The sequence below is a fragment of the Dreissena polymorpha genome, chromosome 8 (assembly GCF_020536995.1).
Source record: "Dreissena polymorpha isolate Duluth1 chromosome 8, UMN_Dpol_1.0, whole genome shotgun sequence".
Classification (NCBI taxonomy): Eukaryota; Metazoa; Mollusca; class Bivalvia; order Myida; family Dreissenidae; genus Dreissena; species Dreissena polymorpha.
The window spans coordinates 33,592,162-33,664,250 of record NC_068362.1 but is presented as its reverse complement, the minus strand read 5'-3'; the positions used below and the strand labels follow the sequence as shown (position 1 = coordinate 33,664,250).

At 35.4% G+C, this 72,089-nt stretch overlaps 1 pseudogene; it reads right to left on the bottom strand.

Moving 5' to 3' along the window:
• Window positions 1-14,938: 14,938 nt before the first annotated feature.
• Window positions 14,939-63,444, bottom strand: LOC127840433 (DNA primase small subunit-like; annotated as a pseudogene).
• Between the last annotated feature and the right edge of the window lie 8,645 nt (window positions 63,445-72,089).

The following is a 72,089-nucleotide window of genomic DNA, read 5'->3' as shown; positions in this document are numbered from 1 at the left end:
ATATTGCTCATGATAACACGTAAAACTTGTTTTTGAGAGCGATGGAAAATGCGTCACAAATTTTGACAAATAAACAGTAGGGTGTCGTTATTGAAATACCGCGAGAATACTGGACAGGAGACAAAAATATTTCTAAACTGCACACGTCCTGCAGGACAAGTGCATTAAAATTTTCACTCGTCCTGCAAACACATGCACTTGTCCTTAAAATATGGGTGAAATGAAGATTGCAAAGGGCTGATATGACTAATAAAGTTTCTTGTATCACTGCTAAATTGCTGCCTACTCAGTTGTTCATGCCAGCTGATCACAAAATAAATGTTAAGCAGTGAAATAAATTACTTTATTTATGAGGAACACACAATAAATAATTGAAGACAATTTTGTGTTTGCCGTTTTTCTAATACTCGCGTGCTTTCCGTTTCGGACGTTTGAACATCGCTACCGCCAACTTTAAAGAACGCTCGTATGTCAGACATTTTTCTGACGAAATTCAGACTGGTTTGAAACCGTAGATTCTACTTCGCGTTTAAATAATTCTTTAAAAAATTATACTTACAGTGAATGCATAGGTTTGTTCCCTGTCACCATGGACGCGCAAAGTTTACACCAAAAAGCCAATATTTACTGGGGACACAGTCTCGCATAACAACGTGCACCTGCTGTATGAAATTTACAATTACAATTTCCGGTTCATTCGCGATCTACTTTCGGAATAGATATGATTTAAGAAAATGATTTTATTTAATGAAAACAAGTCTTACTCGTCAGAAAATACATATTTTAACATCAGCTTTTTTCACTCGTCCTGTAGGACGAGAGCTTTAGGGAAATTCACTCGTCCTTTCGAGATTTTACTCGTCAATACGAGCGGACGAGTGGTATTTTTGTCCCCTGCTGGAAGAATAGAGATGCCAACTATAATGTTTAAAACAAATAATTTTTTAACAAACGTTTGTGATTTGTCAGGATAATAATAACAATTAAGATATCGAAAAGATCAACGCAAATAAATTCGACAGATTTCTGAGATTCGGCAATATATTAAAGACGGGTTATGTTTTCCTAAATTGTGTTTGGTAAAGACTGTCACTATATGTAGTGAACCAGTCTACGGCTTGTAACATAACGCACACAAAACGCACATTTGGGGCATTGTTGGATTTATATAATGATCGAAATTTGTACCACATTTCATACAATCTTAAATAGGCAGCCATCTGGACCAACAAATCATTAGCCTCGAGTTATAATTACCGGACACGAATATTTGCTTACCGTATGTGCCAATCTTCGGTCATTTCCGTATGTATTCGTAGTTGTCCGTTGCATACGTATATTTAGGTTGCAGACACGTGACTTAACAAACGGCCAATCAGAATTGTACATGTAGACACGTGACGTAACAATTATCAAAGCTTTCGTTGTTTATATCTATATTTATGGACAGTCTTACTTAAACGGCCGAACATACAAGTCGCATTATTGCTGGCTTTCGCGGGATGGGCCCATTGCGGGCTTCGCATGTATCTTGTATTTGACAAACATTTTGGAAACGTTGTGTTGTGTTAATAAGCAGAAATAAAACGCAAAGAAATCAGAAATGAACTTTGTTGGTTACTGTGTCTTTTCCACGAACGATACACAATTACGTTACACTGTACATTTTATGGAGCCGTGTACCATGGATACGACCGAAGTACGATCACAAGTGCGATCACGTGCCGAAAAAATGAAAACATCACAACCACAACGCGACATGAATTCAGGTCAGTTGTTTAAAAAAATTATGGCAAACTTGGAGAGGGAATTTCAAAATTTATAAAGTAGAAAATTAAAGTAAAAGGCGTCATGACAACGAAATTTTTAAGAATTGTTTTAAAGAATTTAATGTAGTTAGATGTTAAAAATAATAGTGTTGATAATAAATTATGTACACCCAAATTTTACAAATATCAAAATCATGCCAATTTTGCATTTATCGGTACATTTTTATAAATAACGGTGAATTGAGAATAAAGAGATATTTGAGTTTTACATTATTTTTATGAGTTATAGAAATAATGAAATTAGAGGTGAACAAATCATTGAGAATATTTAAAGAATTTTATATAAATTGTGTATGATTATAATAAAGATTGTATACGAACGTGCGTTTTTTGCGCACAAATCCATTTTAAATTGTTGGTATTTTTTGTAAAGTTCCATTTCATTAAAACGTACAAGGAAATAATAATATCTTATATAGTTTTGTTTATTATTTTAATAAAGAAACTTTGGCGGTGGTTTTATTTATTAATATAGTAGAAAAAACTCGGAGATGATACAAATATTCAAAGAATTTACCTAGTATTTTACATTGGCAGAATTAAGAATTTAGGAATTTAGATTATTTAAGACAGTTTTGTTTATTATTTTAATAAAGAAAATAAGGCGGGTTTTGTTTATAAGAATGATAAAGAAAATTAAAGACGACGAATAGATAAAATTATTGGAAAATTTAAAAATAGTTTCAGAATTGTAAATGAAAGAAATAGGAAATAAGAACAGTAATGGTAATTGCGAATATGAATAGGGCAGACACTTAAAAAAAAATTATGTAAATATGTATATACGTCATTGTGTTGATGCAAATATATGTAGGATATCGGTAATATTGAAGGTCTTAAGTAATTTTAAGTAAGAATTTAATGCGATCGGACATACCGAGCCCGAGGTTGTGATAACCTTAGCGTCCTCATGAGTAAGACAATTTATCCCTGTGCCATCGAAGCAAATTACGCTATGGACAGAAGATGCGATGTCGCATAAGAATTATTTGAGTAGTTCGATTAGGAGCAAAGACCTGAATTTTGAAGTATACCGATACGTGTTCTTATATTATGAATGCACATATATAAAAGTCTGCCTTGTCATATTTGCGCATTTTTACAAGTGCACAGGTCAAACATGTCAATAAATCTATGCCCAACGGCAAAACTATAGTGATAAAGATGAGGTTTATGAAACCATGATATGAACAGGTACGTCTATCATTACCCATTACTCTAGGTCAATAAAGTGGCGCGCGCCTGTCAAAAATTTACCGGCTGCACGTGCGTAAAATGATTATGCCTAAGGCGGTACACAAGTCATATTAAGTAAATGGCTTGTCAGATGTCAAACTGTCATGTACTTATCCGAAGTATGTTTAGAGGAATTGACTAATATTTTTTCGTTGTAAAGAATTTATTTTTTTGAATAAGATATCACAGTAAGTTGTCATGACGATATTTAACAATAACTAAGGGGATATTTATAAATGTTTGCCATGATTTTGAACAACTGATACTTGTATCACCACGACGCAGATAAAAATATCGAGATTTGAAGACAACGCCAAAGAAGAGCGACTTCGCGAGACAACGCCTTCCACAACGAATAGAAGAAACAAACAACATAATTAGAATGGAACATCACGGCGTTTACTCTCAAAGTGAATACCTGGTTCTATCGCTAAAAGAAGACCAACGCCAGAAGATTTCGAAGGACAACAAGTGACGCAACACTGGACACAATACTTGTGACGTTAAACACTATAGAGTAGATGCAGCCGTTCAACTGTTTGACGTGCGTAGATAACGCATTCGGAATGATACTTCCGAGGCCTAAGACATCAAGGAGAACACTGCTATAGTTAATACATCGTGAGCATTATGGCCAATAGAAGATCTTAATGTCCCGAGAGAAATGAAGACGCTGGGGCCATCAACAAAAGTACAAACGACAACGAAAACAACAACAACGATGAATACAACGGAAACGAAAATCGACGACGCAAGTTAAACATCGGAAAGCAGAGCTGAATCAACAAACGCATTCCAATTGCCACGGGCGAATCCACAATCGGCTTATCTTCATGACGGCGGCAATGACTTCAATGAAACATCGTATTCGCCGCGAGCTACAACTTCAAGACAACATGGACGACACCAGATGTACAGATGGCCAACTATCAACATATGATGTTCTACACAACATTTCGATTGACATTTAAATTGTATATCAATTACTAATGTTATTTATTTCAGCAGAGATGCTTGTCAAGGAAATTATATTGTTATCCGCATATTTTCCATCTTTTGAGTGTGTTTGTATGAATGTAGTTTTTGTTATTTAATAAGTAATTCAATAGTAAAATTTTAAAAGATTTTTTTAAATCATAAAATATAAAAAAAATCAAATTAAGGGGGAAAGTTGTGTAACATAACGCACACAAAACGCACATTTGGGGCATTGTTGGATTTATATAATGATCGAAATTTGTACCACATTTCATACAATCTTAAATAGGCAGCCATCTGGATCAACAAATCATTCGCCTCGAGTTATAATTACCGGACACGAATATTTGCTTACCGTATGTGCCAATCTTCGGTCATTTCCGTATGTATTCGTAGTTGTCCGTTGCATACGTATATTTAGGTTGCAGACACGTGACTTAACAAACGGCCAATCAGAATTGTACATGTAGACACGTGACGTTACACAGCCAATCAGAATTGTACACATAACAATTATCAAAGCTTTCGTTGTTTATATCTATATTTATGGACAGTCTTACTTAAACGGCCGAACATACAAGTCGCATTATTGCTGGCTTTCGCGGGATGGGCCCATTGCGGGCTTCGCATGTATCTTGTATTTGACAAACATTTTGGAAACGTTGTGTTGTGTTAATAAGCAGAAATAAAACGCAAAGAAATCAGAAATGAACTTTGTTGGTTACTGTGTCTTTTCCACGAACGATACATAATTACGTGACAGGCTTATACCCACTGAATGAGAGCATTCAGGGGAGATAATTGAGTCATGACTTAATTCTGGAACGGTTGCGAAGAAAAACAAATAATGCGAGAATATTTAGTGCGATTCGCTACACAATTATGATGTAATTGATATAACTTTTCCTGAGGTATGTATTTACATGTGATTTAGCATATGTCAAAGTGTTTTTGATTTGTTCAAGGTCATAAATAGCATCGCGAAAATATATGTCGCGTGGCAAATTTTTTTGAGACGCATCCATATGTGGTATTCTTATGTAATTTAATGTCTAAATTCCCATATGTATGAACGGTCAACGCCCGCTTCGCGGGCTTTTGCCCGTAAAATTGAGATATTTCTTAAGTGGTATTCCGAGGAAAATCTTAAGTTAATCTTTATTAAGATTTGCCTTAATCTATTTTTATCCTCAAGCGGAACGAATGCTAATTTGCATAAATTTTCGGTTTTTACCGTTCTAAATAAAGTAACGGAAGTTTCATATGCGCATGCGTAAACATTTGTTGCCAGACGATAATGTCAACAAATATGGCCGACATCGATAAAAAACGATCGGCAAATTTCAGTGCTAATGACTGCTTGTTGCTGGCTCATATTATGAATGAGCCAGCTCAAGAAGGATCTATTTTGACGCGCTATGCTTGCCTGAAAAGCAGATTCAACCCATGTAAGTATTAACAAACGTTATTTATCATTATTCGTTATGGTGTAGCTATCATAGTGTGAAGTAGTTTGACATATTTGCGCTCTTGCTTTGTACATATATTTTTTTTCAAGTCGACATAGTTAATAAATTTGACACGATCATGCATTTACACTTACTTTTTTTATTAAATATACACAAATAAAAATTGATTTTTAAACTGGTTAACTAAAATATGTTACAATAAGGTTATTTGACAGATGATAGTAAATATTTATGACAAACAGACACAAACCAGTTTTGCTTACCTGTAGGCATATTGTGGAATAAATGAGTTGACAAATGTCAGCTATTTTTAAGCATGACTTAAGTATATTTATTCCTGGTTAAGTTAGTTTAATTTTATATTTTCTAGCCTAACCTCAAGTTTATGTCTTGTAAGCCAATTTTTTTTGTAAGTGTGTTTGATGTAATAGATATAAGAATGATATCTATTTTGATGCTCTGTATCTGAAAAAAATGAATAATAAACAAGTACCATACCAGTAGATCTTCCTCTAAGCAGAAAATTACTCAGAAAATAAGCTGAACAGAAAAAGTGTAAATAGATGTCTGCAAAAATAACATAATTTGAAATCCCAAAGTCTCAAGATAAGTTATCTGTTAATCCAGGGTTAAAAACGACACGCCTATCTCAAGTTCTTCAGTATTATTTTAAAATCTAAGGTCATTAAAATATAAAATGTTAATACTTAACACAGGTTAATTTTTTGCAGAATTGGAGAAACAATGTAAGGTTTTGAAGATATTTTAATAAGCTTTATTTAAGGTCTCCAAGCTTTCAAATAATTGTTAGGAAAATTCTGAGCTAAAGTAAAACAATTTAGCCTTTAAAAAAAATGGTGACAAAATTCTGCTAAAAATGCTTCCAGTATAGCTTATATGTCAATACTGCTCCTCTAAACATATTGATTTCATACAGCATAATTGATACGATTGTATGAGTAATTTATGCATTCCAACGTGCAACGAAATGCAAACATGTATAATGCATTATATATTAATTTATGTATGACTCACAGGCAGGTATTTGACCATAAAATGATTGCTTTCTTACTCTATTTTCCACATGCAGATTAATATTGCTGAATATCAGCCTTTTATAATAAAGCTACCTATGATGTTGTTTTTGAGTTATTAAATGTACATATTATTACATGTAACCCTTTTTTATAGCAATGAATCATGGTTAACCCTTTCACACTCAGAAGCAAAGTGAAAATGGCTATGTGCAAACAACATAAAACCAGAACAGCCTGCGAGAAACTCGCAGTCTGTTCAGGTTTTATGCTGTTTGCTGCTCATCCGTAACTAAGGGTTGAAGATGAAGCCTTTAAAACTTGAATGTAGTAAGAAAGGTCTTTATTTAAAGGTAACTTTCTAAGACTGACTACAAATGCGTCAAAATACGTATCTCAGTGTTAAATGGATAAGCATTAAAATATCAGTGCAAGCTACACCTATGCTAAAAATAATGGAGTGTGCCAATGCACTTTTTTGTTGTATTGAAAATCAAATAACTGTTCCCACAATATTAATCTTGTTAATGGAATTGAAATCATGCCATGAAAATAGTTAACCTTTCGAATTTGGTACTTAAAATAGTTTTAAACTTTAAATGTTGTCAAGCTTAAAATACCAATGCTGTAAACTGACAATGAACCAAGCCCATATTGAAATCATACCAAGAAATAAATATACAATTAATGTGTCCCCCCATGTTAAAAATAGAACCAATATAAACATTTAAATGACAAAATTCACCAATGACTCATGCAAGTTATGTTGCTTTATAAGCCTAAGGATGGTGGTATGTATAATTGGAATTTTATGATGTCACATGCCAAAATAAATAACAGAAAATATCCACTAGGAAATGATGATCTAATGTTGAAAGAACACCATTATTTTGATACCACCCCTGCGAAATGTTGTTCTGCAGTTCACGAATAATTCGTGAACTGTTCATGAACTGTTCGTGAACTGAGTTCATGAATTGTTCACGAATAGTCAGTGAACAGAAAATGAGCCACGTCTGTGAAATGTTCTTGAAATTTTAGTTCATGAACTGTTCATGAACACTAATGGCATGAAGTGTTCATGAAATATTCTTGAAACCTAATGGCATGAAGTGTTCATGAACTATTCTTGAACCCTTATGACATGAAATGTTCATGAACTATTCCTGAACACCAATGGCATGAAGTGTTCTTGAACAGTTCATGAACAACACAATTCTTGAAAAATTCTTCAGGGTTTTGCTGTTCATGAACAGTTCATTAACATTTTTCTTCTATTTTTCAAACGCAGTTTTTCTGTTCACGGACTGTCAGTGAATAGTTCACGAACCATAGTTCTTCAAGAGTTCATGAACTGAGGTGGCATGAAGTGTTCATGAACTATTCATGAACAAGAATTTGTCAATTTATGCAAAGGTTATCATAAGTGTTACCAAAGCTCAACAAACAGGTCAGGGTAAGAAGAAACAAGTCTTGTATTAGCATTTAACATATTGATAGCAACATATAACAATAATTTAAATATATCACTAATAACTGAGATACAAGTGGTTTGATAATACTCTTTAAATTTCATAATACAACTTTGCACTATATGTTCATGAATAATTCATGTATTGAAAAGATTATGAATAGTCTCATTTTCAGTTCAAGAATCATTTACTAATCAATGGTTTCCCTGAAATGGTTACACTTACAGTGCCAAAGAACTTGAAATGGAACCAGTGGCAGATCAGTTCAGCCGGTAATTTATTTAAGACTTACATTTTCAAATATAACATAAACCATGTCCCTTCCGTTTCAACTTCCTGTGCACACAATATTCTTCCTTTGTAAACACAGCAATGCGATGTACATGTTTGAGTTCTTGATATCATCTTAAACTGTTCTTGAAATAAGATGTCCTTAAAACGTTCTTAAACTTGTCTTTTAAGTCTTCCAAGAACAATGACAGATCCTTTTAAGAACATATTGGATTCTTAAAAAGTCCATCATATGTTCAAAAACATTGTGTAGACCTGTTTAAGATCATCAGAAGGAAACATGTTGTTCAAAAAAGTTCTTAAAGTGTTCAAGAATAGTTTAAGAATAATTCAAGAACAGGAAAGGTCCTTAAAAGTTATTGAACTGTTCCTGAAGGCAGTTCTTGAACAGTTCTTGTACAAATGTTCTTAAAATTCTCTAGAACAGGTCAAGAACTCTTACTTACAGTGGTGAAAGTACTATGCATATTCATACTAACTTCACAGGTTTCACAAATCTACAAGATTAGTATGCTAGACATTTCAATATTACTTTCAAAAATATGTATGAAACATCTAGCACAAAGGAATTCATGAATTATTTATGATGGATGCTTAAAGTCTGTCTCAGAAAAGTCATTAGAAATACTTGTGCACGAAATGTTCATCACTAAGTATTTATGGTTAGATGAAGAACTGTTCATGAACTTTGAAATGTTCAACAATAATTCATAAACAGTTCATGAACGTGTCTTAAGAACAGTTCATGTCCAAAAGTTCATGAACCGAGCTCAGGAACGTTTTCAGAACCGTTCATGAACAGTTCTTGATTGGCTTGAAGTGTTCATGAAATCATGAACAACATTTCGCCGGGGCAGCCTTCCTCATTGGGTAACTATAGTTTACCCTTTCCCACTCAGAAGCAAAGTGAAAATGGCTATGTGCAAACAGCATAAAACCAGAACAGCCTATGAGTAACTCCCAGCTGTTCAGGTTTTATGCTGTTTGCTTCTCATCAGTATCTTAGAGTTGGAAATGAAGCCTTTTAAACTTGAATCTAGTAAGAAACATCTTTAATTAAATTTAACTTTCATAGGGACTGCAGATGCGTCAAAATACGTATTTTAGTGGTAAAGGGTTAAATTAGAATCAATGCCCAAAGTATTGCCTTTGTATTAGGTGCAAGTACATGTTCACTGTCGCAAATTTAAATTCAAACCTTAAATGATCTTCGGTAAATCCAATACCATTCAATGCACTCTGATTAAAATTGTAGCATGACAACATAAGATTGAGAGGTGCCGCTGAAATACGATATTTACTATGACAACGTATTGATTTTTACCTTTCACACCAAGCACAATGGATAAGATTCTTTACAGCTTGGCTGCGATATTAAAATGCATGAAAACATTAGAGTGGTATGTAGCCCAAGGATTCACTGAATAAGTCATTAACTGAGTTTAACGGTCGTGTCTATATTGGATCATAAATAAATTGCTACAATGGATACCAAATCTATATATTGCAGCATCGTTAACGACAATGTTTTTTTTTGTTTTATAAATTATTTGAAAAGAAAATCGCTGTTGATATAGACCAAATTTGGATTAAAAGGTGGCAAAGTATCAATAAAACTATTGATATGCACAATGGCTACCAGTAAAATCTGTATTTTCAACCGAAGTACCGCTCATCAAAACAAAATTGTATCCATTCTAGACGATTTCAAGAATCTAGCCAGCTGTATTGATACTTACCAAATTTGGATCCATTCTAGACAAAACAATTCAAGAGTCTAGCCAGCTCTTTTGATAGAGTCTAGCCATCTCTATTGATACCGAAATTGGATCCGTTCTAGACGATTTCAAGAGTCTAGTCAGCTCTCTTGAGGCTTACCAAAATTGGGATCAATTCTAGATGATTTCAATAGTTAACCAGCTATATTGATACTTACCGAAATTGTATCCATTCTAGACGATTTCAAGAGTTAGCCAGCTCTATTGATAGTTGCCAAAATGGAATCCATACGACAATTTCAAGAGTCTAGTTCTATTGATACTTACCAAAATTGGATCCATTCTAGACGATTTCAAGAGTCTAGCCAGCTCTATTGATACTTACTAAAATTGGGATCCATTCTAGACGTTTTCAAGAGTTAGCCAGCTCAATTGTTACTTACCAAAATGGCATCCATTCTAGACGATTTCAAGAGTATAGCCAGCTCTATTGATACTTACCGAATTTGGGATCCTTCTAGATGATTTAAAGAGTCGAGCCAGCTCTTATTTATACTTACCGAAATTGGATCCATTCTAGACGATTTCAAGAGTCTAGCCAGCTCTATTTAAACTTACCAAAATTGGATCCATTCTAGACGATTTCAAGAGTATAGTCAGCTTTATTGATACTTACCAAAATGGGATCAATTCTAGACAATTTCAAAAGTCTAGCAAGCTCTATTGATACTTACCAAAATTGGATCCATTCTAGACAATTTCAAGAGTCTAGCCAGCTCTATTGATACTTACCAAAATTTGATCCATTCTAGACGATGTCAAGAGTCTAGCCAGCTCTATCGATACTTACTAAAATTGAATCCATTCTAGACGTTTTCAAGAGTTAGCCAGCTCCATTGATACTTACCAAAATGGGATCCATTCTAGACGATTTCAAGAGTATAGCCAGCTCTATTACCGAATTTGGATCCATTCTAGACGATTTCAAGAGTCTAGCCAGCTCTCTCGATGCCTACCAAAATTTGATCCCGTCTAGACGATTTCAAGAGTTAACCAGCTCTATTGATACTTACCGTATTTGGATCCATTCTATATGATTTCAAAAGTCTTGCCAGCTCTGTTGATGCTTACAAAAATTTGATCCAGTCTAGACGATTTCAATAGTTAACCTGCTCTTTTGATAATAACCGAAATTGTACATTCAAGACGATTTCAAGAGTCTAGCCAGCTCTATTCATACTTACCAAAATGGGATCCATTCTAGACAATTTCAAGAGTCTAGCCAGCTCTATTGATACTTACCAAAATTGGATCCATTCTAGAAAATTTCAAGAGTCTAGCCAGCTGTTTTGATACTTTCCGAATTTGGATCCATTCTATACGACTTCAAGAGTCTAGCCAGCTCCATTGATACTTACCAAAATGGCATCCATTCAAGACAATTTCAATAATATAGCGAGCTCTATTGATACTTACCGAATTCGGGATCCATTCTAGACGATTTCAAGAGTTGAGCCAGCTCTATTTATACTTACCGAAATTGGATCCATTCTAGACGATTTCAAGAGTCTAGCCAGCTCTATTCATACTTACCAAAATGGGATCCATTCTAGACGATTTCAATAGTATAGCCAGCTGTATTGATACTTACCAAAATGGAATCCATTCTAGACAATTTCAAGAGTCAAGCCAGCACTATTGATACTTACCAAAATTGGATCCATTCTAGACAATTTCAAGAGTCTAGCCAGCTCTATTTATACTTACCAAAATTGGATCCATTCTAGACGATTTCAAGAGTATAGCCAGCTGTATTGATACTTACCAAAATGGAATCCATTCTAGACAATTTCAAGAGTCTAGCTAGCTCTATTGATACTTACCAAAATTGGATCCATTCTAGACAATTTCAAGAGTGTAGCCAGCTCTATTGATACTTACCATAATTTGATTCATTCTAGACGATTTCAAGAGTCTAGCCAGCTTTATTGATACGTACTAAAATGGGATCCATTCTAGACGATTTCAAGAGTATAGCCAGCTCTATTGATACTTACCGTATTTGGATCCATTCTAGAAGATTTCAAGAGTCTAGCCAGCTCTCTTGATGCTTACCAAAATTTGATCCCGTCTAGACGATTTCAATAGTTAACCAGCTCTATTGATACTTACCGAATTCGGATCCATTCTATACGATTTCAAGAGTCTAGCCAGCTCTATTTATACTTACCAAAATTTGATCCATTCTAGACGATTTCAAGAGTATAGCCAGCTCTTTTGATACTTACCAAAATTGGATCCATTCTAGACAATTTTAAGAATCTAGCCAGCTGTATTGATACTTACCGAAATTGTATCCATTCTAGACGATTTCAAGAGTCTAGCCAGCTCCATTGATACTTACCAAAATGGGATCCATTCTAGACAATTTCAAGAGTCTAGCCAGCTCTTTTGATACTTATCAAAATTGGATCCATTCTAGACAATTTCAAGAATCTAGCCAGCTGTATTGTAACTTACCGAAATTGTATCCATTCTAGACGATTTCAAGAGTCTAGCCAGCTCTATTGATACTTACTAAAATTGAATTCATTCTAGACGTTTTCAAGAGTTAGCCAGCTCCATTTATAATTACCAAAATGGGATCCATTCTAGACGATTTCAATAGTATAGCCAGCTCTATTGATACTTACCGAATTTGGGATCCATTCTAGACGATTTCAAGAGTTGAGCCAGCTCTATACTTACCGAAAATGGATCCATTCTAGACGATTTCAAGAGTCTAGCCAGCTCTATTTATACTTACAAAAATTGGATCCGTTCTAGACGTTTTCAAGAGTATAGCCAGCTGTATTGATACTTACCAAAATGGAATCCATTCTAGACAATTTCAAGAGTCTAGCTAGCTCTATTGATACTTACCAAAATTGGATCCATTCTAGACAATTTCAAGAGTCTATCCAGCTCTATTGATACTTACCAAAATTTGATCCATTCTAGACGATTTCAAGAGTCTAGCTAGCTTTATTGATACATACTAAAATTGAATCCATTCTAGACGTTTTCAAGAGTTAGCCAGCTCCATTGATACTTACCAAAATGGGATCCATTCTAGACGATTTCAAGAGTATAGCCAGCTCTATCGATACTTACCGAATTTGGATCCATTCTAGACGATTTCAGCAATACACTGCGCTAATGAGCCCTTCACAGTTTTCTCTAATTAACGAGTACATGTATATATAAAAACCATTACAGGAACATTGTAGTATCAATGTGTTTATTATCACATGTATGAGTTATATAATATATATATATATATATATATATAACTAGTGACCTCAAAATCAATAGGGGTCATCTGCGAGTCATGATCAATGTACCTATGAAGTTTCATGATCCTAGGCCCAAGCGTTTTTGAGTTATCGTCTGACAACCACCTGGTGGACGGACCGACAGATCGACCGTCAGACCGACATGAGCAAAGCAATATACCCCCTCTTCTTCGAAGGGGGGCATAAATATATAGTTATATATATATATATAGTTATATATATATAAAGTTATATATAGTTATGTATCATATATATATGTATTTACTATGCAGCATTATAGTATTTATAGGATGTAACATCTTTCAACAAAAATATGTGTTTTTGAATAGTTATTTGAGTGGAAATTAAATGGCTATTTTTCTTTTATATATATATATATATATATATATATATATATATATATATATATATGTATTTACTATGCAGCATTATAGTATTTATAGGATGTAACATCTTTCAACAAAAATATGTGTTTTTGAATAGTTATTTGAGTGGAAATTAAATGGCTATTTTTCTTTTTTGTTTAATTTGGCTGAAATGTGATGATAATGTTTAAAGTAAATAAACTACCTAATTGCTTAACAAAATCATAATTAATTTGAATACAATTAAGCATGAACTGGGTTTAGCTTTTGAGCCGTTTTGGGGGAAAAGCCCTACTGATTGCTAGGATGACATTCAAATCCTGATTTTACGAAATGATGTTCGATCCATTATTTCCATTTTTGATTAATACGGTCAACAGTAATAGCGTTTCAACCACTATTTGTTCCATGGTCGTGACTGCGATTAATTAAACTAATACTGTTGAAAATGGGCGATTTCCGAGGCACTTTATCCAAACTGAAACTTATTACCAGCCGGTATGAAATTTCAAAATAAATATTATCCAATATCAATGGGCAAGCAATTGTCACAGGGCATAAATTCATATTTATCGTTAGTAAGTTATTTGTTATTCATGTCGAGTAGTTTTAGGTAGCTCTGATATAAAGTCTGTAGTCTTAGTTATTTTATAGTTAACATATAGTTGAATTTAACCTAATTTAGCACGTGCACGTAACAACCAATCATACACTTTCCCTCCTTTATTCAGTTGTTTGCTGAAGGTTGCTTCAGACAGCCATTCAATCTTTGATTGAAACATTATATTATTTGTGTAGGACATTTTATATTCCTGCAGGTAACTTATTTGAATCTTTTATTTGTTTTATCTGCCAATTGTTTGTATTGTTATTTAAGACATCTGACGGTTACGGTTGTGTTTATTAGTTATTTATTAAAATAACTTATTGCGAGTAATATTCACACCGCCATGCAACGCTAGTCATTATTAATGTGTATTTCATTTGAATGCATAACGTTTATCTTGAATATATACCTAATTGCATGTATTAATTGTTTCTATTTCAGATACTTTTATCGATCTATTAAAACTTTAAACCTCGATTGATTCGATAGTTTGTCGTCGAACCCAAAGTACGCAAATTGCGCGTAGCTAGGCCGGCAACACAATCATACTGGAGCAACATGAGTTTTATCTCTATGTATTGTCGACTGTGTTATCTGTAGCATGTGTCTATTGTTAGATTTTTTTGGGTATCCGTTTTATATAAATTAAAATGTATTCAAATGCCATTTCTTTTACTGGTTGTGGGCATTTATTCAAGTTGCGTTTGATGAATCCCAGAGTTTGTGAAGCTTTCTTGGTTGCGTTATCGATACGAGTGTTTAATTTCAGATTATCACAAAGATCGACTCCTAAGTAAGGGTGATGTTAAAGATTTTCGAGGGTTTCAATAGGGGTCATCTGCCAGTCATGATCAATGTACGGTCTATGAAGTTTCATGATCCTAGCCATAAGCGTTCTTGAGTTATCATCTGGACACCATTTTCTTATTTCGGGTCACCGTGACCTTGACCTTTGACCTAGAGACCTGAAGATCAACAGGGGTCATCTGCGAGTCATGATCAATCTACCTATCAAGTTTCATGATCCTAGGAATAAGCGTTCTTGAGTTATCATCCGGAAACCATTTTATTATTTCGGGTCAACGTGACCTTGACCTTTGACCTAGTGACCTCAAAATCAATAGGGGTCATCTCCCAGTCATGACCAATGTACCTATGAAGTTTCATGATCCTAGGTCCAAGTGTTCTTGAGTTATCATCTGACAACCACCTGGTGGACAGACCGACAGACCGACCGACATGAGCAAAGCAACATACCCCCTCTTCTTCGAAGGGGGCATAAATATATAAATTTGTATTGCAATTATGGTGTGTAGTTAATTTTAAACTTCTAAGTTGAATAACTGTGCTAAATTTCCCTGTACATGATTCTAAGATCTGTTTACATCGTACTTATAGGTCAACCCTCAGCAGATTGAACGGCTGTTTTCAGGCATATATAGGTCATGCTCTTACTAATTTTTCCACTCACTTAAACACTCCAGTCCTTGTAAACATTATCTACTATGGTGGAAAGTGTACGCAGTAATTTTAAATTGCTGGTATAGGTAAAAGTGAAGTATTCTAGAAAGAATATATTAATTGATTTTAATTGTTGTGTTTAGGGTATACAAAAGAAATAAGATCTCAGGAGCATTTTTTCTCTACAGAGGGAGTATGTAACAGGGTATTCACAAACACTCATCCTTAATCAAATCACATCAAAACGAATTTATTGTCAGTATGAAATAACATGTATAGCTGTTTACCAAACTAACAAGCAGTAGCAAATTGCAAAACATCAATAATACATGGCATACATAAGAAATATTTATTCTAATAAAGCACAATAAAAACACAATTAAAGCAGTATTCCTATAGGACATCAGTACTATACATTCAAAATTAAGAGCTGTTTAAAAGATTGTTGATGTTGACACAAGGTACCATAAGGTATGCCTAAGCCAGGTACCATAAAAAGAAATGGTGTAAAAATGCTTACAAAGAAAATAGAACACAATAGTGCCACAAAATAAAAAAGGCTTAAAGGAAATTATCACCTCAAACCAGATTTAAAGGAAAATGGTCAGCAGATTTCACACAATATAAGCAACACAATACAACACTGATGAATAAAAAATAAAATATAATTATACAAGCAAAATAATACAATACTAGTGCTGAAATGATTATCCCGCATGTGTAACTAGCACTATTTCAGAGCTTCAAAGGCAAATGATGAGCAAAGAAGTCAGTGTTCTCCGAAAAAACGGAGTAGCCAGCGATAGTAACAGAGTAGCCGGCGATAATGCACACGGCATGCCGTGTTCACAAGCCGCGAAGCGGCGAGAGGGGTTGGTTCGGGAAGGGTATCCCCTCCGTTCAGGGGGGTATGGGAAAAAAAATGAATTAATGGAGTGAAATGGTGATCTGGCGCATTTTAGGGTGTTTTTTTTGGATTAAAGTAATAAAGCATTTGTCATAGAAAATGAAATATTTATTTGAAATCTCTAAAATTAAAAAATGCATTTTAATTGCAACTTTTTTTATTTCAACAATCTGAATCAGAGTTAGAGTCAGAGTCATGCGCTTGGTCAAGGGCTTGGTGTGCACGCTTATATTCAAATTCATAACTATTCTTTATACAAAGGCGTGTACAATTATCCATTGCTTATACACAGTATTAATTTGAAAAAAGCACGTTATATATCAAACGTGTCCGACACACGTATCTCATACAATCATCTTTATAAATATGACCGATTTTGTACTGGTATAAACAAAGCAACTCCACGTAGCAGCAGTTAATAAATGCAGAAGAACATCTACAAAGTATACCGATTACATGCAAGGTGCTGAGTTATAAATGATTTCTGCTGAGTTATAAATGATTTCTCACATCAACTAATAAGTTTTGATCGTATATAATGGGTCTATTTATGGATTTTTCATTCTACCTTGAATTCGCCTACAAAAATCGGCGAGGACTCTTTGACTTGTGTCTACTTGGCACTGTGTAAGTCTTTTTTTAGGTGAAGGCATCGTGACGTCTGCTTCTAAACAACTATTTCAAACAAACGCTTTAAATACAGCGCATTAATTGGAACATGACCGGTCGAATGTTAAATTAGCCGGCCGTAAACTTACCGTAGTTAGCTCAAAATACCTCTGTGTTCGTCAATCTCCGCCATAAACGAGCGTGCAATAAAGCGGTGAAAAACTGTTACGTAAAGATACGAACTTTCGATTGTTTATCCGTGCTTGTCTCTGCGCGAAAATAATGCGCATTAGAATATTAACTTCGAGCTAGTTTGTTTAAACACAAAAGCAAAAGTATTGCGTCAAAATTTGTATAAACACAGGCGTTTTTGTGGCGTTTCGAATGTTTATTTTTGAAAAAAGTAGCCGGCGCCTAGATTGTTAGTAACCGGCGAAATCGCCGGCCGCCGGTGCTTCCGGAGAACACTGAAATGTTTTTTACATACATTCGAGCACTAATTTCTAAGAATATTTATTACATTATGCTTTTTTAATTAATTGTGTTACCTGCATGGTTGCTATTTTAATTTGACAGATAGTTATGATTGAGTTTATTTCATTTTAAAGATATGTGGTCTTATTAACATTTTGTTTGATGTATATGTGTTAACAAGATATTTGCATTATTACCTGTAAGGTAATATCCTTATGTTGGGATTGCCTATTGTGCCAGCATGACACAAATAGGGCTTCATCCGACGTCAGGTTTTGATAGACGTCACACGTTATGTGCCTGTTAAACATATACCATCATGTGAAACTATGTCCTCACAATGACAAGACGTAAATACAAAACACTTTCAAAAAATTAACAAAACATTAATTAAATGAAGAACAACAGAACAATCCTTATTAACAATTAGTTGAAGAACAACTAAAAATGGATTATGTTCTTAGATTTTGAATTACCGAAGACAATCCACATTTGGATTTTCTGGATTTTCCAGAAGAAGGTCTGACATGGCCTTGAGCAGGTGGTTTCCTCCCAAAGCATAGAATTTCTCCAGCTTGAGATCCATACACTCATTTCCCTGCATTAATATGTATAATGTATATTCCAGCAATAAAGTGGATGGAGGAAATATTCTCGTAATGCAAATGTTAAATACATTCATGTACATTCATTAGGAAATATGAATACATTTAATTTTTGTTGTTTTTTTTTGGTAAGAAAATGTTGAATATTGTTCTATTTTATGTTTTCAGGTGGTTTATAGAGAAATATCACTGAATTAAAACTGATAATTTTTATGTTTCAAACACGTAATCCAACAAATATACTCTATATATTCTCCAATTTTTATAAGGAATAGTTTGCCTTTTTTTGCATTAAGCTAATTATTGTAGAACAAAAACAGTAAATGAATGTGAATCTTATGTTAAGAACAGTGCTTTTACATTTACATAATGAAAGTATCTCAATGTGATATAATTCTACCTCTCGTATGCGGAGTACAGGGATCTTTGTGATGGCATGTCCGGGGCAATCTTGAATCGTTTTTTTTATTCTGTTGACCCAGCGGCCATCAACCTCCCGTAGGTTGATATGGCTATTGGCTGAGTGGCGTTGTCAGCTGAGTTATTGCTATTGGCTGGGTGGTGTTGTCAGCTGAGTTATTGCTATTTGATGCTCACTTGCATAATGTTTTGAAAAGAACATAACAATATAACATAAATATGTCAAAATATTTGCCTCTTAAGTGATTACAGGGTCTTTATATGGTTTGACTTCTTAACCTAATGTTTGGATGCACATGACCCTCCTGTGAATTCAACCATTATATTGTGAACTGATATTGAACATTATGTCTTATATTTTAAAGGGTATGCTTAACAATTCTGTTTTACTGTTTAACACAATTGAAACTCTTTGTATGCTTGTATAATACAATTCAAATAAAAGAAAATATCAACACCATATCATGTGTATTTTTATGACTATTAAGTGTAGATTGTGGGGATTTTATTTTAAGTTATCCAATATTTCACGCATTTCAAATACTGTGCACAAATGAATAAATTTATTAATGTTATTGTTGAAATTGCAAATCATAAATCATGTATTTAAAATTGTACTTAAATGTCATCACATCAAAAAACAACATATACCTGCATATTTTGACTGTAATGCCTGCAACTTTTCTGGGATTTCCAGAGGCTGTGGAGACACAACGTCCTCATTGGTCACCGTAAAAACAGTTGTAGATGGTTTAGATCCTGAATGTATATATATTAGTTATTATCATCTATTATTAACTACCTGCAAATACAAACAATCATTTAACTTAATAAGTTATTCAATTTATTTAAATTATTTATACAATATTTTTTAATAAATAACTGTTTAATGTCTAATATTTTGATGAAGAAAACAATATCATGTCTAACCAGATTTTTTTAGTCCTTTGTTTATACTGATACCAGCGTCAGCAAGAATGTTCAAGAACTCTCCGTTTGATGTCAGGCCCAGGAACTGGGATTGCGATTTCATTAAAAAAAAAATTTGGTATTATGTCAGCATGAATGTTCAATATATTAAATTGTTATTCATGTACATACTTCTGGTTTAGAACAACAAGAATATTGCAAAGCAATAAAAGTCCCCTACCGGCTCCACCATTGTCAGAAATTCCACCATTGTCAGAATAATATTTTAATGCTGCCATAGCAATCAGAATTTTTGACGTAGGAACAAAATGAAATGACGTGCACAATGTCCAAATTGCCATCTATCCATTTTGGAAGTTTTATTAAACAATGGCTGTTTGTACAACATGCATGCCCCCCATATGGGCTGTCAGTTGTAGTGGCAGCCATTGTGTGAATAAGTTTTTTTGTCACTGTGAACTTGACCTTTGACCTAGTGACCTGAATATCAATAGGGTCATCTGCGAGTCATGATCAATGTACCTATGAAGTTTCATGATCCTAGGCGTAAGCATTCTTGAGTTATCATCCTGAAACCATTTTACTATTTTGAGTCACTCCGGAAACCATCTGGTGGACGGACTGACCGACGGACCGACCGACTGACCGACATGTGCCAAACAATATACCCCCTCTTCCTCGAAGGGGGGCATAAAAATGAAGAACTTTTAAAGGTAACGCAGGATCCAGAAAACCACCATTTTTAGCAGTATTTATATTCTATTTGTTGCCATAGCAACCAACCAGAATTTTTGATTTAGGAACAAAATGAAATGATGTGCATAATGTCCATATTGCCATCTATCCATGTTTCAAGTTTCATGAAAAAATTTGAAGAACTTTTAAACTTATCGCAGGATCCAGAAAACCTACATTTCCAGTAGTATTTCTCATCTATTTGTTGCCATAGTAACCAGAATTTTTGACGAAGGAAATTACTCTGACCTGTTTTGGGGTGTAAACAGAAGGGATTCTTAAAGAGGTTATCGTTAACCAAAGGGAAATAACTCAGACCAGTAGTGGGATGTATACAGAAGAAAGATAAGTCTTACCTGTTTTGGGATCAATACAGAATGGCGATAACTCTGACCTGTTTTGGGGTTCATACAGAAAAGAGCAATTACTCTTACCAGTTTTGGGGTGTAAACAGAAGGGAGATACTTCTGACCTGTTTACGGGTGTATACAGAAAGAAGATCACTCTTATCTGGTTTTGGGTGTCTACAGAGGCAAGATAACTCTGCCCTGTTTTGGGGGGTATACAGACTTTTGAGGTGGTCATAGACAAAAGCAAAATTACTCCGACCTGTTTTGGGGTGAAAACAGAAGGGATTCTTAAAGAGGTTATCGTAAACCAAAGGGAAATAACTCAGACCAGTAGTGGGATGTATACAGAAGGAAGATAAGTCTTACCTGTTTTAGGGTTTATACAGAATGGCGATAACTCTTACCTGTTTTGGTGTGGATACAGAAGGGACTTTTGAGGTGGTCATAGGCCAAGCAAAGGGAATTAACTCTGAACTGTTTTGGGTGCAAACAGAAGGGTCTTTTGAGGTGATCATCACCCAAAGGGAAATAATTCAGTCCAGAAGGGGAATGTATTCAGAAGGGAGATTACTCTTACCTGTTTTGGGATGTATACAGAAGGGAGATAACTCTGACCTGTTTTGTGGTGCATACAAAAGGGAGATCATTCTGACCTGTTTTGGGGTGTATACAGAAGGGACTCTTGAGCAGGTGGTTCACTCCCTTGCTGACATTGACATCCAGGCGAGGGTAGCAGTACTGCAACATAACCTCGTCCTCCAGATTTGGAGACTTTTTGGCGTCGCTCTGCAGATAGGACAGGGTGATAGCATTAAAGCTTTAATTTTTGCTGAACTGGGCCTAACTCATGTTCAGTTTTTACAGGCTAATCAGGGATGATACCTTTTGCTTTTAAGACGTATTTTGTTCACATGAAGCTTTTTCTAAATGAAAATCTAGTTTAGACTTAACGTGTTGTCCCATATAAGCCTGTACAGACAGTACAAGGGGATAGCATTTAAGATTCCATGCCAATATTCAATTAAGCCTTACTCCTGGAAAAAGGGTCTTAATGCTCAAGCCTTAGGTGTCGTCCCAGATTAGACTGTGTCTACAGTAAAGGCTACTTTGGGATGACACCTTCTGCCTCACCTTGATTTTTTTACAAAGATGAAAATTCCTTTAAACGAAAAATACTATGAAAGCAGAAGTATAATCACTGACTAGCCTTTTCAGACTATATGAATGTAGGTATATAATATATTGAAGTGAGTATTTTAAATATGAAAGGAACATTTATGTTAACAGCAAATATGACAGCTTCACAAACACAAGACAGTCTTAAAATTTTATTGCAACTAAAAAGGTGATTAAATGAGACAAAAACTTTATCTGTTACAGAAATATAGTTCAAGTCATGAAAGGGCTTTTGTTTATTCAATAGCTACGACTGAATATAGGAAATATATCCACAGACCCCAAAATTTACATTTTTCCAAAATAAAACTCATTCCTAGAGATGAAACATTGTGTGATGTAAAGCCCAAATTTCAAGTGCAATTGTATGGAGTGTGGAGAAGTGCAGTTTTGAAGGCTGAAGCCCCCCTCCTCAGAGCCATGACAAATTATACTGCATGTTTACATGTGATACTTATCAATATTTCAGTCACATGATCAACCGGTTGCGAAATATTAAAATGGAGGCTGTTTTGAAGTCAAATTTTACGTTTTTCTTTATTATAAAATGTTTTTTCACTAGTTTGGCATAAAAAATCCATCGCCTGTTAAGAACGTGGCGTCTCATCAGGATCCAAACTGTTTGCTATTCTGATAGTATTCTTTGAAAACAATTGAAGAAAATGCTAATTTTAGAAATTCAGCAGACGACATTTTAGCAGATGACAAATTTCCCAGCATGCAAAGGGTTTAACTGTGTCACCTTCTGCCTGCGATCCTCACACATTTTCTCAAATAAGAGCCAGCGTTTATGTGTTGTGTTTATTGTACTCTCAAACTCCCTCTCCAGTGTTTCAGCAAGCTGTACAGAAGGGGTTAAAGAAATAGGGTCATTGTAATGGTATATCAAGATATGTCCATAGTGCACAGACACCCACTCATTGGACTTTGTCTTAAAACTCCACATACGTAAAAAAAAACACTCAACCTTATTTTGAATTTTTATGAAATGCAAACAATATCTGAGCAACATTATGTGTTAAAGGAAATGCGTGTTTTTTTATTGTACACACAAGGAGATCTAGGTTGCCAGTGTTGAAGAAAAGATTCTTTGTTCAATAAATGCTCATACCACCGTCAGGAGCCTTATCACGATCCATTTATTGATCCATTTATTGACCTATATGAATAAGTTTTAGTAAAACAATTTGGTAAATCTCAACGGGAAAATTAGGTCAGGTGATGTGAGTCGGCTCAGGGTTGAATGAAGACTTTAAAGCTTTTTATTAAGACATCTTGGTTTAAATTTAATTGTTAAATTGGGTAAAACAAGACTTTGGAATTTCTGAATTCTTTAAGGTCTAAAAACAAGAGCTGTCAGAGGACAGCGCGCTCGACTATTCCAGTGCTTGACAGTATAACGTAAGCCATCATGGGGAAATTGTTCATATTCAATAATTTATAAGACGATATTTCAAAAACAAGAGGGCCAAGATGGCCATAGTTCGCTCACCTGAGAGGAGTCCGTTCATTTAATCTTTACCAAATGTCAAACTTGACCTAGATATTGTCCAGACAAACATCCTGGTCAAGTTTCATCATTATTTCATCTGCGAGTCATGATCAAAGTACCTATATGAAGTTTCATGATCCTAGGCGTAAGCATTCGTGAGTTATCATCCGGAAACCATTTTTCTAAGTTGGGTCATCATGACCTTGACAGCCATTGTGTGAATACATTTTTTGGCACTGTGACCTTGACCTTTGACCTGATTATCAATAGGGGTCATCCGGGAGTCATGATCAATATACCTATGAAGTTTCATTAACCTAGGCATAAGCGTTCTTGAGTAATCATCCAGAAACCATTTTACTATTTCAGGTCACCGTGACCTTGACCTTTGACCTAGTGACCTGAAAATCAATAGGGGTCACCTGCAAGTCATGATTATAGTACCTATGAAGTTTCATGATCCTAGGCATAAGTGTTCTTGAGTTATCTTTCAGAAAACATTTTACTATTTCAGGTCACCGTGACCTTGACCTTTGACCTAGTGACCTGAAAATCAATAGGGGTCATCTTCTAGTCATGATCAATGTACCTATGAAGTTTCATGATCCTAGCCATAAGCGTTCTTGAGTAATCATCCAAACCATTTTACTATTTCGGGTCATCGTGACCTTGACCTTTGACCTAGAGACCTGAAAATCAATAGGGGTTATCTGCGAGTCATGATCAATGTATCTATGTAGTTTCATGATCCTAGGCATAAGCGTTCTTGAGTTATCATCCGGAAACCATTTTACTGCTTTGGGTCACCGTGACCTTGACCTTTGACCTAGTGACCTGAAAATCAATAGGGGTCATCTGCAAGTCATGATCAATGTACCTATGAAGTTTCATGATCCTTGGCATAAGCCCTCTTGAGTTATCATCCCGAAACCATCTGGTGGACGGACGGACCGACATGTGCAAAACAATATATCCCCTCTTCTTCGAAACGGGTGGGGGCATAATGAGAAAACTGCCCCACTCCCAGCAGCCATGTTATTCAACTGACCGGAACCATTTTTTAACTCAACTCTCGTATCAAGGAAACAAATGTTCTGAGCAAATTTCATGAAAATTGGGCCAAAAATGTGACTTCTACTGTGTTCACATGTTTTCACTATATACATATAGAGAAAAATGCCCCGCCCACTGGCAGCCATGTTTTTTCACCGATCCAGACCATTTTAAAACTCGTCCGAGATATCAATAAAACCAATGTTTTGACCAACTTTCATGATAATTGGCCAAAAATTCCGACTTCTAAAGGGTTAACAAGGTTTCTCTATAACCAACTATTGACCTAGTGACTTAGTTTTTGACCTGGCATAACCCAGTTTTGAACTCGGCCGAGATTTCATTGGGACAAAGCTTCTGACCAAGTTTAATGAAGATGGGACAAGAAATGTGGCCTCTAGAGTGTTTACGAGCAAATGTTAACTGACAGACGGACATACGACGGACAAAGACCGGTCACAAAAGCTCACCTGAGCAAACAGGTGAGCTAATAAAAAAGAATTATTTTTTTGGGGGGGGGGGGGGGGGGGGGGTTGAGAGGAGTATAATGTGGGGTGTGGTCATTTATTAGACGATCTTTCAAAAATAAAAAAGGAAGAAAAAAAAATTGGGCGGGGGGGTGAGAGGGGGGTATAATGTGGGGTGTGGTAATTTATAAGTTGATGTTTAAAAAAAAAATTCGGGGGGGGGGGGGGGGGGAAGGGATTCTGGGTAGGGGCGTGGGGTATTGTTTGGGTGGAATCCATTGTGGTATTCAGGTAAGTGTTGTTTTGTCAAAGTAATAATAAAATGTGATCATAAATAAAATGTTCAATTATCTAAGTGTAAAAGGGGCCATAATTATGTCAAAATGCTTGATACAGTGGTCTGCTCTTGTTTATAGGTTAGGGTCATGTTGATAAACAAGTATGTGACATATAAAAGCAATATGTCGAAGGATATAGGAAATATTTGGGGTAGTACGCAAACTTTAACATAGATTTATCAATAATATGCATATTCTAAGTATAAAAGGGGCAATAATTATGACAAAATGCTTGAAAGATTTGTCTGCTCTTGTCTATAGGTTGGGGTCATGTTGGTAAACAAGTATGCAAAATATGAAAGCAATATGTCAAGGGACAATGAAAATAATTGGGGTTGTACGAAAACTTTTACATTTGCACGCTAATGCAGACGCTCACGCCGACGTCGGGGTGAGTAAGATAGCTTCACTATATGTATTTTATATATAATAGTCGAGCTAAAAAGCAGGTTAATATCAAGGTCAAAATAGGGTCAGGCGATGTGAAAGTGTTCAACTGTAACGTCCATCCAAGTATCAAAGCTTTGTAGGAATTAATAATAAAGTGAAGTAATACAAGACCTTGTATGACATAAGCACAGACAGAAATACAGACAGACAAATCGAAAATTGCATTTTATTTCAAAGCAAGAGGGTAAAAGGCCAGACATTGCTCACCTAAAACAATCATGTAAGCCTGTTTTCACTAGGCTGAAAAATAAACACAAGTTAACCCTTAACCACTTAGATACCTATTTGTACACGTGTTGTCCCTTAGAAAGTTTAATTCAATGAAAGACCTTTCTTAATAGATTCAAGTTTTAATGGCTTCATTTCCAAACCTTAGATACTGATGAGTAGTAAACAGCATAAAACCTTAACACACTGCCATTTACTCGCAGGCTGTCCTGGTTTATGCTGTTTGCAAATAGCCATTTTCACTTTGCTTCTGAGAGGGAAAGGGTTAAAGCCTCAATATGCCATACAAATTCACACTCTTCATATCACAAACACCATTGACAATGCTTCATAAAAGGATATTTTCATCCGGAACAAGCTGGAGGACTTTCTTGTTTTTGTCCTCATTCCCAAGGAAGTCCTGCTTCTTCACGGCATAGTCCTTGAAGCGGGACCGCACTATCTCCAGTGAACAACTTAAATAAAAAAGAAAGAACCCAATTTCTCCAGTTTGCTTCTTAAAAACAACAGCAAGAGTAAACTTATTTCCAGTGCTATTTTTCCTGTTTTTGTGAAGGGGCCTTGGCCCCTCCATTGTGTGAAAAAATGAGTCGCAAACTTTGTATAATTTTGAAAATTTGAGTCAAGAACTTTCTATAATTGTAAAAATTCGAGTCGCAAACTTCTTGAAATTGTGAAAAATTTGAGTTGGGAATTTCCCACATTTGTGAAAAATGGCCATTCTCACAGAAGGAAAAAACAACCTGATTTCCAAGGTTGAACAGAGTCTTTCTTTTGTAATAAACTTATTTCCAAGACTTAACTGAGTCTTCCAAACTATCCCTTTTGTTAACTCTTTACCACTTAATCAGCATTTTTACGTATTTGTAGGCCCTTAGAAAGTTTAATTAAAGACCTTTCTTACTGGATTTAAAGGCTTCATTTCCAACCCTTAGATACTGATAATCAGCAAACAGCCTAAAACCTGAACAGACTGCAAGGTACTCGCAGGCTGTTCTGTTTTTATGCTGTTTGCACATAGCCATTTTCACTTTGCTTATGAGTGGGAAAGGGTTAATCATGAAATTTCGCACAAATACTGCTATACACTTAGATGAACAAAATATATCTATCACACATACAGCTTTGCTAGGGCTATATCAATGGACATCAACACTTATGAGCACATACGTGATGGATGGATGCGGCCTATCTTCTAAAACAAAATTTTCTTTGTTTGATTTTCCCCACCCTGAAACACAAAACAGTTCTACATGATTTTTTAATACATTTTCTTTAATGCATTTGATACAAATTTTACGCAATATTTTGCTTGAGACTTAGCTATTAGAACTTACCAGTTCTGCATGATTTGTGTTGTTTTATTTATGACTATGATATACAATTTATAAAAATAATTTGCTTCAGATTTTGTTTACTTTTTATAAAACTCAAATTATTATCAAACCTTACTCCAAAGAACTATTATTTTGTCTGAATTTCCAAACAATAGAGTCTGAAGGCTCTAGGTTTCTCACCTCAGAATTGTAAAAACTAACCTGGCCTGTACAGATTTTGTGATATTTGTGCAATAAATTAATGTGTTTATATTTAGTGTTTATTTTTATCTTGCAGGGAATATACTTATTTTGGTGAAATTGGTCTGAGGCAGTATTGGAACAGTAATAGTTTTCTTCTATAAACATATAAAAACAAAAAGTAACTTCTAGAGTGCCATGGGGCTAATTTCCCCCCACGGGCATGATTTGAACAAGCAGAGTATAAAAACACCAGCAAACATTTAACATTTTTACATCATGCATGATTTGAACAAAAGTAGCCAAGGACCACTATATGACTTAACATTCCAAATGACTTACTTCTAGAACTTGGAGTTTCAGGAAAGAAGTTTTTCCTTTATACATGTAAGGACAATAAAAAAGGAGTGGCCAATTTTGAAACTTGGTAGAGGATCAGCATACGCTGTCAAACACCGAGTATTACAAAAAACCTGACACTAGTGGTTTCAGGGAAGACCATTTAAAAAGTTGCTTACTATATAAATAAACAAGAGCTGTGTTTTTTAAACACATTGCCCACTACTGCGCTTTGAAGCTGCACGGCAGCTATTTTAGAAACAAGAAACCGTCGGAGACGGGTGATGCTCCCCGAAGGTTTTTTGTCACAATATAGCACTATATATTCAGATAAAAGGATACGTCTTTAGGGCACAGTAGTTGGAGGGGAAAAATTCTTTTATAGAAAATTTCAAAGGGCCATAACTCTATGAAAAATCATCTGACCAGAACCCACTGATAATATGCACATCTCCTCTTGGTAGTGAAGCTTCACATAAAGTTTCATTGAATTCCGGTCATTAGTTGCTGAGAAATAGCCCGGACAGAAATTGTGCACTGACAGACAGACACACATACGGACAGACGAAGCGGCGACTATATGCTCCCCCAAAAATAAATTTTGGGGGAGCATAACAAGATTATATTTTGAATGCAAAGGTCACAGTGACCTTGACCTTTGACCTAGTGACCTCAAAACCATGTTTGATAGTAGATTTCAGTGAGATGCATTCACATGTGATTTTTAAAGAACATAGACTCAAGAGTTTTCAATTTGAGTTTTCATTTTATGAGCAAGGTTAAAGTTTTGGGACAGACACACTCATACAATGACAGACAGACAGACAGACAGACAGACAGACAGACAGACAGACAGACAGACAGACAGACAGACAGACAGACAGACAGACAGACAGACAGACAGACAGACAGACAGACAGACAGACAGACAGACAGACAGACAGACAGACAGACAGACAGACAGACAGACAGACAGACAGACAGACAGACAGACAGACAGACAGACAGACAGACAGACAGACAGACAGACAGACAGACAGATCAAAAACAATATCCCTCCGATCATTCGATCCGGGGGCATAACAAATCTTGTGAACCTCCAGTGTACAATTTTGAACCAAAGGGTTTAAATAACCTTGGTGGAGGACTATCAAGCATTGATACATGTCAAATATCAAACACTGCTGTCAAACCTCTTGGCCTCACAGTTTCTGAGAATATTTCAATAATGTTTACTACATACAAATAAGGAAACCAAGTAACCCCCAGGGGGGGGGGTAATTTTCACCCCAGTGGCATTATTAAACAAGGGCTGTTTGTAAAACATGCATGCCCCCCATATGGGCTGTCAGTTGTAGTGGCATCCATTGTGTGAATACGTTTTTTGTCACTGTGACCTTGACCTTTGACCTAGTCACCTGAAAATCAATAGGGGTCATCTGCAAGACATGATCAATGTACCTATGAAGTTTCATAATCCTAGGCCTAATTATTCTGGAGTTATCATCAGGAAACCATTTTACTGTTTCGAGTCACTGTGACTTTGACCTTTGACCTAGTGACCTGAAAATTAAAAGGGGTCATCTGCCAGTCATGATCACCAGTCATGATCAATGTACCTATGAAGTTTCATGATCCTAGGCGTAAGCATTCTTGAGTTATCATCCGGAAACCATTTTACTATTTCGAGTCACTGTGACCTTGACCTTTGACCTAGTGACCTGAAAATTAATAGGGGTCATCTGCCAGTCATGATAGCTTGTACCTATGAAGTTTCATTATCCTAGGCCTACGCGTTCTTGAGTTCTCATCCGGAAACCATCTGGTGGACGGACGGACTGACCAACAGACCAACATGTGCAAAACAATACAAAAACTTTTCAGATGATCATAATCAAATATAACACACCAAATCTATCTTGTGGTTTCATAATTACTTTTTAAGTTATTTACTATTAAAGTATGTATAAAAAACATGTGATTCCTACAGCGTGGCCAGTTTAAACCATGACGGCATGACTTGAACATAGTAATTACTTATAAGAGGTCCTACGCACCCAATACTAATGCCCTGACCCTTGTGATCTAAAATTTAAGAAAAGTTAGTTTCCATTAAACAAAATATTTTAAGCTACATATGCCATTGACCAAAACAATTTGAAACATTTAAAAGAAGATCACCCAAGAATCATTCCTATGAAGCTTCATATATATCTGTGAAGAGGTTAAGGCAGGGGTTCTGAAATAAGGTGTCCGAATTGTCCGAGTCGTCAATTTCCCCTTCCGGACAAGCAGTTTTTCAAAGCTGGCTCGTCCGGGGACAAGTAAAATTTCCGTGGTAAACATTTTTTGATAACGTAACTACTCCATTTTCCGAAAATCAAAAACGAAAGTTTATAAAAATAGCTAATGATTAATCTGCGGACTGGTACACGTTTTCAACTGCAAGGTAGGTAATTTTCCGATAATAATTATTTCATGTAGTAAACCAGTCCACGCGTATATAGCAACAGTCAATCACGCATAAGATAACATTTTCAGTAGAGAAACCAGCGCACATGTCTATAGCGACAGCCAATCACGCATCAGATAACATTTTTTGTAAATTGCAAAATTAATGGTCTCATACATGCTCTACCGACATGCAGCGAACATTATATGTTTTTTTTTAAATAAAATGACTTCAACGTCAAGCCATGACGCAAATCAGACCAATGATAAAATCAGTTTGGCGTCGGAGAAAACGAGAAAAAACAAGTATGAATATGATAAAGCCTATGACGCCAAGCGGAAACGAGAATTTGTTAACTCTTGGCTAAATGATTCCCCTTGGCTTGAAAACGTGTGTAAATGTAAACTTTGTAAGGAGTTTCCTTTATTAGCAGATAAAGTATGTTTGTATCATTTGCTTAATTAGTAATGATCTTTTCTTTACCTATCTTAAAAGTACGGACAAGTACTTCTTTGGTACGGACAAGTGAATTTGTGGGTCCAGCTTGTCCGTGGACAAGTAGACTCTTAAAATATTTCAGAACCCCTGGTTAAGGAGGAAAAGGCATACAAATAACAAGATGCGTTTGTGAAACACAATGTCCCCCTATATGATGTTTGACCTTGTGAAGGATGACCTTGACCTTGACCTTTCACCACTCAAAATGTGCAGCTCCATGAGATACACATGCATGCCAAATATCAAGTTGCTATCTTCAATATTGCAAAAGTATTCATAAAATAAGCGATTTGGGCCACATATATTTGACCTCTGACCTTAAAAGATGACCTTGACCTCGACCTTTCACCACTCAAAATGTGCAGCTCCATGAGATACACATGCATGCCAAATATCAAGTTGCTATCTTCAATATTGCAAAAGTATTCATAAAATGAGCGATTTTGGCCACATATATTTGACCTCTGACCTTGAAGGATACCCTTGACCTTGACCTTTCATCACTCAAAATGTGCAGCTTCATGAGATACACATGCATGCCAAATATGAAGTTGCTATCTTCAATATAGCAAAAGTTATTGCAAAATGTTAAAGTTGGCGCAAACAGACAGACCAACAGACAGACCAACAGACCAACAGACGGGGCAAAAACAATATGTCCCCCACTACTATAGTGGGGGACATAAAAAGTTAACACACACACGCACACAATAACAGACAACAGACAACACAGTATCCTTTAAGCCCCGTAAGAGAACTATGAGCTCAGGTGAGCATAAATAATAATCTGACACTCAAAAGTTGTATACGGCAAGAAGGTTCACCTTGACAACAGTCAGGTACTTAGCTTTCACTGTACGCCCTGGCTGGGACAGTTTACGTGCAGTCTCCGAACGGATGGCAGACAACACAGTTTCCTAAAATCTCCCCATGATCTGCATGGGCCCAGGTGAGCAACAATTATTTGACACTCTTATTAACCCACCTTGACAACACTAAGATACTCTGCTATCGCTGTACGCCCTGGCTGGGACAGTTTACGCGGAGTCTCGTCACACACCCAGCAGTGGACACCGCGACGCCCGGAGTAGACCCTTAATAGGTGCTCAAACCCAAAGTCATCTGAAAGATCAACAACACCCCAATCAGAGTATTTTTTTCTTTATATTTTCCAGCCTGTGCCTTTTGGATCGGGAAAAAGAGCGCGTTACATAATGAAATTGGGAAAAATTAAACATTATTTATATGATTATAAAGAACAGTATGCAAATCGTTTATAAGCAAATGTTTAACTGCATTATCATATTTACATAGTAAAGTGTAAAGCAATTGAATTATAACACTGTATAATGAACTCTCAATAAACTCTATTAATTTTTTATTGAGTTTATTGGAAAGTTTGTTTTGTCTTTTTGTTGTGTGTGTGGGGTGGTGGAATTAAGGTAAGATTTTGGGGAAAAAAATGTTACTTTTGCCGATTGGAAACAGCACCTAAGAGGCTAAAATTTGGGGCACAATAAATCACTGCCAATAGAAGCTAAAACCAAAATCATCTGGGAATACTCCCACAATACTTGCTTAAAGCAACAATCATATAATTGGGTGCTTTAAGCAAAGATCATCAGAAAATACAAGTGCGCGAGGTGCTAAAACCCAAGATCATCTGAAAACACAAGTGCAATAGGTGCTTAAACCCTAAGTCATCTGAGATTACAAGCGCAATAGGTGCTTAAACCCAAGATCATCTGAAAATACACCCACTATTGGTGCTTTAACCCAAGGTCATCTGAAAATACATGTGCGATAGGTACTTAAACCAAAGATCATCTGAAAATACAAGCACAATAGGTGCTGAAACCCAAGATCATCTGAAAATACAAGTGCAATAGGTGCTTAAACCCAAGATAATCTGAAACAGTAGATGTGTTTGTCAGAAACACAATGCCCCTACTGCGCCGCTTTGAAACCATATATTTGACCTTTGACCTTAAAGGATGACCTTGACGTTTCACCGCTTAAAATATGGAGCTTCATGAGATACACATGCATGCCAAATATCAAGTTGCTATCTTCAATATTGCAGAAGTTATGATGAATGTTAAACTTGCCAGACAGACACGCAGACTGATGGACAGTTCAACTGCTTTATGCCACCCTCTTTTGTACATAAAAAAAAGTGAAATAGATGCTTAAACCCAAGATAATCTGAAAATACAAGCGCAATAGGTGCTTAAACCCAAGGTCATCTGAAAAAACTAGCGCAATAAGTGTCTAAACCCCAAATCATCTGAAATACACCCACAATAGGTGCTTTGACCCAAAGTCATCTGAAAATGACAACAGGGAAAATAATTGTTAATCCATTATAACACTTGGTAAATAAAAAATAGACTCCTCAGATCTTATTGGGATGTGAAAATCCTATCCCTAAATTGTAACATAAGTTAAATTCTGTTACCATATCTCTGAAATGGCTGTTTGGTAGTTGTTGTTTTTTACAAAGACCACTAACTGTCGTTTGATGAGAAATGATTAATGCGTAACTCGTCACAATAATAAAATTTCAATATTTCTGAAATGACTCTGTTTGTAATTAGTTTTATTTACAAAGATCACTTTCTGGTGTATCATGCGATGTATTGATTAACCCTTTCAGTGCTGAAACCGGATTTTAAAGGCCTTTGCAAACAGTTTGGATTCAGATGAGACGCCACAAAACGTGGCGTCTCATCAGGATCCAAACTGTTTGCTATTCTGATAGTATTCTTTGAAAAAAATCGAAGAAAATGCTAATTTTAGAAATTCAGCAGACGACATTTTAGCAGAAGACAAATTACCCAGCATGCAAAGGGTTAATGCCTTACTTGTTGTCAAATGGGAAAATTACTGTTACCATAATTAGCTCTACAACAGCTCTGTTTTGATGTGCTTTTTACAAAGACCTGTTACTGATGTCTCATGTGTACTACCTCATCCACTTTACTGACCTCTGAGCGCCCTGTCGATGATCTTGATTGCAATCTGCATGAGCGGCCAACATCTCTCACATATATCAGCACCCCTGTAAGCATACAGAACATATCTCTCACAGATATCTATGGTGTACGAACTGGTCCAAAACTATTCTAAACCGTCCCGGACGGTTTATAAACCGTCCCGGACGGTTTATAAACCGTCAGGGACGGTTTGGGAAAGTTTTGGACCATTTGTGCGCATAAACCGTCCAGGACGGTTTAAACCGTCCGATACGGTATTATTGCTGGAGTAGGGTTACAATAATGCTTTGCTTTGGAAGTTTTACGAGCGTGATGCAATATCGTTGTCATCTGGAGCGATGCTAGCTGCCAAACACGTCAGAGTGAAAAATATATATTTTAAGTACTCAAAATAAATGTATTTGCCTACAAAGTATTTCTGACAAAGGTTACAAATGTAATCTTTAACAGTGCATTTATTTATACAATTTTAGAAGGAAGCAGCTTTTAAACTGAACAGGTTTAATAGACTGAATAATACTTGTTTAAGTAAGCAATTGACAAAAATACCACAAGCAAAGCCGGAGATTGAAAATGTTCTGAATTAGTTTAATAAATACTGTTTTTTTTATTGACTCCTCATCAAAACCTATGCTGTACTATAATTTATGCCAGGAAACCGTCCCAGATGGTTTCCTAAACTGAATCAGACGGTTTGTTATCCACAAATAAAATGCCCGGTACGGTTTACAGACGCATTAGCGGTTCAAAATTATGAAACAGTCCGATACAGTTTAGAAAACCTTCCCGGACGGTTTAAAATAGATTTGGACCAGTTTGTACACCATAGATATCAGCACCCCTGCAAGCATACAGAACACATCTCTCACATATATCAGCACCCCTGCAAGCATACAGAACACATCTCTCACATATATCAGCACCCCTGCAAGCATACAGAACACCCCTCTCACATATATCAGCACCCCTGCAAGCATACAGAACACATCTCTCACATATATCAGCACCCCTGCAAGCATACAGAACACATCTCTCACATATAGACAATCCCAGAAATCGATACCTTCCCTGATTACCCGCCCCTGAATACTCTCGCACGCCTCCAAAACGGTACTGAAGAAATAAACATGGACCTATATATGTGCATATAGGTTCCAACCCAAAACAAGGAAGCGAAACGGGTTTATCAAATATATTTGAGGATTTAAAGAGTTTCTGTTATCGATCTGACAACCACATAATAGTTCGTGTTTTTTTTATTAATATTAATTACGTAATTAGTAGAAATAAGGTTCATCTGCATTCGTTTAAGAGTAATAACACACAGCATGGACATGGACCTATTTGTGTAGGTCCCTGACATGAATAAGGTTTTGATTGTCATTTAACATGTTATTTAAAGGTGACGCGTGATATCTTATCTAAATTTCGGTATCAACACATGTGCAGACATGTGGTGTCACGGGCAAACCCATAAACGCTTTAATCCACACTTGGAACATCGCCTCCCTTTGAGCGAATTCGTTCGCGCCTTTATCGCTGATGTTTTTTTTTCAAGAGATGTATGTTGCTGTCATTTATAATCCGTAATTTTAGAAAAGTAAATCACTTATTTTGTGCGTGTTTTTATTTTTTAAGCGTAAATTTAGACTGTTTTAAGAACATTTAATAAAGACATACGTTTAGAAAATCTAGAGAACACAATTGGAACTATTTAAGTTGATTTAAGGCTCATTATTTTTCATGTTGAACATTTTAATCGTGAATTAAGATGTTATTAAGAAAATTTAATAATATTTCAGGCAACATGTAAAACGTTATTTAAATAATAATATAAGAAAGTTGTAGACAAAAGCTGATATGTCCTTTTCAATAAAAAAGTATGACATATCCTGACATCTTACACAGTTTTGCAAGCAAATAACTCCGATACTTGTTCATTTAAATCACAAAATTCATTTCCGGCTAGTTATTTTTGTATTAGCTTGAGAGCGATTTTTAAATAAAAGATTGCTAAAAATCACTTTAGTTTTAGACTAAACTAGATACATTATTTTAATTTACAAAAAATCTCTACCTGAAAATCTTACAGAGTTTCGATAACAAAGATTTACGAAACAATTTTAGAATCACAAACTTCATTTCGGCTATAGATTTGTATATTACCTTTAAAATGACACAAGGAAAATATTAATATCGAAATGGTAATTGTTTAGACAAACAAAGAGATGTATTATTCAATTAAAGAAGTCGTCCTAAGTCTTTAATCTTACAACGTTTCTTAATGAATATCTCCGGAAAGTATAGAAAGTACGACATTTAATAAGAAATAATATAGGCTTAAACAAAGGCAGATATCAATTTAATTGTCTACATCGATCTTAAATCTGTCTAATTAATATCAAAGATCTATCCAACAAATATGGTCTGAATGGATGTTTCCAATCTTTATATATTGATAGATCTTTGTTAATTTCCTCGGCACTATTTACGCTAAAATCACAACGTTTACTTCACACTTTAGATATTTCTATACCTTTATAATTATGCTTGAATAATTTTATTTCATAAAGAAATAATTAAATTTTATACAAAGGCATTACTGAAAGGTATGCTTAAAAATGCCAACTGGGCCTCAAACATTACGTGTTGTCACTGAATATTGTTGCAGAGACACATATTTTATGAATCTATCGTGTATATTTTTAATTTAAATTATATTGATTTACGATGTGATACATATCGACACTTGGTTTCATGTTTCACTTGTTTTCAATCCAAATGTGCGAAGTCATAAAGTACTGTTTATTGGAATAAAGCGGGTGTACACTATAATAACGTTGTAATCTGTCAAATTCTTCAGTACCATTTTCAATCGCGGGTTACGTAATAGCCAAAATGGCGGCGCCCATATTATCGATTCTGGGATTGTCTATATCAGCACCCCTGCAAGCATACAGAACACATCTCTAACATATATCAGCAACCCTGTAACCATACAGAACACATCTCTCACATATATCAGCACCCCTGCAAGCATACAGAACACCCCTTGTTATAGAGAAGCATGGCAAGTTACATGATGAAATACAGACAGAAGTTTTAAAAATTATCTCTTTTTTACCTTGTGAATTCCATACATGCTGAAAACTATTTTTTTGTTGCAAGCAAAGTTCAATCTCTAAAAGCTGGCTTGTTTTGTCTTGTTTTTTTATAATGGTATGATACAATATGGCTCCTATTTACAACATATGCTACTGTTTTTTTTTAAATGGCAAAAAAAGTGTCAAGAAAGACACACATTTTCATGTGAGAACCCTTAAATGTCTGATAAGCCACACATTTTAAAGTGAGAACCCTGGAATGTCTGAAAAGCCACGCATTGTCAAGTGAGAACCCTGGAATGTCTGAAAAGCCACACATTTTGAAGTGAGAACCCTGAAATGTCTGATAAGCAACACATTTTGAAGTGAGAACCCTGGAATGTCTGAAAAGACATTTTTAAGATTAATCATAATGAGGGCCATGAACAATTCAATCAAGCTCTGTCATTGTAAAAGCTGAATACCTCCGCAGTTTATATAAAAATTATTTCAATACATTTAATACTGAAAGAGTTTTACTCCAAACAAGAAAATCTGCAAAAGGGCGATAACTCTGTAAATGTATAACCCAATGAAAGAGTTACAATTCTTGTACTCAGAAATTTTACCTAATGCCCTCTGTCATTATTTGATGTTTGATTTAAATCCTTTTTTTACTTCCTAAATTATGCACTACCAAGAAACGAACTATAGACAAGAGGGCCATGGGCTCTAAGGTGCTCACCTGAGAAACAAAGGAACTAAGCTATTCTGACTTGAAATGAGACTTCTAGATATAAACAAGCTTTTTCTTTCATTTGACCTTGTGACCCACTTTTTTATATTTTAAATGACCCAGTTTAAAAATTTGCTAAGATTTTATTTCGACAAATATTATCTCCAAATTTCATGAAGATTGGACTACAAATCTGACTTCTAGAATGTTAACAAGGTTTAACTATAGCCATATCAGGAAAACTGCCCCGTCCCTGGCGGCCATGTTTTTCAACAGATCTAAAGCACATTTTTTAACTCAGCCCAGATATCAAAATAACAATTGTTCCAACCAAGTTTCATGGTGACCGGACTAAAAGTGTTACTTCAAGAGTGTTAAAAAGCTTGTACTTTAGCTATAAAGGAAAACTGCCCTGCCAACTGGTGGCCATGTTTTTCAACGAACTGGTCCCATTTTCAAACTTAGCCAATATATAAGAACAAATGTATTATCCAAGTTTCATTGAGAACAGAAAACAAATGTGACTTCTAGAGTGTAAACAAAGTTTACTACAGACACATAAGGAAAACTTCCCTGCCTGCTGGCTGCCATGTTTTTCAAAAGACTGGAACTTTGAACTCAGCTCAGATATAATTAGAACAAATGTTCTGACCAAGTTTCATGAAGATTGGACTTAAACTATGATGTCAAGAGTGTTAACCAGGGTTGGCATATTGACCAGTCAATTGAGTATTGACCGGGCCGGCGGTCAATACCCGGTTAAAACCGGTCAATACTGGTCGATTGAAAATTGTAGCATTTATACATCACAAACGAAGACTTTAAGCTATTCTATATTAAATCAATAATTATTATGTAATTGATAAACTTTTTTTGAGTTATTTATTGTAAAAAAATATCTTAAAAGCTGTAAAAAATTACTGATTCATTATTTATGGAAACGGCCTCAAATACATAAGGACTAAGGCAATATCTTTATCTCAGTGTATCACATCTGTAACTAAAGTATTATTACTATTGTAGTTACCAAAGTATTTCACTGATCTATTGATATATCTACATGTATTTGATAAACAGATGGACAAACAGAACTCTTGTGTTTTCTAGGGTCATTAATCTGGCCCCTAAGCCTTAATTGGTAATAAAATGCATGCTGTGTTATGTCTCTGATATTGACAATGAAGCAAATCTGCCCTTAGGTTCAATCGACCAGAAAAATCCAATTGACCAACGGCAACTTTGACTAATTTGCAAAATTGTGAGAGATTGGCCTACAAATTGCATGAACAGGTATAAAATAGTGGGTATTAATAGCTTCAGACATTATTGGCAGTCCTTCCCAAAATTATAATTTATTGCCGGCCACGAGGTCCTATAATCATGCAGCCATTTCCGGCCCAGACTGATTATTTCAGGCCCAAAAAGTAAAAAATGACGACTAAAGACAAAGATGACATTTTTAACAATATTTTAATATTATCAGATTAATATACAAAGCATGCATTTAATCATTCAGAATTGTCAAGATTTCTTTAGCATTTGTCTCTTCATCCTGGATATCTGAATCCTCTACTGATGACACATCCTCTAACTAATCTTCTTTCGTTGGATACCCATCAGGCATAGCCTTGGGTGGGCGCTAATAATTAAGTCGACGAAGACCATCTCCCTGTATCATGAGCATACAATACTTAATCTTTTTGCTAAGCTGTTATAGGCTAGCATACCTTATAATATTATACTAGTCTTAGAGTCAATCCCAATGCTTTTGAGTGAATTATTTGGATGATTTTTTTAATTATGGTAGACAACTTTTTTGGTCCTGTATGTAGGTGTGAGTTTTTTACGTAAAAACCTCATCAAATATTTTACATAAAACCATCGAATCTTAACAGCCATTTGTCTACAGCTGCTGAAGGTTCATAAGCTGTAACATCTGCAGTGCTGAGTTTGACCATCATGAGAGTTTGGTTTGGCTCCTTCACCAAATTTTAATTGAAACGTTTTAAGATATTAAAAAATAAAAATGAAAACAAAATCACCAGTTATATATCTGGATACTCGGTTTTCCTATGTGTAGATATTGTCAGATCGCTTTGAACTCCTGTGTAGGTGTTGACAGATCGCAGGAAGATCACAATGACCTGTGTTAATGCCCTGCTTGCTTACTAATTAATCGGATATAATGGGAACCAAAAGTATATGGTATCGATTCTCTCCCTTTGCGAATCTACTCATATAGTTATGACGTAGTGTGTAATTCGCATTGACGACGCAGCAAAAATCTTCGGATACCGTATATGCACGTACGTCATTCAAGAAATGCAACCAATGAAAAAATGTTTTACATGATTGGAGAATTCATACATAACTCGGTAAATTCCCACTTTTGCCTTGAAACTTTTCTGGAAAGAGCTTATGGAATTCCATATTTCGCCATAATTTTATTACTGGACACGAGGTCCGGCAATATTAGAATCATTTCCGGATTTTCCAAATTATTATCGGAAAAATCCGAGGACCGACGGTATTTCGGAAAGACTGCAATAACAACATGTCTGTTTAATTTGTATTATCAATATTGTTTAATTAAGTATGGAATATTAATCAAAATTGGGGGTAAAGTTCAATCGACCAGTATTGACCAGTAATGACCACTTCGGGAGTATTGACTGGGGCGGTTTTAACCGGTAAAAACCGTCGATTGGTGCCAACCCTGGTGTTTACAAGGTAAAAACAAGAGATTTGTTTGTCAGAAACACAATGCCCCCTATTGCGCCGCTTTAAAATAAAATTTCAATATATCATTTTGCAGGTTTAGTCATTATCTCCCTTTTAAAGCTAATTACTTCCCTTGGATTGTATTTCTTGACTTTTGAACTTGAAGGATGACCTTGATCTTGACCATTCACCACTCAAAATGTGCAGCTCCATGAGATACACATGCATGCCAAATATCAAGTTGCTATCTTCAATATTGCAAAAGTTATGGCCAATGTTAAAGTTTTCGGACCGACTGATGAACGGACAGACGGACAGACAATTCAAATGCTATATGCCACCCTTAAAATTGATTAAACAGTTGTCAGAGCTCCAGATAAGGTTTTGTGTAATTCTTAACGTTACTACCAGATTTTCAAAAATAATTCTTAACTCTTAAATTTTATTCTTAACGTTACTACTAAGTTTTGGAAAATAATTCTTAACTTTTCTAAATGACCTAAAAAATAAATAATACTAGTTATTTTCATGCAAAAAATCAAAATAAACATACTAGCAACTTTATTTATACGAATTCAACAGTGTCTATTCAGTATTATACAATTTTATTTTTCAAATACCTTCATATGCCCAAACTGTACTTAGATTGCATGCCTTCGATGAATTTTTACATATTTCACAATTAAAACGGGTCTCCCCTTCAATCTTTTCAACCATTTGCCACGGGAATTGTCCCTTCCACTCGTTCAATGTTTTTTTTGTTTAAGTTTGGACCCATCGTTTCGCGTTTTTTTAGCTTTTCCGACTGTGTCGGCAACTGAACATACAACATCGTATAAGATCTTTTCTGTAATGTCTTTCTTAACATTTAATTTCGGCTCACTTTGCGTACAATATGTTAAAAGCGTGTTTTTGCACGCTTTGCAGTTTTTTAGGACGCTCTTTGGGCACCGCCATTGTTTTTTGACAGATAGACTGGACATGCCGCTATCATTGGAAAAAAATGCGCTTTGTTAAACAAACCCGATAACCATTCTATATAAGCGCTGAAAAGATCTTAAATACGCGAAAAAAAATCAATAAAAATTGGTACGAACCGATGTAAAAATAATATTTGTAACTTGATTTTGTAATTCTTAATGGTACGACAAAATTTTAAAATAAATACGTAACGAACTTGAAAATAATTCGTAATTACGCAAATACGACCCTTATCTGCAGCTCTGGTTGTGCTATTTGAACTCGGCATTTTTTCACACTGTACCAAAATTTATGCCAATACCTTAAATACAAACGGAGTTATTCACTGCACAACCCACAAGTAAAGGAAAATAACACTGTTAATCCTAAGAGAGTTAAGGTTTTTGTACTCGGCACTTCCCTGTACCGGCTCAATGATTACATTTGTATATGCAGTTCATAAAAATCCCTTCACTACTTCCTGAGTAATGCTGTGCACAAGAAGCCGGACAGAATGACGGATGGAATGATGGACACGGACGTTTCGATTACTATATGCCCCCTTCTTCTTTAAAAGTGTCTCACTTTGTGCACAGGGGATTAAATGAATGTGCGTGATGTGTCTTCCCAAATTAGCCTGTGCAGTCTGCACAGGCTAAACATGGACAAAAACTGCATTGGATCTTCGTCATGATTATTCATCCTTTAAACAAAAGTAAAATAAAGCAGAAAGTGTTGTCCTTGATTAGCTGCTTTGAACTGCACAGGCTTATCCGGGAAGTCACTTTACGCACATGCATTAAGCCCAAATTTACCCAAAACAAGGCTCAAATATGAAAACACGTACGTGCAACAGGACCTCACATCATCATAGTTCGTCATATCAATATCAAAGACGAGTTCTTTCTCCTGTGCCTGGAAGGCCACAGCCTTCACAGTCTTGTGTTCCTTGGGCTGGGGAAAGACAACACAGTGTTTATTTTCTTTCTAATACAAAACCGGTATAGTAGTGACCCATTCCCGGTGGAAAAAAGTATACATATTTGTTTATAGGTTTAAAAATATTTTTTTTTAAATCAGTCTACATTATGTTCATCTCTCATCCAGCTGTATTAGTTAAAACTTTGTAAATATAATATTTAAATCAAGTTTTACTCTCAATGTTAAACTTTTTGTTAGAAAAAAACGACAATATTTCCCACATTTAGTCAAAAAAACAACATCTTTCCCAATTTCAAAGGCACCCTTCCCAATCAAATTGCTTTAAATTGGAGAAAATATATTTTTTTTATAAAGTATATTTGAATAAATATAAATCAAATTTGTCAGGTAAAAAAATTATACACAGTAACTATTCAGTAGAATGGTTATTTATTACAGCTTTAAAGAGTATTAATTATTTACACCTCTTATTTTAAAACATCAATGGGTATTGTGGGACTGGATTTGGGTAAAAAAGATGCATGTGTAATTGAAAAGATGAGAAAATAACAGCTATAAGGCCTGGCACTTCACCCAAATGAAGGGGAAAAGTTGGCAACATTTTCTTTTGAACAAACAAGAGGGCCTGAAAGGCCCAAAGTCGCTCACCTGGGACTCAAAGGAACTGACCTGTTCTGTGCAGCCCAAGATGTCATTAGAACAAATGTTCTTACCAACTTTCATGACTAGTGAACACCCTGGCAGCCACGTTTTTCAACAGACCAGAACCATTTTCATACACATCCAAAATATCATTTAAACAAATATTCTGACAAAGTTTCATGAAGATTCATGAAGCCATATAAGGAAAAATGCCCCGCCCCCTGGTGGAAATGTTCTTCAAGCAACTGGAACCATTTTCGAACTTGTCCAAGATATCATTGGGACAAATCTTTTGACCAAGTTTCATGATGATTGGAAAATAAATGTGGCCTCTAGAGTGTTAACAAGGTTTTACTATAGCCATATAAGGAAAAATGCCCCGCCCCCTGGCGGCCATGTCTTTCAACCAACTGGCATCATTTTCAAACTCATCCAAGATATTGTTGGGATGAATCTTCTTACCAAGTTTCATGAAGATCGGACAATAAATGTGGCCTCTAGAGTGTTAACAAGGTTTATTGATAGCATTTAAGGAAAAATGCCCTGCCCCTTGGCAGCCAGGTTTGTCAAGCAAACGTAACTATTTTCGAACTCATCCAAGATATCATTGAGGCCAATCTTCTGACCAAGTGTCATGTTACAATAAATGTGGCCTCTAGAGCGTTAACAAGGTTTTACCATAGCCATATAAGGAAAAATGCCCCGCCCCCTGGCGGCCATGTCTTTCAACCAACCGGCATCATTTTCAAACTTGTCCAAGATATTATTGGGATAAATCTTCTTACCAAGTTTCATGAAGATCGGACAATAAATGTGGCCTCTAGAGTGTTAACAAGGTTTATTGATAGCATTTAAGGAAAAATGCCACGCCCCTTGGCAGCCATGTTTTTCAAGCAAACGTAACCATTTTCGAACTCATCCGAGATATCATTGGAACCAATCTTCTGACCAAATTTAATGAAGACTGGACAATAAATGTGGCCTCTAGAGTGTTAACAAGGCAAATGTTGAAGCCGCAGGATAGTGCTGCAACAATACGCCAAAAACCGTATTGCAAAATATTGTCAGTTCAAAAACCTGTATTGCAATATATTGCAATATATTGCTAACTTGTACCAGAATTATAAATCGCCAGCTAATCACCAAAACCAACTTAATTACATGAACATTACCTTTGTATTATATGTTTAGGTTCTAGTTATATCCTATTGGCAATTCTAGCCTTTTTTACAAAATGCTTAATAATCACAATTAACTCCTTTTTTGGCTTTACACTTTTTCCCTCGGAATTATCTATAAAGTAAAACTCGGCTTTCGTTTCATCTGCCATTTTGAGAACTATTATAAAAGCCGACAAGAAGAATAATAACCCAAAAGAGAATTGTGGATGTTTAAAAGCCGGTAGTGTAACTTATCAGAATGCTGATGGTAATTTTTTTTTTGGACCATTATTACTTCTGTTTATAATAACATCAATTTACATTTTTATTATGTAATTAATTGTTGTTGTTTTTTCGTATTTCCATAAGCTTCATCTTAAATTAAACAGTGTGACACGCAAAAGCAGATCTTGCAAACTCCCATGTAACAACGCTACTCCATATAATAGACTATTTAGAATGCTATTTTTACGTAACCATTTATTTTTACTAAACGGTAAACACTGATTTGTTTTGTTTACCTTGATATCATTATTTTGGATGGCTTTTCTGGACGAAATGTGGATGAATTTTTGTAGAATTTTCGTACCGGCATGATGAAAATCGTATCGCAATACAATATGCAGATTGCGTATTGCGATATATACCGGTATTTTCGGTATATTGTTGCAGCACTACCGCAGGACAGACAAAAGGTGATCACAAAAGCTCACCATAAGCACATTGTGCTCAGGTGAGCTAAAAATATATAATAAATATTACAGATTTTGTAAACATATTAATGTGAAACAGTGTGCTTTTTTCATTCAAAATTGGGTCCAGTAATCGGACGAATTCCCAATGGAAAAAATTATATATTTTACCCAAATGGGAGCTAAAGATTCCAAATAGGTTTAAAAAAAATTATTTTTTTTAGATCTCAATATTTTGTTCATCTTCCATCCATATAAATTCTACCCAAGTAAATGTAAAACTGAAAACACTTGTATTCTCAATTTGATGCATTTTTTAGCAAAACAACAACACTAATTTCATAATTTTAGTCAAAACACATTCTTGATAACCAATATCATTTGTCTGACACCGGTTTTCGTGGATTTTTGGGTACTCTAAATCACAAAAGCAAATCTCCAACAAATGTTATAGTCCAGAGTCTTATCTTAGTCATTTGTTAAAATTCCATAAATTTAAGATTTTTAACAAGAGCATCGCATAGCTGGTGCCAACGCTCGGCTGTGGGTGCAGTTTTGAATAAATGAAAGCGTGTCCTTGACCTTTGACCTAGTGACCCAAAAATGGGTGTGGCATGTAGAACTTATCATGGTGCAGCTACATATGAAGTTTCAAAGTTGTAGGTGAAAGCACTTTGATTTTAGAGGCAATGTCAAGGTTTTAGCTAAGCACGACGCGGACGGCAGACGCCGGACGACGAGCTGGCTATTACAATACCTCTCCGAAAACAGCCGAGCTAAAAAATGCAACATTATATGAATCCAAATTTCATGTCAATTTAATTACTGGTCATTGTTAAAATCTACATTTTAACAAGAAATGTGTTTGTCAGAAACACTATGTCCCCTTCTGCGCCGCTTTGAAGTAAAAACATTTTTTTTTTACCTTTGAGGATGACCTTGACCTTTCACCACTCAAAATGTGCAGCTCCATGTGATACACATGCATGCCAAATATCAAGTTGCTATCTTCAATATGGCAAAAGTGTACATTAAATGAGCGATTTTGACCCATATATTTGACCTTTGACCTTGAAGGATGACCTTGACCTTGAACTTTCACCACTCAAAATGTGCAGCTCCATGAGATACACATGCATGCCAAATATAAAGTTGCTATCTTCAATATTGCAAAAGTTATGGCAAATGTTAAAGTTGGAGCAAACAAACAAACACACAAACAACCAACAGACGGGGCAAAAACAATAATGTCCCCCACTATAGTGGGTGGGGGAGTGGGTGGGGGACATAAAAAAGTGATGCTATGAACCATGATACCCTGTGTGAGAAGACAGGTCCAATATCAATCTTGTACGGACATCTTTTCTGAATTTCCTTCTCCATTTCATCTTGGTTGGAAAAAGACTGGTAACGAATGTAAATGTCATCCTTAAGCGTGAATGAAAATTCACGCTTATTAAAGTAATCCTTAGGAACTGAAAAGTAAAATAAAGTCGTTATTAATCAAGAGATGTTTGTAAAACATGTAGGTCCTCTGACTCCCAGCAAAGTCTTCCTTATGCCCCTTTCCTCAGATCTCCTGAATTGAACATCATTAGGAGTTTTTCTGCATCGAGACTTACCAGCATACTAATTTATATAATCCATAAAATTCTCTAGATATTGAAAGGAAACCAATTTCATGATACAAGCCCGACTACTTCAGATTTGACCTGATGACATAAACTACCCAAGTAACTACAAAAATCACCCCAATTTGCATAAATGTAGGTCAAAGCATTGTAAAGTTATTGTAAGGTCCATTTTTCCTGTTACAAACCCTAATGACTTTGACCCTTCACCTCAAACAGTGTTTTCTTTTACACCATTTCTGGAATGGGTCCTGGTCCCTTTGGATTGGGAAAAAACACATTGTTTTGACTGAAAAATCACATTGTTTTGTTTCTTACTTACAAATGCTTTAAAATTGAGAATTAGAGTGTTATCAATATTACATTTACTAAGGTTCAACTTAAAGAGCTTGATAGTTGATGAAATTAATGTATATACTTAAAAATACTCCTAGTCTTTGGGGAAAGCTTTAATTTTGAATTCTTAGGTTCCATTTGGAAAATATGTATACTTTATTCAATTGAAACAATCAAAAACACTGTCAAATAAATATGCTTCATTATTTCTCTCAAGTACAGGCTTCCTGAAAAGTCCCAACAAGTGCCTGTCAACCGGACAGGCTGATGGAAAAGTTAGCCTGTCCGGTCAAAACTTCACCTGACCGAACAACATGTGTTAATAACTGAAGAATTAAGTAAAGTTTAACTCCTAGTTATTGCAATGTGCAGCCTGTGTATAAGTACACTTCATAAAGTAAAACAAAAACACTTGCATGTTCTAGTGATTACAGAGTATGATGGACAACAGCTTTAAATTCTAGTCTAACTCAAAACAAAATAACATAACACGATTGGTACTGCCTTCTTCATCCTCAAAGTCAAGACCATCATCGGAATCACAATCAGAGTCTTCGTCACACAGTTTTGCAATGTCATTGTCCATGGTAAAATGAGGCTGTTGCATGGTTGCATTCTCAGGCAAAGACGCGACAATACTTGGTTCCGATTCACTGATTCGATGACCACAGAAGCTGACGATGTGGATGGGGGAACTTTAGCGACAACATTTTTTTAATGTGAATTTTTTGTTAAAATCTTTGTAATTGGATAGATATATCGGACAAATGAAATTGACATTTTCGAAAAAACAACTAAGGGAGAGCACTCTTAAGAACTAGTGACGCTTTTGTGTTCTTAATGACAAAAAGGCTCGAAATTCATGAAAGAGTGATACTAATAGGGTGTTTTCTTTCTTTTCGCAAGTATAAGACTTTTCGGTATTTAATCATATTTTTTTTGGCCTGTCACAAGGACCGGCGATATTAGAAATTTCGCCGGACCGTAAAGAATTTTGCCGGACAAGACCGGCGGTCCGGCCTTTTCAGGAAGCCTGCAAGTACCCAGCATAACAATTTAGGTAATTGGAAATCAAATGATTCAAAGTGTTATTTAGATATCATGAGGAAACTAATTTCCTGTTAAAAGCTCATGTTTGCTTTATGTAAAATCCTGACCTGAAACAGTCTTGAACGTCACCATATTGACCGTCTACTCGGTCGACTGATTTTTGCGTCGGTCAAGTGAAAATTCTAAGCCAGTAGCCCGATCGGTTGAGTGCATTTTTCATGTCCAAACTTAGTAACATGTCCGAAAAAGATTCATATAGACGCTTATTCAAAACTGCATTTGTTATTTCCCTTGAGCACTCATTGATTAGACGCTTAACGAACAGTGTTGTAAGTCAATCTCGTGAGACGCTATAACTATTATTGCTACTGGGTGGAGAACAGTGATTTTTTTACCTGCGAGTCCTGCGTCCTGGACTCACAAAAACCTCTGGGGATGCAAAGTTTCGAATTATGTGAGTCCCAAAAATGCATTGAAATTTCTCAAAATCCTTTAATATTTGGACTCATTCTTTCAATACGGGGACTCATAGATTTGCAAGTATTCGAGTACCAGGACTCAGATGAAAAAATTTGTAAAAATATCACTGGGAGAACATGCGGCGATAAATATATTTTAATGTCTTTTTTGCGATATTTTTGTGGGTGCAACACACAAACATAAACTGCACAATGAGAATGAAGGTTGCAACAAAAATTATGAACAGTCAATGAAACAAAAATTGCAACCATTATGGAAAAATAATCAGTCATGCCTCATGGCTTCGTTTTGATGTCTCCATGTATTGGGGAATTTGATTCTGAGCTAGCATTGCTGACTGGCTGGCTGGTAAGTGCACTTTATACATAATGTAAGCAAACAACATGCAATTAAATATCATGCACTTACTTACAAGTATAGTTTTAACAGATAAAATTAATCTGTCAACTCAAGGAACGAATCCTGACATTAAATACAAATGTGTTATCATACTGCATTTTAGATGCTGCAGGCTTTCTACTGCCTCTCCGCAAAAAAGTAGGGCAAAAATAGGGCAAGATTTAAGCAAAAAGTAGGGCAAAATAGGGATTTGTACTGTTAAAAAGTAGGGCTAAATAAGAAAATTATTACCATTTTTCAGCTGGAATTACCATTAAATTGATACATATCCTAGTCCATCTGATGCTGTGAGAATGCCTTGTTCTGCCCATCCTTGAAATACAAGCACCTGAAATTTTTATTTCTCATTTAACATGATCAATTTACACAATGAAATACAATAATGAAAATGACATTCAAAACATACACTGTAAATCTTATAAAGCAAAGTACAAAAGCCCTTAGTATTAACCCTTTCCTCCATTAATATGTACCAAAATACACCCACTATGAATATATAAGTATTCTTGCACTAACAAAGAATTTTCTCATCACAGGCAATGGTGAAGAATTATATTTTTATTATAATTGTATAAGCAAAGAGAGACCAAGGTCTATTCCGTTTGCAAAGGTGTTAAAATACGTATACATGGAGTAAAGGGTTAAGTAAAATTAGTTTCAAAGCATACATGTTAGTAAGTGTAAGAGCTAAACAGATACTACATAAGCATGAGTATTGGCATGTACCATTGTGTGTTGCATCCATGACCATAAGCAGTTAGAAAACATAATTGATTGCAAGGTTACATTTATGCAAAAAGGATGCGAAAAATAACACAAGCTCAGCATTTAATATACATAAACAGCAATCTACAACACAATGAGGTGGAATAGGATATGCACGCTTCCATACACTGGCCAAACATTTAAGTAATATACTCAGTTAGTTATAGGCCTACAATATCTACATGCACCATATTATTTGCCTGAGATACTGCATCTTTGTGTTTCTGGCCTTGGGCATGGTTCAGTATTTGTGTTCCACCCGTATTTCTACACTGTATAGTTTTCTTACAAAGAAATCAGTAACCAGCAAAGTCAGAGGAAGAGTCCTTTTCACACCAAGTATTTAGTTGATGTCCATTAAGTCTGTTTTCCCAAGCCAGGAAACGTTAAATTTTGTTTTTCCATGTGGCATTATGGCTGGTTAGTATTGACTAGCATGCAGGAAAACTAATGCATCTAATACCTGTAAAGTCAGTTAGCTAAATAAACATGCACAAGCAGATAAGCTACAAGATGCTAGTGTACTGATATCGACACTATTTGTTCGCAAGTTGATATTTTTGCTATTAATAGCAAGATCACATGTTCGCTAATTAACTCAATAAGAAACATACTGGATTAATCAGAAAACCAACAATCAGTTCCCTAAATCATCAACATTCAAGTCACTTGAAATAATATTGACAAGTACACTAAGCACCTGCAACAATGATTAAGAGTGGTTACGAGTAATTGTTATGTTAGTGAAACTGACTAGCTATAGTACTAAAATGGACATTGTATGGATCTAAGTTGTTAGTATGTCACTACTGCAACATAGTATTGACACAAAGCAAATCATGGCTGGTCAAAGCAGTTGGTAAATGCAGTGTCTTATATCAAACTACAAATGCCACGGTGTTAATCAAATTCTAATCAATTTATTAATTTTAAAGTAGATGTGTGTCCATAGGACACAGATGCCCCTACAATTTGGCTCTGTCACAAAGACTCATATCGTTTGCTAAATTAGGGGCTATAACTCCATAGATATCTGATACACTTGCATCAAAATACTCAGGCATACAATTTCACATGCTTACAACTATTTACAGAAAGATGGCTCTAGCAGTTATACTTTTTAGTTCTGCGCGACACTAACTTTGGGGTATACAGCCAGATGGACAAACAATGGCAAATCACCCCCTACCTTTTTGTGGGGTCATACAAAATTATTTATGATTAATATGACACTTAGGAAAAGCAAGCTTTACATATAAACTTACATGTATTTTGTAAGAAAGGAAAGCAGCATCTGCAAATTTGAATTTAACCCATAAGGTTTAAAACACAGCATGGCATTTGTGGGTTCCCTCAGCTAGTAGCATAATTGTGAAAAAAAGAAACTTGGCAGTGTAAAGACTAGATGAAGCGTGCATATCTATCACTTCTATTTCAAGAAGCACATATGTTATGATTAAATAGAACATACATGTATTTTCACAGTGTAAAGAGATATTATCTTACCTAAAGACCAGTATGTCTGTACTGACTAGCCAAGGAGCCATGGTGCTTTCAAAGATGGACATCACAAGGTGATCCCCCAAACACATCTGAACTGATTCATAATGAATTGAAATTCTGCAAAATATCTAAAGAAGAATCATGTAAGCCTTAATTTAACATTTTATTCGTTTTACTTGCAAAATGAAGTAGGGATAATAGGGCTATTTTTGAAAAAAGTAGGGAAAAGTAGGGTTAAGAACAAAAAGTAGGGAAAAGTAGGAAAAAGTAGGAAAAGTAGGGACCAGTAGAAAGCCTGATGCTGGTACAATCGGCGACAAAGCAGATGTGGCTTAGGCAATGGAACTCTTGCTACACAAGTCGTTTTAGATTAAAAAGACACAGAAGTTAGGGCAGAAAAGTTACCTTCTTGTTCTACTTCGTATGCACAGGTATAATGGCTAGTTTGACATTACGTTTACTTATGAAGATATTTGAGTGGAAAATTCATATCATGTTATAACAATTTTGTTGTATTTTTTTCAGGTCGCCTTTAAGAGCATACCTGACATGTCAGACCTGGATGTCGGTGACTCAGACAATGTGAATGACCATGAAGGAATGGAGATGTCTGAAGACCTTGTGTTAAATTTTTTGTCACACATTAACTGTGAATAAAACAGAATTAAGTGTTGATTTGTTTGATCTTTATTGTTCTATGTTTCTTCAATGCAAACTTACAAATGTAACAGAATTATAACTTTTATTTCGGGCTAGTTAAAATTGATTCGGGCTAGTGAAATGTCCAAGCTGGAAGCCCGGCTGGGCTAGGGCTTAAAAAAAATTAATGCCAAGACAGCTGAAATATATTTTTGTTTTTAACCTGGATTAATGCAGAAAAAAATTACCTTCAAAGGTTTATTATATTCCCGTAGAATCCATGTCAAAATTGTTTATTTAAAGGCTGTTTACAGCGTTTTTCCTCTATATAAAGTCAGTACCGAAAATAGGCACCATTCCCCAATGCAACCATTTTTCCCAATATCAAAATGAAAATTCCCAAATCAAATATAAAATTCCCAATTCGCAGGAAAAAACAGGGGAAGTAACCGCAGCAAGTGTTGATGACGATATATTGATTGGTTCCTGTTGTCTGAATACTCCTGTAGTAGTACTCAAGAAGGGGAACCTTAATCACATCGCAACACATTTTCGCGAATTACCAGCAACTTTGGCGCGCATAATTCATAGTATTATCAAAAGAAAATAAACAAAAAAGCGGTTGATAAGTGCAGCCCTCTAACTAGGTACGGATTCACCGGTGCAGATTCACCTCCATGTACGTCAACTTTAAAGTACTAGATATTTGTTCAGATGTTTTCAAATGTCTATTAAACATGATATAAGATACAATTCTGATATTAAAGGTGTTAATCATTGCTACATAGCAGCGTTTACTTTTGATTTCTAAATTCTAGGTATGAATTCAAATACAGGAATGTCATATTCGACTGGGTGGCAAATGCAAGTATCAGTGCTTTCCACAGGATTTTTGTCAGGCGCCCCGGGGCTGATAGGGTGGTTCGGGAGGGATGTCCCCTGCCGACGTGGATTTTTTTTTATTTAACGTGTCAATTCACGTTCTGTGGTGCGTTATAACTCAAAGAAAAACAGCGTCAAAAGACGTCATTTGGAGCGCTATGACTCTTCAAGAAAATCCCCCAGTCATTTAAAAATATATATAATTTTTTATATTGTTTGTTTTAAAACTTTCTCGCACAGTAAAATCCCGACTCAAACGATTCCCCAATACATCCTATTGAAACCGACTCTATTACTGTATACTTACTTCTTTTCAAGTTTCTATTTATTACCCGATAATCCCGTTTTTATAAATCACTTTCTGGTAAATATTTACGATAAAAGCTCTCAATTATTTCTTTAACACAAACCTTGCCATTTTTCTGTAGTATCACCTAATTTTTTAGTGACTATTTATAGATTTGATGAAATATTGCCTCTGAACATGCCTCAATCCCATGACGTGTTGTGTGCTTGTTAAAACGCTCAATACACGCACGCTTTCTATGATAATGACGCGACGTTGTACATGCTGCATAATTTTCGCGCTCTTTTTAATTGAGAAAAAGATTCGACATAAAATAAATTTGCACTGCTAATTTGAACAAGAATATTTTAACATTGCGGTAACATTTACATTCGGAAGTGTGTTTCAGATTAAAAACGCGTTAACATCGACTTACGGGAATATGGGTTTCGGATCACAAATTTAATTATTCCCATTTGAGATTTCAAGAAATATTAACAGTTGTGTTATGAATTCAACGATAATTTGTTTAAACACTTTACGAGTCGAATAAATGTTTTGACGGAATTATGCATGAAATTCACGTAGTCCACGAGGATTAAGGCCGGTTGCCATCATCAGTCTTCTAAGTATCGATTATCGGACGAAACATTTACAAGTGTGCGTAATTAATTCAACAAATATTTGTTAAAGCTCATTACGTGTTGAATAAATGTCAGAAAAGCGAGGTGAATCAGTTCTATAAATGGACATGATGAAATATACATGTACTGGAATTAAATTGTTATTGCATAATTGTAACACTTGTTTACAGTAAAAAGGTGTGATGATGATGCCCAAAACCGCTTTAATGTATTGCTGCCATAAACTTGTCACAGAGTTACAAATAGTATTATATTATTATTTGATTTTTGATTGAGTACATTATAAATTCATATCTGTTAACCATTGATATCTATAAGGTTAGAAGATATATACAAGGTGTATATATGATCAAGGTGTTCAAAGGGTGATCACCGACTTAAGGAAGGCGCATTTTCATGATGTATGTAGGTAGACATATATATAGGCGCAATGGAGAAATATGATGATGTAGGTCTTAATTACAATATGACCATTATGGCATATCATAATTCTTAATTAAGGTAAACCTATAGATGGTTACAGAATTAATAAGGGTACTGTAATGATGAATGTAATGAGTTCAAACTGGGAAAGTCTTTAATACAAAAATGTGGTGGCCTTGCTATATGTACATCGTTTAAAATATAATATATTGTCTCAATCAATTTAGAAAATCATGTTTTATCATGGCTATTTAAAAAAAATGGCACTATTATGCTTGCAACCAATAGGGTGGTTGTACTTACAAACTGTGTAAAAGTGAAAAGTGAAAAATGTTCATATGAAGTGACAAATATGTTTGAATATTTGTTCTTTGTCGTATGATTTGAATGACATTAATTTGACAGACATATGAATGATTATTGATTTGTTGTTATAAATATATGTACTAAAGAATGTTCAATTTTAATGTATGACTTTGCCTATTGATGAACTTTGAAATTCAAGAAATAACTTCTGTGAGTATGTTTGTATATTAAACAATGACTTTATTCGTTTATGTGATTTACTTTGAATAATTGTGTTTTTCATATAGCTTTGCTTTCTTAATTTGCGGAGCAAAGTGTTTGGGAGAGTGAGGATGTGTCACAGAGTTACAAATATTATTATATTATTATTTGATTTTTGATTGAGTACATTATAAATTCATACAATACAATAGTTACAGTTTTAAAGATATTGAATTGATTTCTGTGAATATGTTTGAATATGATTTCTTTGTCTACTGAATTGCAGTAGAAGGTTACTTGGAACCACATGTTTAACTTGATATTGATTACATTGTGTTAGTTACAGTCTTGGAAGTCTTCTCATGTTAAATTCACACTCAATATGCAGACTGTATGCTGACTGTATGCTTATCAGCTCTAGCTATAAATAATGACTGTGACTAAAGATTCTAGACTAGGTGCTAATTAATTACAGTCTTATAGAAATAAGAAAGTAAGGTACTGTATGTTGGATGAGAGATAGATATGATTGGTCAGTGAAATGTGTGGGTGTGACTTGGCATTAAGGATCTGTATTATCGATGGATGAATGAGAGATGAGATTGGTCAGTGAGATGTGTGGGTGTGACTTGGTTCTAGGGATGAAAGGGTTTCAATAGAGTGACAAGTTAGTTTATGAAGGAAGGAAGTAGAGGTTAGTAAGAGAAAAGTTAAAAAGTCAGTTACAAATTAGAGAGACAGTTGGAAATAGGAGGATGGAATTTATTAAATAAGATATGATAAGAATTTATTAGAGTTAAGAAGGAATGCTTAAGAATGCAATATAGGAAGATGGAATTTGTTGAAAATTATGTGAACTATAAATGAATAAAAGAGTAAACGCAGAAAGCGAGTTATGTTGTGCCATTAATAACAAGGGCATAGATTTCCCCCGGTCCGGTTACAAACTCTTACTTCGTGCCCGACGTCAATAAAAAATAATGGTCGATAGTTAACCCCGCCCTCATAAGCATTCGCGTAACCGATTGGACGATGAACATCACATTTTGACGACTGGAAAGTTACCTGATACATCCTTGTCAGCATTTAAATGACTGTGTTATGTGGCTAGAATAATCAATACGCGCTTCATACTATTCTCTTATTGGTGGATTATCCATTACCCCATGTGGTGTTTATGGCGATTACTTGTGAAAGTAGGTACTGAGTTCTCTTTTAAAACAGGGAATATTGATACACTGATAGAAAAACCTTGATTTTTTTGACAATCTCCACTTTCTTTTGCTGAAAAATACACTGATCGGAAAATTTCAAGCGCCCCGGGGACTCTGATTTCAAAATTCAAGCGCCACAGCGAAGGATCGTTAAATGGCCTGTGGAAAGCCCTGAAGTCTTTCATTCTGTCCATATATTATTCTTCAATGATAAATATAAAATAAACCAGAAATCACACAGTTTTTTAAGTTTAGTATATGCTTTATTATGATTTGTGCATAATTAACAAATTTCCCAATTTTGATGAAAACAACGCTTATTTTCCCAATTTGACCAGTACTGGCACCAGTCCCAAAGTGGTAAGGAAAAAAGCTGGTTTATCAGCACAAAGCCGCCAGTTCCTTACCCTACCGCAATTATATCCACTATGTGGGTGTTTACCTGGTATTGCGACGTCATCCTGGAAAAGGAGTGTGCTTGATTGCAATAGGCATTTACTAGACCAATGAAACGTAACTATTTAAAGATTTCATTAAACTTCAGATCAGAACAATGATATTTTCACTGATCATGTGTATATCGCCTGACGCAATGTGATGTCTTATGCTAGAATCTACCATGATTTCATGCAACATTTTCTGAAAATCGTGAAATGTTCAATACAAACAAAATGATCGATACCACAAGCATCTCGATGACAGGGAATTGACAGATATTAATTAGTTAACAAATTTTTACATTAAAACAGGGCGTAGTGGATCCGCCTAGGGATCGGGAGGTCACGGGTTCGATCCCCACACGGCCAATGTTACTCCTATAAATATGAGGTCGATTTACATCGACCTCATATCGTTTAACGTTATTTTGCAATAGCATCGTTCCGACATGAATTCATGTCGGAAGCTTTAACGGCATCAAATTCATATAACAGCACGGAATAATCATGCAATAAATTATTAAACATAAAATATAAACATTATTTTACTAATTGCATTAGAAAAATGTTTATACAAACTTACAAGTAATGATAGTCCAGACCTTAAAACACTACCACTGTTCAAATTCCATATTGTTGCCATATAGCACTGTGTAAATTGAAAGTTGCATAATGTTACCTCATTGGTCGGTTATAAATACATTGTTTCTCTATATATAGTATTCGATTTAGACGAAAATAATAATTTACGTGGAATGTCATATTAGTTTTCCATTAAAACTTTGATCTTGCCGTGTGTGTATATGGACGTTATTAATTATGTTATACTTATTTTTGTATTTCATTAAGAATTAGAACGTGTAGCCCTTTTTGTTAACTGTTTTTAGCAAACGATTCGCGGCTTAATAAGACACGGAAAATAGTTAAAGCGACACTTTCATTTAAAGGTTTAATGTGAACAACATTAAATGAAACCTTTTTTGGTATTAATATATTTTATTGACATGTTAAATTCGATACTTGAAAAGGTGTTTAGTCTTTAAAAAGATGTCGCTGATATTGTTAATTTCAATAACTGTTAATATGCTTAATGTTGTATAAGAAATTGAATAGTTTCACTTAGTTGTATTCCCGCCTAAAATCCGATATCGTAACACGCGCAACGGTTAAGAATAAGGTCTAAATAAGTTTAAGTATTCAGATCCGAATATCAGCAGCTGTGCCAGCTGGGAAGCCCCGTTTTGGCTTTAACAACCGCAAGCGAAACAACATACTTTTTTAAGTCTTGCACTTAGACTCCATGATCACAAGTATAGGTCCCTGCTGTGGCGTATGACACCATAGTGTTATTTAGTATTGGTCGGCACAGTATCTGATCATAACGAGATAATTGGTTTGTGCTGAACACAGGGGCAATAAAACCACAGATCTATCAATAAACAAGACTATTGAGATATCTTTTATTGAACACCGCGATAAAAATGCTCAAACCACGGACTCTAGATTACACGGATAAGAAACATGGCAACATTCTCAGAATCATCACTGCTATATGTGTAATCACCTAACAATTCGTCTAAAAATAATTTATATATTTGAGTTGAAGACGATGTACTGTTGTATAAGTCTGAATAAACTATCTGTCTGCCTGTCTAAATCTAAGCCGTCATCGTCCCAGTGAAAAAAAATCTGATTTTGAATAGTTGGACATGATGCCCTGATGTCAAAATACGAAATGACCCGCGTAACACCGACCGTGATTTTCAAGAATCTTTAATAAATTGATAATTTAAGGTAAATAACATTTCATATAATTATACATAATTCCCTCGATGATAATTAACAGCAAACGATGAATGTTTTTTACACCCATTTTATTTCAAGTATGCATGCAAAGCCGAATAAAATCGAGAGGGTCCGCTATATACGCTGTTTCATCATAAATTTTACACCCTTTCTGTGTTATAAACAAGAGCTGAAATCGTTAATTTATTAAGATTTATTTATAATAAGCTTTATTGATATGCTTCGTGAACAAAATACTACAATATATTCCATAAAAAATATAATAATCATGGCAAAGGAAATTCAATGGCCGGTTTCTAAACAAAAGCATAATCGCCAAGACCGTAGCATCAGTTCAGTGCGTTAGGAACGCGCGCTACTTTCTTCCGCCTTCATTCCTTAATTATTTTCGTTTTTAAACAATTTTTTTCTATCATATACAGAATTCTATTCTCCTAAGCAAGATGTAATTTTTAAAACTGAACTCCAAATATAAACGCTACAAATTGGTATTAAGTACGAACATGTCAACTGTAAATCTAGATTCTAAAACTCCAAAACGGTATGATATTTGCAAAAGTTAAAGTTATAACTCACCGGGCTGTCGAAATCAGAAGAACGCTACAAATTGGTATTAAGTACGAACATGTCAACTGTAAATCTAGATTCTAAAACTCCAAAACGGTATGATATTTGCAAAAGTTAAAGTTATAACTCGCCGGGCTGTCGAAATCAGAAGAAAAACTTGATATATATTTATATATCTGTTTACTACATAACGTAAGCTTTCTAATGATATATAATTTGTCAAAATCGGCCGAGAAATGAAACTATAATTTAACAAAAGACGTGAGTGGGTACATCAAAATGTATAACCTCGGCGCTTCGCTGTACGCTTTTTGTACAAGATCGATAGCCACAACACGGTAAAACGAGCGGTGGTAAAACATAAAATGTGTATTTCTTGTGTTTATCTCGCTATATTAATAACAACGGGAATATACTAAAACGTATATTTTTTGAAAGAGGAATTAATAAGCAACAAGATAACGTATAAACCAATAAAATCGGATGAATAGTTTTTGCATAAGATTGAATTTACTACAGTAAGGGTCAAATACTCGATTCATCTCCTATCAATATACACTCCGTGATACAACTGAGTGGTAGTTTTAACACACACATATAGGTTCCATTTAATTAAAGAGTACAGAAAGCTAAAAAGTGATGTGGTTTGTTGTACAACAACAATTGGTTATGTGTAACCTATTCAAAAAATAATTTCGTTCAAGATAATTCAATGTAATTCTATAAACGACAAACACACTACGTGTGTTGTGTATGTTTATTTTTATAAATGTACATACGTGGTTTAAAAGCACAATTTTTACACATTTAAGAGGTAATCGCTCACATTTATGTCTAATTAATGATAATTTTATGCATTAGCAAAGATTTAACGAGAAAAACTGAATTTAAGTTGAACTCAATTTGCTATAGGAAAACGACGGTAGCCGTTTAGACGCAAGCGGGGTAGCTTACGTCTAATTATTTGGACTAGGCCAATTTGGGAGAGTTCTTTAGATCTCGTCCACCAATACTCCTATAAATATGAGGTCGATTTACATCGACCTCATATCGTTTAACGTTATTTTGCAATAGCATCGTTCCGACATGAATTCATGTCGGAAGCTTTAACGGCATCAAATTCATATAACAGCACAGAATAGTCATGCAATAAATTATTAAACATAAAATATAAACATTATTTTACTATTGCATTAGAAAAATGTTTATACAAACTTACAAGTAATGATAGTCCAGACCTTAAAACACTACCACTGTTCAAATTCCATATTGTTGCCATATAGCACTGTGTAAATTGAAAGTTGCATAATGTTACCTCATTGGTCGGTTATAAATACATTGTTTCTCTATATATAGTATTCGATTTAGACGAAAATAATAATTTACGTAGAATGTCATATTAGTTTTCCATTAAAACTTTGATCTTGCCGTGTGTGTTTATGGACGTTATTAATTATGTTATACTTATTTTTGTATTTCATTAAGAATTAGAACGTGTAGCCCTTTCTGTTAACTGTTTTTAGCAAACGATTCGCGGCTAAATAAGACACGGAAAATGGTTAAAGCGACACTTTCATTTAAAGGTTTAATGTGAACAATATTAAATGAAGCCTTTTTTGGTATTAATATATTTTATTGACATGTTAAATTCGATACTTGAAAAGGTGTTTAGTCTTTAAAAAGATGTCGCTGATATTGTTAATTTCAATAACTGTTAGTATGCTTAATGTTGTATAAGAAATTGAATAGTTTCACTGAGTTGTATTCCCGCCTAAAATCCGATATCGTAAAACGCGCAACGGTTAAGAATAAGGTCTGAATAAGTTTAGGTATTCAAATCCGAATATCTGCAGCTGGATTGTAGGACATAAGCCCCCCAGGACAAAACCCCCCCAATGAAAAAATGAACATTTGGACAATTGCCCCCCAGTAGTAATAACAGGTAGGATATAAGCCCCCCAGTGCTTATTTTGCATCTGGATATTTGCCCCCCAGTGCTTATTTTAGGAGTGGACATTTGCCCCCCAGCGCTAATATCATATGTTGTTTCCATTAGACTAGTATATCTCTGTATTTGGATTCAGTATTATTTCATATCTCATAAATATATAATCATAGAAACTTGGATCATTATAATTCGAATTAAAAAAGGTCCAGAAACTCACTTTAATTGCCTAATCTTAGGTAAAACAAACATCTTAAAGAATTTGAATTGTTTTTTAATTAATCAATCAAAAGGATTATCAGCTTGTTAAAGGTGTTACATGTGGCTTTGATCATATACTTGTTAATGAAAATAAAAGGCTTCTGTATTTAATAAATCAAAAGGATTAAAAGGTGGTGATAATTGGAGATGATTATCTGCTCAATCGAGTAATGTCGTTTAAAATTAGGCACTGGGGGGCAAATGTCCACTTCTAAAATAAGCACTGGGGGGCAAATGTCCAGATGCAAAATAAGCACTGGGGGGCTTATATCATACCTGTCATTTCTTCTGGGGGGCAATTGTCCAAATGTTCAGTTTTTCAATGGGGGGGTTTTGTCCTGGGGGGCTTATGTCTGGATCCCCTGCAGCTGTGCCAGCTGGGAAGCCCCGTTTTAGCTTTAACAACCGCAAGCGAAACAACATACTTTTTAAAGTCTTGCACTAAGACTCCATGATCACAAGTATAGGTCCCTGCTGTGGCGTATGACACCATAGTGCTATTTAGTATTGGTCGGCACAGTATCTGATCATAAAGAGATAATTGGTTTGTGCTGAACACACGGGCAATAAAACCACAGATCTATCGATAAACAAGATTTTTGAGATATCTTTTATTGAACACCGCGATAAAAATGCTCAAACCACGGACTCTAGATTACACGGATAAGAAACATGGCAACATTCTCAGAATCATCACTGCTATATGTGTAATCACCTAACAATTCGTCTAAAAATAATTTATATATTTGAGTTGAAGACGATGTACTGTTGTATAAGTCTGAATAAACTATCTGTCTGCCTGTCTAAATCTAAGCCGTCATCGTCCCAGTGAAAAAAATATGATTTTGAATAGTTGGACATGATGCCCTGATGTCAAAATACGAAATGCGTAACACCGACCGTGATATTCAAGAATCTTTAATAAATTGATAATTTAAGGTAAATAACATTTCATATAATTATACATAAGTCCCTCGTTGATAATTAACAGCAAACGATGAATGTTTTTGACACCCATTTTATTTCAAGTATGCATGCAAAGCCGAATAAAATCGAGAGGATCCGCTATAAAAGCTGTTTCATCATAAAGTTATCACCCTTTCTGTGTTATAAACAAGAGCTGAAATCGTTAATTTGTTAAGATTTATTTATAATAAGCTTTATTGATATGTTTCGTGAACAAAATACCACAATATATTCCATCAAAGATATAATAATCATGGCAAAGGAAATTCAATGGCCGGTTTCTAAACAAAAGCATAATCGCCAAGATCGTAGCATCAGTTCAGTGCGTTAGGAACGCGCGCTACTTTCTTCCGCCTTCATTCCTTAATTACTTTCGTTTTTTTAAACATTTTTTTTTCTATCGTATACAGAATTCTATTCTCCTAAGCAAGATGTAATTTTTAAAACTGAACTCCAAATATAAACGCTACAAATTGGTATTAAGTACGAACATGTCAACCGTAAATCTAGATTCTAAAACTCCAATACGGTATGATATTTGCAAAAGTTAAAGTTATAACTCGCCGGGCTGTCGAAATCAGAAGAAACACTTAATATATGTTTATATATCTGTTTACTACGGAACGTAAGCTTTCTAATGATATATAATTTGTCAAAATCGGCCGAGAAATGAAACTATAATTCAACAAAAGACGTGAGTGGGTACATCAAAATGTATAACCTCGGAGCTTCGCTTTACGCTAATTGTACAAGATCGATAGCCACAACACGGTAAAACGCGCGGTGGTAAAACATAAAATGTGTATTTCTTGTGTTTATCTCGCTATAAATCCATTAATAGCAACGGGAGTATACTTTAACGTATATTTTTTGAAAGAGGAATTAATAAGCAACATGATAACGTATAAACCAATAAAATCGAATTAATAGTTTTTGCATAAGATTGAATTTACTACAGTAAGGGTCAAATACTCGAATCATCTCCTATCAATATACACTCCGTGATACAACTGGTAGTTTTAACACACACATATAGGTTTCATTTAATTAAAAAGTACAGAAAGCTAAAAAGTGATGTGGTTTGTTGTACAACAACAATTGGTTATGTGTAACCTATTCAAAAAATAATTTCGTTCAAGATAATTCAATGTAATTCTATAAACGACAAACACACTACGTGTGTTGTGTATGTTTATTTTTATAAATGTACATACGTGGTTTAAAAGCACAATTTTTACACATTTAAGAGGTAATCGCTCACATTTATGTCTAATTAATGATAATTTTATGCATTAGCAAAGATTTAACGAGAAAAACTGAAGTTTAAGTTGAACTCAATTTGCTATAGGAAAACGACGGTAGCCGTTTAGACGTAAGCGGGGTAGCTTACGTCTAATTATTTGGACTAGTCCACCAAGTACTGTTTCTGCCCAGGCCTAAGCCTTATTGAATAATCATATCGCGTTGATGCTCTAGAACTTAAACTGGGGTTTTCAGCCTTAAATAACAATTGAAAATTTCTTTAAAATCATGCAGTTTTCCCAAAAATCCTAACTTACACCAGCTTTTTCATTTCCCAAAGCAGTAATTTTAGCGAGAATTCTTCCCACAATGAGCAATTTCTTCCCCAAATCCATAGGCTAGGGCCTCTTTCCAATGAAGCCAGGCAAACCCCTGTAAAAGTAGTGGAGCCCTGAAATTAATCAGAAGAATGGTTCGACATTGCCTGTGAGTGTGAACGATAGATCTGATAACAAATTAAACTGATACATACCGCCGCCATAGTTCAGCCATCTATAGTATGGACCATATGGAAAGAATTTCTTATAATATATGGGAAGGAGGTCTGGTAGACACTTAGGATCGTAAGCATTCTCTTCCGGCATTGTTGAAATTGTTTGTCAATAACAAAATGAAAGTAGAGTTTAGCGCCAAATAGCCGTGACACGAATTACCAAAATCTACCCAAATGTACTTATATCGTCACAAGACTAACATGTTTATCCATAGTATCGGCCCTCTTAACTCCTTACCACTTAGATACGTATTTTGACAAATGTGTAGTCCCTTAGGCTAAGAAAGTTAAATGTAATTACTTACTAGATTGAAGCTTTAAAGGTTTCATTTCCAACCCTTAGATGCTGATAAGCAGCAAACAGCTAGCATACAACTTGAACAGACTGCGAGTTTTTAACCCAGTGTTTAATTGCCCATTTGTTCATCACAAATCGATTATCTCGATATGATCGAATACTGTCCAGACAATTACTAAGAAAACAGGGTGTCATAAACTAAGGGACCTATACTTGTATAGGTCTCCAGGGCCGTACCCAGGAAATGTTTACTGGGGGCCCAAAAGGGGAGGGTGTGGGAGGGGTTGCCCCTCCCGAATAGATTTTTTTTATTAGGCACTGTTCAAGGTGAATTTTATTGAGTATAAAAAACCTTATTTTGTGCTATAAATTTATGGAATATATCAAGTAAATCAGCACCTTTCTGAAGTATAAAGCTTTAACCATTGGTGTGAAATTCACACACATGTTTAAAGCTTTAGATTTCAGAAATGTATGATGTTTTATAAAAAAGGAAAAGCAACCTTTGAAAATCAAAAACCTTTATGAAAAAAATGAAACGTAAAGTATGACTCTAGAGGAGGTTTGATTTCAAAGAGAAAATACTATTATGGTTATATGTCAATAACTGACATATAATCTAATAGTATTTTCTCTTTAGATTCAAACCTCCTCTAAAGTTTCAGAGTAAATTCATAATCAAATGTTTATCATCTACAACACAGTTTTCACAGAAATGTATCATAAAGTATGACTCTAGAGGAGGTTTGGTATGGTTATATGAAGTCGACCTTCTGTATCAGTTCCATCCATTCGCTGTTTCTCTTTCCTTGGCCAATCAAAAGACGTGTTACACCAACCATCGATAGATGAAGCATTGAGCACAACGGATTTTTGACAGATCGGGGATGTGTGTACTTGTAAGGTGATAAGAAAACATAGCCTATGGGCTTATCTCCACTGGCGAGTAAATTAGCGCTAATCCCCTTGTGTAGCAGGGGCAATAAAACACATCTGTGCATTTGTATTGCGGGGAAGTGTACTGTGGACCCTTTCATGTGAGAAAAAATTACAGTAGGCCCGTTATTTAAAAAAACCCATTACTCGACAGCCAGCTGGGGGGCCCAGGCCACTGGGTACGGGCCTGGTCTCTGCATAAACCACATGTGTAAGGTATACTCCGAGATTGAAATTCTTTCAGAATAAATTGAATTATTAATATTAATATTATTAGCGTGTGTCTAGTGTAGCGAACTGAAATTAGACCGCGATACACGAGATTCGGATAATATGGGCGATATTTGAAAAATAAAATATCGTGCGTCGCCAAGACTGTCGCGCAAAATATCGTGTATCGCTTCGTGTGTCTAGTGTCGCACTTTGAACGCGACACTATACACACGAAGCGATATTTGATATTTTTCTTGACAGTCGCGGCGACGCACGATATTTTTCTTGACAGTCGCGGCGACGCACGATATTTTTCTTGACAGTCGCGGCGACGCAAGATAGTTTGCGCGACAGCGCGGCGACGCACGACATACTTAACACGATGTATCGCCTTTTGGGCTACCTTCACAAGGGCGATATATCGTGTTAAATATATCGTGCGTCGCCGCGACTGTCGCGCAGAATATCTTGCGTCGCCGCGACTGTCGCGAAAAATATCGTGCGTCGCCGCGACGATATATCTATCTATTTCAGTAGTAAGCATAACTTGTTTCGGTGGCAGTCTCAGTGGTCCCGATCGTAGTCGCGCTAATCAGCTGGACGTAGTATGTGTTATGGGCACCGCAACCGTATGAATTGTTGTCCCGTCTCACATTCATCAAACCGGCAACAGGGACACCGGACCGTTTCCGTCCTTTGGGGCAATTAGTAGTATGAAAGGAATACCAATAGAAGCCGATAGACGCTGCGCTATGGAATTTTATCGACACTACTATTAATTCGATTCCAAAACAACTTGGATTGTAAATAAATGTCTTAACATTACACTCTTTCTGAAGAAACATGTTAGCTATTAAGATAAAAATTTCTGAAACATCATTAAATGATATATAAATAACGAACACTTTTATGAAGTGCTGTGGTCACAATAGAAAACAGAAGTGAAAGGCGATTCTGAAAGGACAATACGATATGCACTCATATCGTATTTGACACAGCTATGCTGGTTCCAGCCAAATCTCTGTGCGAAGGTTAATTGCGTGTTTGTAATATTTTAATGAAAATATTGATTATATATAGACAACAACTATTCACTTTTTAATCTTTAGGGACTAACATTTAACAGCACATTTCTGTGCGAGTTAAATACAGTCTAAAATCAAACTTACAAAGAACTTTATATATTAAAAACATACATTCATGTTGTGTCTCTAATTATAATACGTAACTATAGCATTTCTGTCTTATACTGCTTTATAGTAACTGAAAGATGTAACTCCTAAAAACCATATCTTTAAGCCAAATAAAAGGAATGTTAGTCGATTTCGTGGATAAAATCAAGCATGCTCTGTAGATAGCCTCCCTGTCAAGTTAATTGATCCACATATTTATCAGAAAAAGGATATATGTCGACTCTCGCGTTTTTTTAAACAGTGTTACAGTAAGTTTACAGGCGATATCATTGTACAGCGATGTTTTAACAGTACAAATATCGCGTGTCGCTTCTTGCATAGCGAAAAATATCGAGGATCGCTTCGTGTGTCGTGTGTCGCGGTCTGAAATTAGACCGCGATACACGAGATTCGGATAATATGGGCGATATTTGAATAATAAAATATCGTGTATCGCTTCGTGTGTCGAGCAAAATATCGTGTGTCGCTTCGTGTTTTGTGTGTCGCCCTTTGAACGCGAGACACGGTATTTTATGCGATACTCAAATCGACACACGATATATTGCGCGATACACGAAGCGACACACGATATTTTGCGCGATACACGAAGCGACACGCGATATTTAGCACGATACATCGCCTTTTGGGTTACCTACACAAGGGCGATATTTCGTGGTACATTCTCGCGCGTCGCTTCTTGTATCGCGCAAAATATCGTGTGTCGATTCGTGTGTAGCGCAAAATATCGTGTATCGCTTCTTGTGTCGTGTGTCTCCCTTGATGAAAGAAGGGCGAGATTATAGATGGCACTATCCGGGTTCCGTAGTTAAACACCGTATAGAATTATGTATTTCCGTGACTGATAGAAAGAGGTGGTTATTGAAAAACGGTAGTGGGGAATACATGTATGTTACATCATATTCGTGTCGATCAGTCACTGAGTATGGTCCATGAAAGTGAAATTTTCATATAAAAATGCTCTATAACTTCAGTCTCTAAATACATATAAAAAGTCACCAGTATGCAGGATTATACGTGTCATTTTCCAATTTTTCTATGGGGAGGACCTTCATCCCCCATCCATCCATCCATCCATCCATCCATCCATCCATCCATCCATCCATCCATCCATCCATCCGTCCGTCCGTCCGTCCGTCCGTCCGTCCGTCCGTCCGTCCATCCATCCATCCATCCATCCATCCATCCATCCATCCATCCATCCATCCATCCATCCATCCATCCATCCATCCATCCATCCATCCATCCATCCATCCATCCATCCATCCATCCATCCATCCATCCATCCATCCATCCATCCATCCATCTATCTATCTATCTATCTATCTATCTATACTGTCTAACTCCCCTTGCGGGTTTTATTGACAGGTGCCTTATTTATGACGCTGATCTAACACCGAGCGTTTAATAAATTGAGACCATTTGAACGGAGACCGTTATAAGTAGTGACCATTTCAGCTTGTCCTTTGTCGCCACGTGATCATCTTACGCACAACCTGCTCGAGATGGTAAAACGCGGGAAAGAAAAAACATGGCATTCAAAGATCTAAACATTGATCTTTTAACAGTAAGTAAAGCATATCGGCATTACTTGATGGATTGTGATCACACCGGCGTTTTCATCCAAATTTGGAAATTTAATTATTATGCTGAAAACTTTATAAAACATGTAGATGTACAATTTAAAAGTTGCATCTTAAAGATATCTTTTCACGTTTTGGTAAATTGACCATATAAAAGAATATTTTTTTTCGGACTAGCATATTTTCGTTGTAGTTATGATATTTGTGAGGAAACAGTAATACTGAACATTTACCATGCTCTAAATTTAATATTCATTATATGCATCTTTTTAAGAATTAAAAACCTGACAATTATAAAGCGTTGCAACATAAAACGATTAAATAATTTCTAAAAGAGTTTTTGTTGGTGGTTTAATTTTGTAACACTACGAGGATTGCTTATATAAAGTATAAAAAAGAATCATAGTATGAGCAGTGGCCACAGATGGCCTAGTGGTCAGCGATAGACTTTTACTCCAGGGGTCAGTGGTTCGAGCCCATTTGAGGGTTACATTAAAAAAAAAAATTCACTAGACTTTAGTTCCAATGTTTACATTCATCAATATAAACTAGCATTTGATGACAAACTTCAATACATGCCAAAATCTGTGAAAAGGTCCCTTTAACATCAAAGTGGTAAATGATTTTCTGCAAAATCCTGTTTCCTCCAACACTAAACAATTAGTTTATTAAACCAAACACTCTAAAATTTAACTTAAGCTGTGCTTGAAAGTATGAACTGTCTAAATCACGACTCTGAGCCTCATGTCCGGTAGGATAACCTGCCTCTGAATGAACCAGGTTTACGTCAGTAGACTCGACTGTCAATGAAACTTTGCTATAATCTACATCTCACAACAATGCACAGGACTCAATATTTGATACACAATCCCCAATTTTAAAAATCAGAGTTTTATAAATGCTCAAATGATAATCAGTACAGGTAATTTGTTTGGCTGTTTTCATTCTACACCGAAATTGGTTACATACTCAAGGTTGGCGCTATATATATATATATAGGGAAAAAAATTAGTAGCCAAATTTCAGCGTTGTGATGGCGACCCCCATCATAACCTTATTTGCTCTACATATTAGTGAACCTGAAACTGTGAGCTGTAGACTAACAAAGAATGAAAATCATAATAGTTTTTAGCCTAAATGTATTGGTATCGACAAACATTGTTTTTAATTATCAATAAAACCACATTTAAATAAAATATTTTTACATGAAATTTTAATGCTTCATTTTATTAAGTTTTATTTAATATTTATTCATTTTAAGGTATTTCCCCGTATCAACAATAACTGTATATAATGCCAGAGCCTTGCCCAAGATTGTTTGCAGATGCTCTGGTCTTTAATTGGGCCAGTCTTGTGATGGGTAACTCCTATCCGCCCCCTCTCACCAATATTTGTTATTGTACTTGTCAAAACAACATAGTCTGATGCTTGAATTGGGTAACATTATGGTAAGGAACTTCTCAAATTGGTCAAATAACTGAAAAGCAATTAATTTTAAACAAAAAGCTTTATTCATGTCAATACAGGCACACAATAATTGGTCACACATCAAAGGCTGTTATATGTTCAGAAGCCAAATGCTGGTCATTGGACAGGTGGATCTTGTGATAAAATTGTGGTTTAAGGCGTAAGTTTGGCGACAATTAATTGTTGCATTTACTTTTTCAGCTATTTAAAATAGAAATCTACCTTGTAGGAAATGTGAAATGTAGCACGTCAGTCCATTCTTTCGTCAAAAGACCTATCTTTATTAATTTTTTATATATATGAAAATTTTCTGCGAAAACATCACAATACGGCAGGCTATTTTTATGTTCATCCGCCATTTTGAAGACTGCCGTGTAGTGTTTAAGCCTAAATCATTAATATCAGCCAATAAGTAGTCAGTTCAAGCATTTAGCCTTAAACACTACATGCCACATGAAAAACTTTTTTTGGATACAAGGGGCGTAACTAAGATAGATCTACCAGCATCTAAAATAATTACATATTAATTAACACAGTTTGTGCCCCTTTAATCGCATACGATTACAGTAGGTTAGTGTTAGGGGTTTTTAAGTGAATGGAGCAAATCGTAAATAATGAATTAATACCTGATCTTTAAAACATGTGACTTTTGTCGAATATTACTGACTTTATTGAATGCCTTGGACCTGACCCTCTTAGGTTTATGTTTTTATTGCATTTTTTGACCACTTTATTTTTCCATTTATGCCAAAGAATTGTACTCAAATGAGTACTTGAGTACGCCTGTCTATGCAGCTGATTTTGCACACATTCATGTAGTTAATTTTGTTAATTACATTTTCTGTACTTTGTAAGTAGTTTGGAAAGCAGTTGTAGATGAATTGATGCACTGTTTGGCAGTCTATATCAACTTTCATTGGACCCACCCACTTATGTTAGTAGGTCACATTGGGTGCAAGGTTTGTGGAGCAAACTTCTTCCACATTTCTCAAGCCATTTTAATTGAAACATAAAATATGTCATTGACATGAAGTTTGAATGTCAAAGAGATCCCCAATGATCCGCACTCTTATCAAGTGCATTTGAAGACAATGGTGACAAAGCAGAGCAGGAGATATTTATTAAATTGCATTTTTGACAAAACTCTGTTTGTCATGAGAATAAAGCTATCAATTTAACCCATTTATGCCTAGCGTCTAGGAAAAAGGCCTTTGCAAACAGCGTAGACCCAGATGAGACGCTGCATGATGCGGCGTCTCATCTGGGTCTGCGCTGTTTGCTTAAACAAAACTATTCATTTCATGATCTAAATGTATTTTTGTTCTATTTTATCTATACTTCAAGCTTAATTAGCAATTTTCTATGACTTTTTCATTAACAGTGATTGTTGTTATGACCCCCACCACTATTGTGGGGGACAAATTGTTTTTGCCCTGTCTGTTGCTTTGTTTGTTTGTTTGTTTGTTTGTTTGCTCCATCTTTAACATTTTGCAATAACTTTTGCAATATTGAAGATAGCAACTTCATACTTGGAATGCATGTGTATCTTATGGAGCTGCACATTTTGAATGGTGAAAGGTCAAGGTTTGGGTCATCATTCAAGGTCAAAGGTCAAATGTATGGGTCAAAATTGCTCATTTAATGTACACTTTTGCAATATTGAAGATAGCAACTTGATATTTGGCATGCATGTGTATCTCATGGAGCTGCACATTTTGAGTGGTGAAAGGTCAAGGTCAAGATCATCCTTCAAGGTCAAAGGTCCAATATATGGGGACATAGTGTTTCACAAACACATTTTTTGTTTTAAAATTTGAACTGTATTTTTTAACTGTGGTCATGCGCCACATGGACACAGTTTCATTTTATAAGGATTGAAAAAAAAACACAATAAAAATCCAGTTTTGTAGTAAAATCAATTAAAATGATGTTATCATATATGCAAGTTTATATTTTAATTATAATTTGTAAAACAAAATAAATACAACTGTTGAAAAAACTCAATTTATTCCCAAATTGATGTCTTATTCCAACTTCACATAATACTGTGTTATATACTAGACATCCCTAATTTTGGAAATAAAATGATCAAATTTAGAAGGATGGGAGAGTCCACTTGGCATAAATGGGTTAAGCAGGAAAAATAATTATTGACCTGCCTTATGCCTAGGATGTGGCTCAGAGAGTGGTGGTGCTGTTGATTATGGCAGCCAAATTCTGTTGCTGCAGTTGGTGCCTGGTGATGCTGCTGCTGATGATAACAGCCAAATGCTGCTGCAGTTTGTGCCTAGTGATGATGTTGCTGATGGTGACATACACGCTGCTGCTGCAGTTGGAGCCTGGTGATGCTGCTGCTGATGATAACAGCCAAATGCTGCTGCATTTCATGCCTGGTGATGATGTTGCTGATGGTGACATACACGCTGCTGCTGCAGTTGGTGTCAGGTGGTGATGCTGCTGATGATGACAGGCAAATTCTGCTGCTGCAGTTGATGCCTGATGATGGTGCTGTATTATACATGTTCATACCTACGCAAATGCAAACTTAAAATTTGACCATAAAATAACTTTTAACTGGAGTATCATTCAATGTCTGATAAATAATGCAAGAAAGATTTTTAGACTTTAAATTTTTTTTTAGACTTTAATTCTGTTATTTAATAGGAAATTATTTAATTTTGTTCACGATACATAGGCAATTGCCATAACAGTCTGAGTGTTGAAAAGAATGGCAGTAAAAGGATTGTTGACATTTGTAATGTTGTTTAAGAGACTTTAAATGATTAGTTTAAACATATTTATTTTAGCTTGATTGCATTGAAAGCCTCAGGCTTATTGAAAGGCTCTAAGAGTCCGTTTCCTGGGCCTAGAACCAGTACTTGGTGTCATTTGGGGGAGATCTAAAGAACGCACCCACAGTGGGGATCGAACCCATGACCTCCCGGTCGCTAGGAGGACACTATATCTATTACACCACGGCGACTGCTTTATTTGCTGTTTTAGGGACATAATGTTTGACCTATTATTTCAGGTGTCGTTTTGTCATATCCATGTTCACATGTTCACATGTTTGATTCAGATATGCAGCTGACAAGTTGG